Source organism: Triticum aestivum, chromosome 5A (assembly GCF_018294505.1).
Source record: "Triticum aestivum cultivar Chinese Spring chromosome 5A, IWGSC CS RefSeq v2.1, whole genome shotgun sequence".
Lineage (NCBI taxonomy): Eukaryota > Viridiplantae > Streptophyta > Magnoliopsida > Poales > Poaceae > Triticum > Triticum aestivum.
In genome coordinates this window covers 3,525,436-3,597,524 of record NC_057806.1, presented here as the reverse complement: position 1 = coordinate 3,597,524, position 72,089 = coordinate 3,525,436, and the positions used below count along the sequence as shown (strand labels likewise).

Below are 72,089 nucleotides of genomic sequence, written 5' to 3'. Positions count from 1 at the left end.
GTGATGCATGGCAACGAGAGGGGAGAGTGTTGTCTACGTACCCTCGTAGACCGAAAGCGGAAGCGTTAGCACAACGTGGTTGATGTAGTCGTACGTCTTCACGGCCCGACCGATCAAGCACCGAAACTACGACACCTCTGAGTTCTAGCGCATGTTCAACTCGATGACGATCCCCGGACTCCGATCCAGCAGAATGTCAGGGAAGAGTTCCATCAGCACGACGGTGTGGTGATGATCTTGATGTTCTACTGTCGCAGGGCTTCGCCTAAGCACCACTACAATATTATCAAGGACTATGGTGGAGGGGGCACCGCACACGGCTAAGAGATCAATGATCAACTGTTGTGTATATAAAGGAGCAAGGGAGGGAGGCGGCCGGCCTAGGAGGAGGGCGTGCCAAGGGGGGAGTCCTACTCCCACCGGGAGTAGGACTCCTCCTTCCCTTGTTGGAGTAGGAGAGAAGGAAAGAGGGGGAGAGGAACAAGAAAAAGTGGGCTGCACCCCTTGTCCAATTCAGACTAGAGGGGGGGCGCGCGCCTCCTTCCTTTTGTCCTCTCTCCTCTATTCCCGTATGGCCCAATAAGGCCCATATACTCCCCGGCGAATTCCCGTAACTCTCCGGTACTCCGAAAAATACCCGAATCACTTGGAACCTTTCCGATGTCCGAATATAGTCATCCAATATATCGATCTTTACGTCTCGACCATTTTGAGACTCCTCGTCATGTCCCCGATCTCATCCGGGACTCCGAACTCCTTCGGTACATCAAAACTCATAAACTCATAATATAACTGTCATCGAAACCTTAAGCGTGCGGACCCTACGGGTTCGAGAACTATGTAGACATGACCGAGACACGTCTCCGGTCAATAACCAATAGTGGAACCTGGATGCTCATATTGGCTCCCACATATTCTACGAAGATCTTTATCGGTCAGACGGCATAACAACATACGTTGTTCCCTTTGTCATCGGTATGTTACTTGCCCGAGATTCGATCGTCGGTATCTCAGTACCTAGTTCAATCTCGTTACCGGCAAGTCTCTTTTACTCGTTTAGTAATACATCATCCCGCAACTAACTTATTAGTTGCAATGCTTGCAAGGCTTAAGTGATGTGCATTACCGAGAGGGCCCAGAGATACCTCTCCGACAATCGGAGTGACGAATCCTAATCTTGAAATATGCCAACCCAACAAGTACCTTCGGAGACACCTGTAGAGCACCTTTATAATCACCCAGTTATGTTGTGACGTTTGGTAGCACACAAAGTGTTCCTCCGGTAAATGGGAGTTGCATAATCTCATAGTCATAGGAACATGTATAAGTTATGAAGAAAGCAATAGCAACAAACTAAACGATCAAGTGCTAAGCTAATGGAATGGGTCAAGTCAATCACATCATTCTCCTAATGATGTGATCCCGTTAATCAAATGACAACTCATGTCTATGGCTAGGAAACATAACCATCTTCGATCAACGAGCTAGTCAAGTAGAGGCATACTAGTGACACTCTGTTTGTCTATGTATTCACACATGTATTATGTTTCCGGTTAATACAATTCTAGCATGAATAATAAACATTTATCATGAAATAAGGAAATAAATAATAACTTTATTATTGCCTCTAGGGCATATTTCCTTCAAAATTTGCTTAGAACGACACTGAAATACCGCATATAGGTAGGTATGGTGGACTCATATGGCAAAACTGGGTTTAAGGATTTTGGATGCACAAGTAGTATTTCTACTTATTACAAGTGAAGTCTAGCAAAAAGGTTGAGAAGCATCCAACCAAGAAACGAAAAATCTCATAAGCGAGCATTAAGCATAACTAACACTGAATAATGCACCACAAGTAGGATGTAATTTCATTGCATAACTATTGACTTTCGTGCTTGCATAGGGAATCACAAACCTTAACATCAATATTATTACTAAAGCATAATTACTCACCAACATGACTCACATATCACTATCATCATATCTCAAAACTATTACAAAGAATCAAGTTTATCTTGTCCAATGATCTTCATGAAAGTTTTTATTATATCCCTCTTGAGTCTCTATCACTTTGGGACTAATTTCATATGTTGCTTTTAACAAGCTCAAACAAATTGAAGTGAAGAACATGAGCATTAAAAATTTCATCTCTCAAGATAATATAAGTGAAGCGTCAGAGATTTTGACAAACTACTCCAAAAAGATATAAGTGAAGATCATGCGAGTAGTTAAGTAAATGGGTAGCTAATTGAGGACTATCTATTATTTAAAACTTGTAGATCTCAGTATTTTATTAAAATAGCAAGAAAAAAATGACATTCCAACAATAGCACACATCATGTGGCGAAGCAAAAACTTAGGATCAACCGATACTAACCGATAATTGTTGAAAAGGTGGGATGCCTACTGGGCATCCCCAAGCTTTGATGCTTGAGACTTCTTGAAATATTATCTTGGGATGCATTGGGCATCCCCAAGCTTGAGATTGTGTGTCTCTTTAATTCCTTTTATATCATGGTTTCCCTAGATCTTAAAAACTTCATCATCCACACAAAACTCAATATGAACTTGTGAGACAAGTTTGTATAAACCAATGCAAAAAGCCTCATCATTCTCTACTGTAGCAAATCACTAAAATTATTATTCAACATTGCATACTAAATGTGTTGGGGCTCAGGAACGACACATATGGGATCACAGGGAATCCCTACTATGGTTGCTGGGGCGCGGGGATGTAAAAAGAGTGGGTTTATAAGATCAACACGGGGGGGGGGGGAGTTTATCCAGGTTCGGGCTGCAAATCGTGTGTAATACCCTACTCCTACCGGTTTGTCTTTATCTAGTGTTCTTGGACTAGCTACAAAGCATGCAGGGTCCGAAAAGTTGAATCCCCTCACAGTATGCCGCGGGCCTGCTTTTATAGTCAATGGGGCTGCCACAGTGGCACATAGGAGGTGGAAAGTTGTACAGTAGTCGGGTTTATCGCTTGACATTACGAGACAAAATGCATTAAATGCGCTACTTAGGTGTCCTCTTGCTTTATTGGGGACGGCAACGAAGCTCGTCCCGTCCGTCGCTGCTTCGCCTTGCTCCGACACGCGTCCAGGCCAATGAGGCATGCAGCGCCATTGAAAGAACATGCGGTGCCCCCATGTTTGGTTTTGGTAATTGATGACAATCTCTATGGACTAATGGTTTCCTTGAGTTATATTTGAAGGTTTTGTCCATAGGCTTTTCTTGGAGTACATGTGTTGGTTTCAAGGAGAGTTTGTGTCGACCAAGGTGCTATTCAAGGAATTATCCAAAGATTGGTCATTTGAGAGTTGAGCTTATTGCAAGCATGTCTTGAAGAAGAAGATTGTGTGATCATTCATGTTTACCTTCAAGACATCATCCAAACGAAGAGAGTTGGAAAGATTCAAGGTTGATAAAGACTAAGTCAAGAGTGAATCAAGTTGATCAACTCACAAAGAGTAGAAGATGTACTGAGAGGGATCAAGTGATCCCATGGTATGGTAAGCATTGTTCATTGCACTTTGTGTACTAACCCATGATCTATGTGAGAGTCTATGTGGGGTTAGGTACGTGTCCATGGGCTTGCGTCAAGAGGATGATATCATACAACCCATGGGAAGGATGACATCAAGTGGTGATCGTCATCAAGATTGTCGTGTGCAATTTCAAGTGGAGAATCATGAAGAGATCAAGTGCTTGAAGCTTGCCATCCATTGTGGTGTCAATGGACTTGTGAAGATATGCCGAAGAGTGGCTCATCCATAGTGGAGTATGGGGGAGCAATCATCTAGTCTTCATCGACCCAACGCAATCAAGAAAGGTGGTCCATCTTGAGGAGGACAAGATCGTCATCATCTAACTCAAGTGGATCATGTGCAAGGCAAAGGTTTTCCCTTGATAGATTTTCTATTTTACCGGTCTCATGGTGGTAGTTGGGAGACCGGGTTATAGGATCGATAGCCGTACTATCAAGGGGGCCTCTCAAGTGAGTAGCTTGATCGTATCGTTCGTCGAGAGCTCAAACCATTGCATCCTTGCATCATGTTTCTTGGTTCTTGTTTGGTTCTCTTTGTGAGTCTTAGAGCTTATGGTCATCTTGATGACAAGCTTGAGTTCATCGAAAACGGAGTTCGCATGCGTCTTCTATGATGTTTTCGGTGTTGTAGGTTTTACCGGTCTTATCCGAGGAAGGGTCCTCACCATTTTATTATGGGCCTTTTATAATTTGCTTCTTATTGTTATTTCTTTCAAGATTGTGTTAGCCCTTGTCGCTAGCTTTCCAACAAACTTGGTTTCATCGAAAACGGAGTTCGCATGCATCTTCTATGATGTTTTTGGTGTTGGAGGTTTTACCGGTCTTTTCCTAGGAAGGGTTCTCACCATTTTCTTATGGGCCTTTTCTCATTTGCTTCTTATTGATATTTCTTTGAAGATTGTGTTAGCCCTTGTCGCTATCTTTCCAACAAACTTGGTTTCATCGAATTCGGAGTCCGTTTGCAAAAGTTGTGGCAGTTTTGGTGTTCTAAAAAGGCTGCAGCGGTACTACCGCGAATTGGAGCGGATGTAATTTTTTACTACCGCTCCAGAGCAGTACTACCGCGGCTCCTACAGTGGTAGTACCGCTCCGGACCAAAAACTCGTCCCAAGTCTTGCGGTGGTAGGCCCGAATGTATTTTTTAGTATCGCTCGCAAGCAGTAGTACCGCTACCATTTGCAGTAGTACCGTGAGGTCGAGCAGTAGTACCGTGAGGACGAGCGGTAGTACCGCTCCGGCGGTTCTTCTGGCCTTTTGCCTCCTCGCTGTTGTTTTTCAAAGGGGTACTTCCGCCCTAGCGGTAGTACCGCTCCTTAGAGCGGTAGTACCGCTCTGTGCGGGCTGTGAGCATAACGGTTGGATTTTTTCCCACCTATAAAAGGGGGTCTTCTTCCCCAATGAACCTTATCCTTTTAGCTCGTGTTCTTCCCCCATTGTTGACCTTCTTCAAGCTTGCTAACTCTCAATCCCTCCAATGATTCTTGCTAGTTCTTGAGGGAAAAGAGAGAGGAGATCTAGATCCACGTTTCCACCAATCACTTTCTCCTCTAAGTGAGGGGAACCCCTTGGATCTAGATCTTGGAGTTCTTTGTGTTCTTCTTTTGTTCTTCCTCTCATTTTATTCCCTAGCATTAGTTGCTTTGGTGGGATTGGGAGAGAAGGACTTGGTCACTCCGTGTGCCCTTGCCATTGCATTTGGTGCATCGGTTAGAGTTCTCCACGGTGATACGTGGAAGTGAAGTTTGAGAAGCTTATTACTCTTCGGTGTTTGGGCACCCTAGAGCTTGTTCCTCTTGGGTGCCTTGGCGCCCTAGACGGTTGGTGGTGTTCGGAGCTCAATCATTGTGGTGTAAAACTCCGGGCAAGCGTCGGGGTCTCCAATTAGGTTGTGGAGATCGCCCCGAGCAATTTGACGGGTACCGGTGACCGCCCCAAGGGTTGCCAAAGTGTACGGGTTCGGTGACCGCTCCCAAGGGTTGCCATTTGTACGGGTTCGGTGACCGCCCTCAAGGGTCCCTTAGTGGAATCACGGCATCTTGCATTGTGCGAGGGCGTGAGGAGATTACGGTGGCCCTAGTGGCTTCTTGGGGAGCATTGTGCCTCCACACCGCTCCAAACGGAGATTAGCATCCGCAAGGGTGTGAACTTCGGGATACATCATCATCTCCGCGTGCCTCAGTTATCTCTTACCCGAGCCCTTTACTTATGCACTTTACTTTGTGATAGCCATATTGTTTCTTGTCATATATCTTGCTATCACATAGTTGCTTATCTTGCTTAGCATAAGTTGTTGGTGCACATAGGTGAGCCTAGTTATTTTAGGTTTTTCTCTTGACAAATTAACCGCTAGGTTTATTCCGCATTTGTTCAAGCCTAAACCATAATTATTTTAAAACGCCTATTCACCCCCCCCCCTCTAGGCGACATCCACGATCTTTCAATTGGTATCAGAGCCTCGTCTCTCTTTGTTAGGCTTAACCGCCTAGAGAGTAAATATGTCGACTAGGGGATTAGGATTCTCTCACACTCTTAGTTTCGATGGCACAAATTTTGATCTTTGGGTAATTCGCATGCTTAATCTCTTTTGGGTCATGGACCCAAATTTAGAGTGAATTGTAGATATGGGTTTTTCTCCTCCAAAGGATCCTCAAAGATTATCTTTAGAGGATGAGAAAAACTCTTATCTCAATGCTCAAGCTTCTAATGTTCTTTTCAATGCTTTGAGCAATGTAGTTATATTTCAACTCATGTCGTTCCGGGATGCTCATGAGTTGTGGACAAAGCTTCAAGATAAATATGGTGTGTCCAAGATTAGTGGGTATGATTATTCTCCCTCCACCTCCGGCCGTGTTGTGTTTTCAACTTCTTCTACTTCACCTACGTGTGGTTTGCCACAAGGTAATGACATGGTGAGTAGTGGTGTTCATTGCAATGCTGATAGTGAGCTCATTGTTGATAATCCTTCATCACTTTCTTATTTCAATGCTTCATCTTTGGACTTTAGCACTTCGATCACTCCAAATGTTTCACATGCTTGTGTTGATAGTCCTTGCATATCATGTAGAAATTGCTTGACTAAATCTCATGATGATATGCTTGCTATATCTTGTTGCCATGATGAAAATGCATGTATTTCCTCGAGTTGTTGTGCCAACAATGTAGAGGAAACCCAACACTCCATGGAACAAGATGTGGTCTTGGATGGTGCTTCAAGGGATCCTAAATCATCATCTATTGCATTTTGCCTTATGTCCAAGGCTTCAAAGGTATCTCCCACTTTGAATCCCAATATATCTTGTGATGATATTGATGATGGCAAGAGTGATGATGATGTTGATTATGATGAAGAGAATGATGATGTTGCCTCCTTCAAAATTAAAGGGGAAATGATTTTTAAAGCTCTTCTTAAGAATAAAATTGCTCGTTCCAACTTCATGGAAACATGTCTATTGCTATTGAGGGCAAGAAATATATTGATGAGTTGGAATCTCATCTCGAGGAGCATGAGGTCACCATTGAGAAAATGGAAGGTCATGAGCGTGATTACGCTAATGAGGTTGCGGACCTCTCTCAAGCTCTTGAACTTGAACAAACCACCCAGGAATCTCTTGAGGAGACTTTTGCTCTAGAATTATCTATAGTGAGGGAATCTCGTGATAGAGCTCTTGAGGTGGCCAATGATTTTGAAACTAAAAATGAGGAGCTTGAAGTTGCGCGTGCTAAACTCCTTAAGGACTTTGAGCACCTTGAAAATGGCTCAAGGGTCATTAAGAGTGAGCTCATCAAACTCACCGAGTCTCATGCTCAACTTAAAGCTTCATATTCAAAAGATCTTGCAAAGTTGTCTTCTCCTCTTGTTGCTAATGATGATGCTTGTGCTACTAACTCTATCTCTTGTGAAGCATCCATATTGAAGGAGAATGTTGAGCTAAGGGCTCAACTTGAGTTGCTATCTAGCAATTATGGGATGTTGGAAGAAAATCATGTAAAGCTCATAAGCTCTCATGATGATCTTCTAGTATCCCATAATGTGCTAAAATTAGCTCATGAGGACATGCTTGCTAAGGTAACATCTAGTGAGCCTCATGTGGATACTAGCACTACTTTTATTCAAAATGCTATATTGCCTTGTGCTAGGCCTCGCGATTCATCCCTGCATAACATTGGTACATCTTGTGATGAATTGCGTTCCTTGCCTTGTTGCTCTAAAGATGAAGCTTATACTTCCTCTGGTGCTTGTGTTGAGACTAACCATGTAGAGGAAATCAAAGAGCTCAAGGCACAAGTCACTTCTTTGAAGAAAGATTTGGAAAAGTGTCATGAAGGGAATGCCACGCTCGACAATATCTTGAGTGTACAAAAATCCCCCAATGATAAAGGTGGACTTGGATTCAACTCCAATAAGAAGAAGAAGTCCAAGAGAAACAACAAGAATGGACAAAAACAAGTCAAGAGTTCGGCCAAGATTATTTGCTTCAAGTACAAAATTGAAGGGCATCATGTTAGATCTTGCCCATTGAAGAAGAAGGCCATTAGTGACAAGCAATAAGGGAAGCGGCCACAAGTTCAATGTCATGCTCAACCACAAGTTGAAGAAAGTCCTCTTCCCAAGAATCCTCAAGCTAATGCTTCTCAAGTTGAGAAATCAAGTGAGAAGAAAGTGAAGAGTAGACGTTGCTACTTATGTCGTGAGAAAGGTCACCTCGCCTCTTCATGCACTAGTGGTAACTTATCCAACCCAATTATTATTGATGATATCTATTCTCTTGGGAAGGATAAGGTTGGCAATGTGTTTGCCAAAGTTGTTGGTACTCAAAGTGGTGTCAAGAAGAGAACCATTTGGGTAGCCAAGCCTATTGTGACTAACCTCTTAGGACCCAACTTGGTTGGGGACCAACAAGCTCAAACTTGATCAATAGGTGTTGTTGGAGGTCATTGGAGACTTGGCTACATTATGAAGAATTAAGGGGACTTCATCATTCTTATTGTCTCAAGCCAAGTCATTCGGGTTATCAAGTTTCTATCTTATATCCAGTGTTCCTCCTTGCGGTAACTCGTGCTTAAAGTGTCTACATTGATAGTTACTTGCCCCTTTGCATGTTTGGTTTCGTTCCTTGCATGTGTTTGTATATGTTGTGCTTCCAACTTGATTATCTTGAGCAATCAAGTATGTGTGTGTTGGTTTGCACATCATGTACATGTGTGTCGTTCGTTGAGCCTTTGTGCATCTTGGCCATATCTTAGTTGGCTCTTGAGAGATTAATGGAAGTATAAGCTTCAAGTGGTGATCGTCATCAAGATTGTTGTGTGCAATTTCAAGTGGAGAATCACGAAGAGATCAAGTGCTTGAAGCTTGCCATCCATTGTGGTGTCGATGGACTTGTGAAGATGTGTCGAAGAGTGGCTCACCCATAGTGGAGTATGGGGGAGCAATCATCTAGTCTTCATCAACCCAACGCAATCAAGAAAGGTGGTCCATCTTGAGGAGGACAAGATCGTCATCATCTAACTCAAGTGGATCATGTTCAAGGCAAAGGTTTTCCCTTGATAGATTTTCTATTTTACCGGTCTCATGGTGGTAGTTGGGAGACCGGGTTATAGGATCGATAGCCGTACTATCAAGGGGGGCTCTCAAGTGAGTAGCTTGATCGTATCGTTCGTCGAGAGCTTAAACCATTGCATCCTTGCATCATGTTTCTTGGTTCTTGTTTGGTTCTCTTTGTGAGTCTTAGAGCTTATGGTCATCTTGATGACAAGCTTGAGTTCATCGAAAACGGAGTTCGCATGCGTCTTCTATGATGTTTTCGGTGTTGTAGGTTTTACCGGTCTTATCCGAGGAAGGGTCCCCACCATTTTCTTATGGGCCTTTTATAATTTTCTTCTTATTGTTATTTCTTTCATGATTGTGTTAGCCCTTATCGTTAGCTTTCCAACAAACTTGGTTTCATCGAAAATGGAGTTCGCATGCGTCTTCTATGATGTTTTCGGTGTTGGAGGTTTTACCGGTCTTTTCCGAGGAAGGGTTCTCACCATTTTCTTATGGGCCTTTTCTCATTTGCTTCTTATTGATATTTCTTTGAAGATTGTGTTATCCCTTGTCGCTAGCTTTCCAACAAATTTGGTTTCATCGAATTCGGAGTCCGTTTGCAAAAGTTGTGGCAGTTTTGGTGTTCTGAAAAGGCTACAGCGGTACTACCGCGAATTGGAGCGGATGTAATTTTTTACTACCACTCCAGAGCAGTACTACCGCGGCTCCTACAGCGGTAGTACCGCTCCGGACCAAAAACTCGTCCCAAGTCTTGCGGTGGTAGGCTCGGATGTATTTTTTAGTACCGCTCGCAAGCAGTAGTACCGCTACCATTTGCGGTAGTACCATGAGGTCGAGCAGTAGTACCGTGAGGATGAGCGGTAGTACCACTCCGGCGGTTCTTCTGGCCTTTTGCCTCCTCGCTGTTGTTTTTCAAAGGGGTACTTCCGCCCTAGCGGTAGTACCGCTCCTTGGAGCGGTAGTACCGCTCTGTGCGGGCTGTGAGCATAACGGTTGGATTTTTCCCCACCTATAAAAGGGGGTCTTCTTCCCCAATGAACATTATCCTTTTAGCTCGTGTTCTTCCCCCATTGTTGACCTTCTTCGAGCTTGCTAACTCTCAATCCCTCCAATGATTCTTGCTAGTTCTTGAGAGAAAAGAGAGAGGAGATCTAGATCCACGTTTCCACCAATCACTTTCTCCTCTAAGTGAGGGGAACCCCTTGGATCTAGATCTTGGAGTTCTTTGTGTTCTTTTTTCGTTCTTCCTTTTCTTCCCTAGCATTAGTTGCTTTGGTGGGATTGGGAGAGAAGGACTTGGGCACTCCGTGTGCCCTTGCCATTTCATTTGGTGCATCGGTTAGAGTTCTCCACGGTGATACGTGGAAGTGAAGTTTGAGAAGCTTATTACTCTTCGGTGTTTGGGCACCCTAGAGCTTGTTCCTCTTGGGTGCCTTGGCGCCCTAGACGGTTGGTGGTGTTCGGAGCTCAATCATTGTGGTGTAAAGCTCCGGGCAAGCGTCAGGGTCTCCAATTAGGTTGTGGAGATCGCCCCGAGCAATTTGACGGGTACCGGTGACCGCCCCCAAGGGTTGCCAAAGTGTACGGGTTCGGTGACCGCCCCCAAGGGTTGCCATTTGTACGGGTTCGGTGACCGCCCTCAAGGGTCCCTTAGTGGAATCACGGCATCTTGCATTGTGCGAGGGCGTGAGGAGATTACGGTGGCCCTAGTGGCTTCTTGGGGAGCATTGTGCCTCCACACTGCTCCAAACGGAGATTAGCATCCGCAAGGGTGTGAACTTCGGGATACATCATCATCTCCGCATGCCTCAGTTATCTCTTATCCGAGCCCTTTACTTATGCACTTTACTTTGTGATAGCCATATTGTTTCTTGTCATATATCTTGCTATCACATAGTTGCTTATCTTGCTTAGCATAAGTTGTTGGTGCACATAGGTGAGCCTAGTTGTTTTAGGTTTTGTTCTTGACAAATTAACCGCTAGGCTTATTCCGCATTTGTTCAAGCCTAAATCGTAATTATTTTAAAATGCCTATTCACCCCCCCCCCCTTCTAGGCGGCATCCACGATCTTTCAGCCATGTAGGCTGGCAGGCTACTGAGCTGGCGTGGTGGCAGGGTCTTCACGAAGATCTGCATGCCACCGCGTAGGTGCTTGACCAGTTGGCTTAGGAGCCACGTACTGCCACATGGGTACCTGCTTGGTTGGTGGGTCGGCCGCTGAGCTGGGGTGGCGACGGGGCGGCAAGGCCTTGCCACGGTCTTGCTGATCTTCTCGGCAAGGGTCTTGCCGGGGCCTTGTGGGCGCCCTCGGCAAGAGTCTTGCCGGGGCCTCGTGAGTATCTTTGGCAGGAGCCTTGCCGGGGCCTCGTGGGCATCCTCGGCAAGGGGCCTTGCTGTTGTCTTGTTTATTGGTTCCTATCTAGGCCTCGCAGGCCCTTTGTCTTCACAAAGATCTGCATGCCACCATGAAGGCGCCTCCCGAGCCTTGGTTCCGATGTGGTTGATGGCGTCGGGACTCTTAGACTCAAGGCCGGTGGCCTTGTTGGTGTTGGGCAAGTCGCCCCGGCAAGGTTCTTGCCAGGGCCTTGAAGGCCACCCCGACAAGTGCCTTGCCGGGGGAGTTTCACCTCACCCCTCTGCTCTTCATGCCTCTGGCCTCGAGCACGGCTCTGGTAGTCTTGGGTCTTTGCTTCCTCTTCTGTCTCGCTCAACGCGGCCGCAGGCGTGTGGCTGTGACTGCCCGCACACAAGTAAAGGGGTACAAAAAGGACCCCTACTTTTGTACACCGACAAAATGTCGTTGCATATTTAATACTCCTATCCTCAAATAGTATAATTAAACAAGCAAACATAAGCAAACAATGCAAACATAACAGCAATCTGCCAAAACAGTACAGTCTGTAAAGAATGCAAGAGTATTAATACTTATTTAACTCCAAAACATATGAAATTTTTCCACACTATAGAATATTTATCAAAGCTTATTGTGCAATAAGTTTCAGCATTTTATCACATTCTGAATTTTCTAGGGAATTTTTGCAACAGCGATAAACTTTCTGTTTTGAAACAGCAACATGTATACTTGCAAAATAAGCATGGTGAAGGTTATCCTTGACATTTTTATTGAAAATAAATATACAAAAAATTATTCTAAATAACAGCAAGAAAATCTTAACAAAATAAAATGACGCTCCAAGTAAAACACATATCATGTGACGAATGAAAACATAGCTCCAAGTGAGGTTAACGGTAATTTTGGAGACGAAAGGGGCCGGAATGCCTTCCGGGCATCCCCAAGCTTAGTTGAGTGGATCTTCCTTGAATATTACCTTGGGGTGCCTTGGGAATCCCCAAGCTTAGGGTCTTTTTACTCCTTATTCTCCTCATATTGACATCTCACCCAAAACTTGAAAACTTCAAACACACAAAACTTAAAGGAACTTCGTGAGATAGGTTAGTATGATAAAGACAAATCATTCACTTTGGTACTGTCAAGATAAGATTCATAATTTTTTCCACACGACTCCTACTATATCATATCATTTCTACAATTTATATTGATCAATATAAGCCATAGAAACTAGAAAACATGCAAACTATGCATTGAAAACAGAATCTGTCAAAAACAAAACTGTCTGTAATGATCTGGAAAACAACCTTACTTATGATACTCCAAACATTCTGAAAAATTGGGAAACCCTGGGAAATTTTTATATCAATCTTGTGCAAAAAGAATCAGGATTTTATCCGCTTCCGTCAAAAAGGGCAACCTGGTGCATGTAGCTCCCGCTTGCGCAGGGTCCAGGGAAGGGTCCGACCACTTTGGGTCTATAGTACGCAGCCTTTCCCTACATTTCTGTAAGAGGCTGTTTCCAGGACTTGAACCCATGACCTCATGGTCACAAGGCAGCAGCTTTACCACTGCGCCAAGGCTCCGCTTCCGTCAAAAATGAAAATTATTTTACTGGGCACAAAAGTTTCTGTTTTTCAGCAAGATCAAATCAACTATCACCATAGACCATCCCAAAGGTCTTACTTGGCACTTTATTGAAACGGAAGCTATAAAACATGATTGCTACAGTAGCCTAATCATGTGACCACATAAAAATAGTAGGGGTAAATGTTGGGTTGTCTCCCAACAAGCGCTTTTCTTTAATGCCTTTTAAGCTAGGCATGATGATTTCAATGATGCTCGCATAAAAGATAAGAATTGAAACATAACAATAGCATCATGAAACACATGGCAAGCACATTTAAGCCTAACCCACTTCCTATGCATAGGGATTTTGTGATCAAACAATTTATGGAAACATGAATCAACTAGCATAGGAAGGCAAAACAAGTATAAGTTCAAAACTTTCAACTCATAGAGAGGAAACTTGATATTATTGCAATTCCTACAAGCATAAGTTCCTTCCTCATAATAATTTTTAGTAGCATCATGAAGAAATTCAACAATATAACCATCACATAAAGCATTATTTTCATGACACAAAAGCATATAAAACTTATTACTCCCCACATAAACAAATTTATTCTCATCAATAGTAGTGGGAGCAAACTCAACAAAATAACTATGACGAAGGTAAAAATTAAAATCATGATAACTAGTTTCATGGTTACCATTATTCTTATAGCATACATGTCATCACCATAATCATCATAGATAGTGATGTCTACTACACAACCTTCTTCTTGTAGACGTTGTTGGGCCTCCAAGTGCAGAGGTTTATAGGACAGTAGCAAATTTCCCTCAAGTGGATGACTTAAGGTTTATCAATCCGTAGGAGGCGTAGGATGAACATGGTCTCTCTCAAGCAACCCTGCAACCAAATAACAAAGAGTTTCTTGTGTCCCCAACACACCAATACAATGGTAAATTGTATAGGTGCACTAGTTCGACGAATAGATGATGATACAAGTGCAATATGGATGGTAGATAAAGGTATTTGTTGTGACGCCCCCGATTCAATCGTACACTAATCATACACGTAAACGTGTACGATCAAGATCAGGGACTCACGGGAAGATATCACAACACAACTCTACAAATAAAATAAGTCATACAATCATCATATTACAAGCCAGGGGCCTCGAAGGCTCGAATACAAGAGGTCGATTATAGACGAGTCAGCGGAAGCAAACAATATCTGAGTACAGACATAAGTTAAACAAGTTTGCCTTAAGAAGGCTAGCACAAACTGGGATACAGATCGAAAGAGGCGCAGGCCTCCTGTCTGGGATCCTCCTAAACTACTTCCGGTCGTCGTCAGCGGGCTGCACGTAGTAGTAGGCACCTCCCGAGTAGTAGTCGTCGTCGTCGATGGTGGCGTCTGGCTCCTGGGCTCCAACATCTGGTCGCAGCAATCGAGTATAGAAAGGGGGAAAAGAGGGAGCAAAGCAACCGTGAGTACTCATCCAAAGTACTCGCAAGCAAGGAGCTACACTACATATGCATGGGTATATGTGTAAAGGGGCCATATCGGTGGACTGAACTGCAGAATGCCAGAATAAGAGGGGGATAGCTAATCCTGCCGAAGACTACGCTTCTGGCAGCCTCCGTTTTGCAGCATGTAGAAGAGAATAGACTGAAGTCCTCCAAGTAGCATCGCATAGCATAATCCTAACCGATGATCCTCCCCTCGTCGCCCTGTGAGAGAGCGATCACCGGTTGTATCTGGCACTTGGAAGGGTGCGTTTTATTAAGTATCCGGTTCTAGTTGTCATAAGGTCAAGGTACAACTCCAAGTCGTCCTGTTACCGAAGATCGCGGCTATTCGAATAGATTAACTTCCCTGCAGGGGTGCACCACATATCCCAACACGCTCGATCCCATTTGGCCGGACACACTTTCCTGGGTCATGTCCGGCCTCGGAAGATCAACACGTCGCAGTCCTACCTAGGCACAACAGAGAGGTCAGCACGCCGGTCTAAATCCTATGGCGCAGGAGTCTGGGCCCATCGCCCATTGCACACCTGCACGTTGCGTACGCGGCCGGAAGCAGAACTAACCCCCTTAATACAAGAGCAGGCTTACAGTCCAATCCGGCGCGCGCCACTCAGTCGCTGACGTCATGAAGGCTTCGGCTGATACCACGACGTCGAGTGCCCATAACTGTCCCCGCGTAGATGGTTAGTGCGTATAGGCCAGTAGCCAGACTCAGATCAAATACCAAAATCTCGTTAAACGTGTTAAGTATCCGCGAACACCGACCAGGGCCAGGCCCACCTCTCTCCTAGGTGGTCTCAACCTGCCCTGTCGCTCCGCCATAAAGTAACAGTCGAGGGCCGTCGGGAACCCAGGCCCACCTCTACCGGGATGGAGCCATCTGCCCCTTCAGCCCCCAACTCCGAACAGTACCACAGGTACTGTAACTGTGTAAACCATATAGTATATGCCCGTGATCACCTCCCGAAGTGATCACGGCCCAGTAGTATAGCATGGTAGACGGATAAGAGTGTAGGGCCACTGATGGAACACTAGCATCCTATACTAAGCAGTAGGATAGCAGATAATGGTAACAACAGTAGTAGCAAGGACAGGCTATGTATCAGGATAGGAATAACGGAAAGCAGTAACATGATACACTACTCTAATGCAAGCAGTATAGAGAAGAGTGGGCGATACCTGGTGATCAAAGGGGGGGCTTGCCTGGTTGCTCTGGCAAAAGAGAGGGGTCATCAACACCGTAGTCGTACTGGGTAGCAGCGCCGTCGGTCTCGGTGTCTAGCGAGAGAAGAGGGGGAAGAAACAACAAATATAATGCAAACAAATGCATGATGATGCATGACATGACAAAGCGTGATGCTAGGTGCACCCTAACGCGGTACGAGGTGGTACCGGTGACGGGAGGAAACATCCGGAAAAGTATCCCCGGTGTTTCGCGTTTTCGGACAGATGAACCGAAGGGAAAAAGTTGCGTGTTTGCTATGCCAGGGATGCGTGGCGGATGAACGGACTGTGTATCCGGATTCATCTTGTTGTTCTGAGCAACTTTCATGTACAAAGTATTTTCATCCGAATTACAGATTATTTTATATTAATTTTTAAAGTTTTAAATGGTTTTCTAATTTACTGAATCTAATTTAAATAAAAAATAATAATAATACATACTAACTGTTGTGGGTACACATAGAAGTGTACCCAAGGGGTGTAATGTGTGGCTGACAATGGGCCAGGATCAAAGTCAACAGTATCCGATCAACAGTTGACTCAATCAGCGTTGATTGGTCAACATGGTCAAACGGTCCCGCATGTCATGGAGTAATTATCTGGACAGATTTATTAATCCAGTCATTATAGTAGCGGGGCCTAGTGCAATTGATACAGTAGGCTAACTACACTAAAATTATGTCCTGACTAATTAAATCCTAAGGCAATTAAGTAGGCCAGCCGCACATGCCAAGGCATAGTCCTGCCTCACACACATGTGTACGCACAGGGTGGCCATGGCCATGGCACAAGAGGCGTACGGGAGTGGCTAAGAGATGCATGAGTGGCCAGGGGCTCACACGGAGCAGCAAGCAAAAAGCAGTAGCAGTCAATTGAGCAGCAGCGACGGCGGCAACATAGCAAGAAGAAAGCAGCCGGCGGCAAGCAGTAGCATTAGAGAGCAGCAGCAGCATGTAGCAGCGGCGGCAGCAGTGGGAGGCTTCAGCAGAGAGCAGCAGCACTACCAGCGGCTGCACACAGGGGAGAGCGGACGGGCGCGGCCAGCATGCTGGCCGGGCGTAGCGGGCGCGCACGCGCACGCGCGTGGCACGACCAGTGTGTGGGGTTGGGCGCCCACGCGAGCAGAGCTCCGGCCGCAGCCACGGCGGAGCGTCGGACGCGGTGGAACCAGCGGCTAAAGGACGGGAACGAGAAGGGGGGCAAGGGGAAAATGACGGCAAGCTCACAGCGTTGACGAGCAGCTCGGTGAAGCCGAAGAAGGTCGAGGGCGAGTGAATCGAGCGGATCTTCGTGGCCGCCATGGCAGATGAAGAAGACACGACGTCGATGGGGCAGCTTCCCGGGCTCGATCCGGTGGCTCCGGCGACGAAGGCGAAGGCGGAGGTGCTCCTGGACATGCTAACCCAGCGCGGCGATGACGGGGAGCACGGGAACGGCGGGGGTCATGGCGACGACGGCTGCGGTTGCGGGCAGGATAGACGAGGGAGAGAGCGAGGGGGGATGCGTATCTAGGGTTTGTCCGTGGGGTGAGGGGTGGCCTTATCCACCGCCGGGGCACGCGGGATGGCCGCACGTGGCTGGGGGAACGGCCATGGCCGCGGGATGGCCGCCACGCCCTCCCCATCTCCTGTAGCGCTAGGTGGGAGATGAGGGGAGGTGGGCTGGATGTCCCAGCCCCTCTTGGGCCTCCCATATTTCTCTTTCTTTTCTTCCTTTCACTTCTTTAAACCTTTTTGTTTTTTTTCTTTTCTTTTAAAGCTACTGCTATGTGTTAAGTTGGGTCACCAAATGGATTTTGTAAAATAAGAAACTTGGCTCATAATTTGTATTGCAATTTGGACACTTCCACAAAAAATTTGGGGTTATTACGAAAGGTTTAAAATCATGTTTGAATCTAAATGGTCCATTATTAAGCTGTTGGTCCACTTCACAAATTACTAGAGATTAACCGGTGAGTCAAATAATGCTGGCTTCAACGTGACAATGACTCAGCGATTATTTGCAATATTATTAACATTTTTGCTTTACTGATTGAAGAAACAATTTATTTGACTTTATTTTAAATTTTGAATTTGAACTCGATTTGGCTCAAAGTGAGGTTTAGCAAACTAATTGCAATGACATGGCATCATTACTGAGTGATTACTGTAGCTCAACTACCGGGGTGTTACAAATCTCCTCCACTAAAAGAAATCTCGTCCCGAGATTTAAGTGGTAGAGTTAGGGGAAAAGAATTGGTTACGAAATTCTAACGAGTCTTCACGGTCTTGGTTGTCCTTCTCGAAGAAGGTGATCCTTTTCGTTGATGCCTTCATTGCGCTGCATCAGGGCATCATGATGCAGTCATCGTCCTCCCTTCAAGGTCTTCACCATACTTACGAAAGGATGAGAGAGGGAAAATTCTGTAAGGACGGGTTTTAACAAGATTGAGCATCGGACGATTAACTCAGGGGAAGAAGCATAAAGTGTCTCTCGAGTTGATTATAAGAAACACCTCGAGAGCATTATAGGGGGGTACGAAAGTTTCAAATGGGTAAGCAATCGTTCGATACCTGAAGTAGAGTGTGAAGGGGGTTCAGAGCAACGGAATAAGTATCGCGTCTGATACCAGAATAGATCATCTCTAGGACTGTGGCTCGTGAATTGCATACAAAACCAAGCGCCAGGAATAACTTTGACAACAGGTTGTACAGGAGAGTCAGGTTTCGATCCTATGGAACTGTGGGTTATGGGTCCACCATTTGGGTTAACAGCAGGAAGGCGCTAATCAATTTGCATGGTCAAGATAGCAAGGCAAGTCAGAGTATCGCCTATCAGTTATGTCAGCAACAACATCAGTACCAAGGGCGAGGGACGAATAGAACCATTTTTCCTGCTTGTTGAACAAGGCGGACCAATAGGCAAAGTTCTCGTCCATCGGTGGCTACCAGAATGTTATCAACAAAAGTAACAGGGTCTTACTGACAGAATTGTACACCGATGTGTTTACATAAGCACGGAATTATTACTGCTTAGATCGTATTGATCACAAGAAAGGTTAAACAAAACAATGGAAAGGAAAAGGTGTCTATCAGATTAACAAAACAATGGAAAGGAATTATCCCCAAGCTTAATTCCTGCTCGTCCTCGAGTAGGTAAATGATAAATACAGAATTTTTTATGCGGAGTGCTACTTGGCATAATTTCAATGTAATTCTTCTTAATTGTGGCATGAATATACAGATCCGAAAGATTCAAGACAAAAGTTCATATTAACATAAAAATAATAATACTTCAAGCATACTGACTAAGCAATTATGTCTTCTCAAAATAACATGGCCAAAGAAAGTTATCCCTACAAAATCATATAGTCTGGCTATGCTCCATCTTCACCACACAACATATTTAAATCATGCACAACCCCGATGACAAGCCAAGCAATTGTTTCATACTTTTGATGTTCTCAAACTTTTTCAATCTTCGCGCAATACATGAGCGTGAGCCATGGATATAGCACTATAGGTGGAATAGAGTGGTGGTTGTGGAGAAGACAAAAAGGAGAAGATAGTCTCACATCAACTAGGCGTATCAACGGGCTATGGAGATGCCCATTAATAGATATCAATGTGAGTGAGTAGGGATTTTCATGCAACGGATGCACTAGAGCTATAAATGTATGAAAGCTCAACAAAAGAAACTAGTGGGTGTGCATCCAACTTGCTTTCTCATGAAGACCTAGGAAATTTTGAGGAAGCCCATCATTGGAATATACAAGCCAAGTTCTATAATGAAATATTTCCACTAGTATATGAAAGTGACAACATAGGAGACTCTCTATCATGAAGATCATGGTGCTACTTTGAAGCACAAGTGTGGTAAAAGGATAGTATCATTGCCCCTTCTCTCTTTTTCTCTCATTTTTTATTTTTTTATTTGGGCCTTCTCTTTTTTATGGCCCCTTTTCTCTTCTTGTTTTATTTGGGCTTCTTTGGCCTATTTTATTTTCTTATTTTCGTCCGGAGTCTCATCCCGACTTGTGGGGGAATCATAGTCTCCATCATCCTTTCCTTACTGGGATAATGCTCTAGTAATGATGATCATCACACTTTTATTTACTTACAACTCAAGAATTACAACTCGATACTTAGAACAAGATGTGACTCTATATGAATGCCTCCGGCGGTATACCGGGATGTGCAATGACTCATGAGTGACATGTATGAAAGAATTATGAACGGTGGCTTTGCCACAAATATGATGTCAACTACATGATCATGCAAAGCAATATGACAATGATGGAGCGTGTCATAATAAACGGAACGGTGAAAAGTTGCATGGCAATATATCTCATAATGGCTATGGAAATGCCATAATAGGTAGGTATGGTGGCTGTTTTGAGGAAGGTAAATGGTGGGTTTATGGTACCGGCGAAAGTTGCGCGGTACTAGAGAGGCTAGCAATGGTGGAAGGGCAAGAGTGCGTATAATCCATGGACTCAACATTAGTCATGAAGAACTCACATACTTATTGCAAAAATCTATTAGTTATCGAAACAAAGTATTACATGCATGCTCCTAGGGGGGTAGATTGGTAGGAAAAGACCATTGCTCGTCCCCGACCGCCACTCATAAGGAAGACAATCAATAAAAAATCATGCTCCGACTTCATCACATAACGGTTCACCATACGTGCATACTACGGGAATCACAAACTTCAACACAAGTATTTCTCAAATTCACAACTACTCAACTAGCATGGCTCTAATATTACCATTCTCATATCTCAAAACAATCATCAAGTATCAAACTTCTCTTAGTATTCAACACACGCATAAGAGAATTTTATTATTAATCTTGTATACCAAGCATATTAGGATTTTAAGCAAATTACCATGCTATTTAAGACTCTCAAAATAATCTAAGTGAAGCATGAGAGTTCATCTATTTCTTCAAAATAAAACTACGACCATGCTCTAAAAGTTATAAGTGAAGCACTAGAGCAAATGACAAACTACTCCGAAAGATATAAGTGAAGATCAATGAGTACTTGAATAATTATGCAACTATGTGAAGACTCTCTAACATTTAATAATTTCAGATCTTGGTATTTTATTCAAACAGAAAGCAAAGCAAAATAAAATGACATTCTAAGAATAGCAAACATCATGTGAAGAAGCAAAAACTTAGGATTAACCGATACTAACCGATAATCGTTGAAGAAGAAAGGTGGGATGCCAACCGGGGCATCCCCAAGCTTAGACGCTTGAGACTTCTTGAAATATTATCTTGGGGTGCCTTGGGCATCTCCAAGCTTGAGCTTTTGTGTCTCCTTAATTCCTCTCATATCACGGGCTCCCTAAATCTCAAAAGCTTCATCCACACAAAACTCAACAATGACTCGTGAGATAAGTTAGTATAAACCATTGCAAAAACCTTATCATACTCTACTGTAGCAAATCACTAAAATTATTATTCAACATTGCATACTAAATGCCTCTGCATATTTAATAGTCCTATCCTCAAATAGAATCATTAAAGAAGCAAACATATGCAAACAATGCAAACATAACAGCAATCTGCCTAGACAGGATAGTCTGTAAAGAATGCAGCAACATCCATACTTCCCTAGCTCCAACAATTATGAAATAAAATTCACACTGTAGTAAATTTATCAGAGCTTACTATGCAAAAGTTTTCAACATTTTATCACATTCCGACTTTTCTTGGGAATTATTGCAACAGCGGTAAACTTTCTGTTTTCAAACAGCAACATGTGGACTTCTAAAATAGGCATAGTAAAGGCTATCAATGCCACTTTTATTGGAATAAAAGATGCAAAATTTTTTTCTAAATAACAGCAAGCAAATCCTAACAAAATAAATTGACGCTCCAAGCAAAACACATATCATGTGGCGAATAAAAATATATCTCCAAGTATAGTTACCGATGAACAAAGACGAAAGAGGGGATGCCTTCCGGGGCATTCCCAAGCTTAGGCTCTTGGCTATCCTTGAATATTACCTTGGGGTGCCTTGGGCATCCTAAAGCTTAGGCTCTTGCCACTCCTTATTCCATAGTCCATCGAATCCTTACCCAAAACTTGAAAACTTCACAACACAAAACTTAACAGAAAACTCGTAAGCTCCGTTAGCGAAAGAAAACAAAAGACCACTTCAAGGTACTGTAATGAACTCATTCTTTATTTATATTGGTGTTAAATTTACTGTATTCCAACTTCTCTATGGTTTATAAACTCTTTTACTAGCCATAGATTCATCAAAATAAGTAAACAACACATGAAAAACAGAATCTGTCAAAAACAGAACAGTCTGTAGTAATCTGGATCAAACGTATACTTCTGGAACTCACAAAATTCTCAAATAAATTGCTGGACCTGAGGAATGTATCTATTAAAAAAAAGGGCAGCCCGGTGCATGTAGCTCCCGCTTGCGCAGGGTCGGGGAAGGGTCCGACCACTTTGGGTCTATAGTACGCAACCTTTCCCTACATTTCTGTAAGAGGCTGTTTCCAGGACTTGAACCCGTGACCTCATGGTCACAAGGCAGCAGCTTTACCACTGCGCCAAGGCTCCCCTTCGAATGTATCTATTAATCATCTGAAAAAAGAATTAACTAAATAGCACTCTCCAAATAAAAATGGCAGCAATTCTCATGAGCGCTAAAGTTTCCGTTTTTTTACAGCATGATCAACAAGACTTCGCCCAAGTCTTCCCAAAGGTTCTACTTGGCACAAACACTAACTAAAAGCATAAAACCACATCTAAGCAGAGGCTAGATGAATTATTTATTACTAAACAGGAACAAAAAGTAAGGAACAAAAATAAAATTGGGTTGCCTCCCAACAAGCGCTATCGTTTAACGCCCCTAGCTAGGCATGATGATTTCAATGATGCTCACATAAAAGATAAGAATTGAAACATAAAGAGAGCACCGTGAAGAATATTACTAGCACATTTAAGTCTAACATGCTTCCTATGCATAGGGATTTTGTGAGCAAACAATTTGTGGGAACAATAATCAACTAGCATAGGAGGGCAAAACAAGCATAACTTTAAAACTTTAAGCACATAGAGAGGAAACTTGATATTATTGCAATTCCTACAAGCATATATTCCTCCCTCATAATAATTTTCAGCAGCATCATGAACGAATTCAACAATATAACCAGCACCTAAAGCATTCCTTTCATGATCTATAAGCATAGAAATATTATTACCTTCTCATGAATAATAGTGGGAGCAAACTCAACAAAATAACTATCATGTGATTGAAATTAAGATCAAGATGACAAGTTTCATGGTTATCATTATTCTTTAAAGCATACGTGTCATCACAATAATCATCATAGATAGGAGGCATGCTTTCATCATAGTAAATTTGCTCATCAAAGCTTGGGGGACAAAAAATATCATCTTCATCAAACATAGCTTCCCCAAGCTTGTGGCTTTGCATATCATTAGCATCATGTATATTCAAAGAATTCATACTAACAACATTGCAATCATGCTCATCATTCAAATATTTAGTGCCAAACATTTTATAGATTTCTTCTTCTAGCACTTGAGCACAATTATCCTTTCCATCATACTCACGAAAGATATTAAAAAGATGAAGCGTATGAGACAAACTCAATTCCATTTTTTATAGTTTTCTTTTATAAACTAAACTAGTGATAAAACGAGAAACTAAAAGACTCGATTGCAAGATCTAAAGATATACCTTCAAGCACTCACCTCCCCGGCAACGGCGCCAGAAAAGAGCTTAGTTGACGGGGTGTGTTAGTGCCGTTTTCCTTGCCTCCCCGGCAACAGCGCCAGAAAAGAGCTTGATGTCTACTACACAACCTTCTTCTTGTAGACGTTGTTGGGCCTCCAAGTGCAGAGGTTTGTAGGACAGTAGCAAATTTCCCTCAAGTGGATGACCTAAGGTTTATCAATCCGTAGGAGGCGTAGGATGAAGATGGTCTCTCTCAAGCAACCCTGCAACCAAATAACAAAGAGTCTCTTGTGTCCCCAACACACCCAATACAATGGTAAATTGTATAGGTGCACTAGTTCGGCGAAGAGATGGTGATACAAGTGCAATATGGATGGTAGATAAAGGTATTTGTAATCTGAAATTATAAAAACAGCAAGGTAACTAATGGTAAAAGTGAGCGTAAACGGTATTGCAATGATAGGAAATAAGGCCTAGGGTTCATACTTTCACTAGTGTAAGTTCCCTCAACAATACTAACATAATTGGATCACATAACTATCCCTCAACATGCAACAAAGAGTCACTCCAAAGTCACTAATAGCGGAGAATGAACGAAGAGATTATGGTAGGGTACGAAACCACCTCAAAGTTATTCTTTCCAATCAATCTGTTGGGCTATTCCTATAGGTGTCACAAACAGCCCTAGAGTTCGTACTAGAATAACACCTTAAGACACAAATCAATCAAAACCCTAATGTCACCTAGATACTCCAATGTCACCTCAAGTATGCGTGGGTATGATTATACGATATGTGTCACACAATCTCAGATTCATCTATTCATCCAACACAAAGTACCTCAAAGAGTGCCCCAAAGTTCTACCGGAGAATCACGATGAAAACGTGTGCCAACCCCTATGCATAGGTTCCCAATGTCACAAAACCCGCAAGTTGGTCACCAAAACATACATCAAGTGGCACGTGGTATCCCATTGTCACCACAGATATCCACGGCAAGACATACATCAAGTGTTCTCAAGTCTTTAAAGACTCAATCCGATAAGATTACATCAAGGGGAAAACTCAATTCATTACAAGAGAGAAGAGGGGGAGGAGAAACATAAGATCCAACTATAATAGCAAAGCTCGCGATATATCAAGATCGTATCATCTCAAGAACACGAGAGAGAGAGAGAGAGATCGAACACATAGCTACTGGTACATACCCTCAGCCCCGAGGGAGAACTACTCCCTCCTCGTCATGGAGAGCACCGGGATGATGAAGATGACCACCGGAGAGGGATTGCCCCCTCCGGTAGGGCGCCGGAACGGGTCTAGATTGGTTTTCGGTGGCTATGGAGGCTTCTGGCGGCGGAACTCCCGATCTATTGTGCTCACGGATGTTTTTAGGGTATATGGAGATATATAGGCGGAAGAAGCACGTCGGTGGAGCTTCGAGGGGCCCACGAGGCAGGGGGGCGCCCAGGGGGGGCACGCCCTCCACCCTCGTGACCTCCCCGGAAACTTCTTGGAGTAGGGTCCAAGTCTCCTGGATCACGTTCGGTGAGAACATCACGTTCCCGAAGGTTTCATTCCGTTTGGACTCCGTTTGATATTCTGTTTCCTCGAAATACTAAAATAGGCAAAAAAACAGCAATTCTGGGCTGGGCTCTGGGTTAATAGGTTAGTCCCAAAAATGATATAAAAGTGTATAATAAAGCCCATAAACATCCAAAACAGTAGATAATATAGCATGGAGCAATCAAAAATTATAGATATGTTGGAGACGTATCAGATAGCAAGTTTGTTATCACAGTCAATTGAAGCCTCGTCCAAAATGGTGGATTCATCACTAAATGAAGTCATGACCTCTCCAAATCCACTTTCATCATTATAATCATCATAAATAGGAGGCATGCAATCATTATAACAAATTTTCACATTGCTACCTCTTGAGCACTGCGTTGGTTTTCCCTCGAAGAGGAAAGGGTGGTGCAGTAAGACAATGATCCAAATATGATGTCAACTACATGATCATGCGAAGCAATATGACAATGATGAAGCATGTCATAACAAACGGAACGGTGGAAAGTTGCATGGCAATATATCTCGGAATGGCTATGGAAATGCCATAATAGGTAGGTATAGTGGCTATTTTGAGGAAGTTATATGGTGGGTTTATGATACCGCTGAAAGTTGTGCTGTACTAGAGAGGCTAGCAATGGTGGAAGGGTGAGAGTGCGTATAATCCATGGACTCAACATTAGTCATAAGGAACTCACATACTTATTGCAAAAATCTATTAGTTATTGAAACAAAGTACTACGTGCATGCTCCTAGGGGGATAGATTGGTAGGAAAGGACCATCGCGCGTCCTCGACCGCCACTCATAAGGAAGACAATCAATAAATAAATCATGCTTCGACTTCATCACATAACGATTCACCATACGTGCATGCTACAGGAATCACAAACTTTAACACAAGTATCTCTCAAATTCACAACTACTCACTAGCATGACTCTAATATTACCATCCTCATATCTCAAAACAATCATCAAGTATCAAACTTCTCATAGTATTCAATGCACTTTATGTGAAAGTTTTTATTATATCCCTCTTGGATGCCCATCATATTAGGACTAAATTCATAATCAAAGCAAATTACCATGCTGTTTAGGACTCTCAAAATAATATAAGTGAAGCATGAGAGTTCATCTATTTCTATAAAATAAAACCACCACCGTGCTCTAAAAAGATATAAGTTAAGCACTAGAGCAACAATAAACTACTCCGAAAGATATAAGTGAAGATCAATGAGTAGTCGAATAATTATCCAACTATGTGAAGACTCTCTAACATTTAAGAATTTCGGATCTTGGTATTTTATTCAAACAGCAAGCACAACTAAATAAAATAAAATGACGCTCCAAGCAAAACACATATCATGTGGTAAATAAAAATATAGCTCCAAGTAAAGTTACCGATGAACGAAGACAAAAGAGGGGATGCCTTCCGGGGCACCCCCAAGCTTAGGATTTTGGTTGTCCTTGAATATTACCTTGGTGTGCCTTGGGCATACCCAAGCTTAGGCTCTTTCCACTCCTTATTCCATAGTCCATCGAATCTTTACCCAAAACTTGAAAACTTCACAACACAAAACTTAACAGAAAACTCGTAAGCTCCGTTAGTATAAGAAAGTAAATCACCACTTAGGTACTGTTGTAAACTCATTCTAAATTCATATTGGTGTAATATCTACTGTATTCCAACTTACCTGTGGTTCATACCCTCCGATACTACTCATAGATTCATCAAAATAAGCAAACAACACATAGAAAACAGAATCTGTCAAAAATAGAACAGTCTGTAGTAATCTGTAGGTTTCGAATACTTCTGTAACTCCAAAAATCCTGAGAAATTATGAAGTCCTAGGCAATTTGTTTGTTAACCTACGTCAAGTGGAATTGGTATTTTATCGCTCTCTGGTAGAAAATGAAAATTATTCTCGTGAGCGCATACTTTCTATTTTTTACAGCAAGATCAAATAACAATCACCCAAGAAGATCCTAAAGGCTTTACTTGGAACAAACACTAATTAAAAAATAAAAAACACAATCATAACAGAGGATATATTATTTATTTATTACTAAACAGGAACAAAAATAAAATTGGGTTGCCTCCCAACAAGCGCTAACGTTTAACGCCCCTAGCTAGGCATGATGATTTCAATGATGCTCACAAAGGTAAGAATTGAGACATAACGGGAGCATCATGAAGAATATAACTAGCACATTTAAGTCTAACCCTCTTCCTATGCATAGGGATTTTGTGAGCAAACAACTTATGGAAACAATAATCAACTAGCATAGGAGGGCCAACACAAGCATAACTTCGAAACTTTAAGCACATAGAGAGGAAACTTGATATTATTGCAATTCCTACAAGCATATGTTCTTCCCTCATAATAATTTTCAGTGGCATCATGAATGAATTCAACAATATAACCATCACATAAAGCATTGCTTTCATGATCTATAAGCATAGAAAATTTACTACTCTCCACATAATCAAAATTCTTCTCATTCGGAATAGTGGGAGTATCATAAGAAACTCAAATACTACAAATTGTTTCCACATTAAAAGAGTAGTATTCAGAAAAAGGGTAATCATAATCATGACAAGTTTTATAAATATAATCATCACTAATCTTTATAGCATAAGTGTTATCGCAATAATCATCATAAATAGGAGGCATGCTATCATCATAATAAATTTGCTCATCAAAACTTGGGAGGCTAAAAATATCATCTTCATTAAACATAGCCTCCCCAAGCTTGGGACAGATATTAATTGCAGCAAATATATTCTCAAACATGTCATTCTCATCAAACATAGAATCCCCAAGCTTGGGCCTTTTCATATTATAAGCATAATCACTCTCATTATTAATAGTATGGGAGCAATTATCATAATCACAATGAGTAATAGGAGCAACATCATTTGGGAGGGATACCTTTTTACCTTTGCTTCTCCGTCTTTTCTTCTTCTTCTTCACATCATGTGTGGATTTAACCCTCTTTTTGGAGCTCCTTACTGATGAGATTGGTTGGATAGAAGGCTCCTCCTCGTTATCTGATTCATCATAAGAAATAATAGGAGGATATTGGGAAGTCTCTTCCCTTTCATTAGTATTATCTTCATCTTATATTTGTTTTCTTTTCTTTATATACTTGGCAATATAAGGATTTTCAATGCAATTCACCGCACAATACATATAAATTTCCTCTAGATCAAAATTAAGAACTCTATCAAGGGCAAATTATGGAATAACCTTAGATATACGTTTCATTTCTTCATGACCCAAGAGCAAACTAAGTTCATTATGATGTGCAAGGGAAATCAAGTCATCACAATTTTTGGATGTGATATGATCATGAAACAATTTGCATTGGGTACTGAAATGATCACGTTCATTGCAAAGTTCACAAGTACGACTAAGAAAGTTTAAATTTTTAGCACAAACATCTAGCCTTTCTTGCAACCATTTAGTTTCCAAATACTTATGCCTCTTGCAAAATCTACCTTCCCTGTTTGGTATGTACATGCAAACTCTATGCACTCCACAAAAATCGACATGCTTATAAGAGATATTTTCATCATGACTAGTGCAATCATCATTAGTACTATGGATATTCAAAGAGTTCATACTAACAACATTGCAGTCATGCTCATCATTCAAAGATTTAGTGCCAAACATTTTATAGACTTCTTCTTCTAGCATTTGAGCACAATTTTCCTTTCCATCGTTCTCACGAAAGATATTAAAAAGATGAAGCGTATGAGGCAAACTCAATTCCATTTTTTGTAGTTTTCTTTTATAAACTAAACTAGTGCTAAAACAAGAAACTAAAAGATTCGATTGCAAGATCTAAAGATATACCTTCAAGCACTAACCTCCCCGGCAACGGCGCTAGAAAAAAGCTTGATGTCTACTACACAACCTTTTTCTTGTAGACGTTGTTGGGCCTCCAAGTGCAGAGGTTTGTAGGACAGTAGCAAATTTCCCTCAAGTGGATGACCTAAGGTTTATCAATCCGTGGGAGGCGTAGGATGAAGATGGTCTCTGTCAAACAACCCTGAAACCAAATAACAAAGAGTCTCTTGTGTCCCCAACACACCCAATACAATGGTAAATTGTATAGGTGCACTAGTTCGGTGAAGAGATGGTGATACAAGTGCAATATGGATAGTAGATATGGGTATTTGTTATCTGAAAATATAAAAACAGCAAGGTAACTAATGATAAAAGTGAGCGTAAACGGTATTGGAATGCTTTGAAACAAGGCCTAGGGTTCATACTTTCACTAGTGCAAGTTCTCTCAACAATAATAACATAGTTGGATCATATAACTATCCCTCAACATGCAACAAAGAGTCACTCCAAAGTCACTAATAGCGGAGAACAAACGAAGAGATTATGGTAGGGTACGAAACCACCTCAAAGTTATTCTTTCCGTTCGATCTATCCTAGAGTCCGTAGTAAAATAACATGAAGCTATTCTTTCCGTTCGATCTATCCTAGAGTTCGTACTAGAATAACACCTTAAGACGCAAATCAACCAAAACCCTAATGTCACCTAGATACTCCAGTGTTACCTCAAGTATCTCTGGGTATGATTATACGATATGCATCACACAATCTCAGATTCATCTATTCAACCAACACAAAGAACTTCAAAGAGTGCCCCAAAGTTTCTACCAGAAAGTCAAGACGAAAACGTGTGCCAACCCCTATGCATAAGTTCACGAGGTCACGGAACTTGCAAGTTGATCACCAAAACATACATCAAGTGGATCACGTGATATCCCATTGTCACCACAGATATGCACATGCAAGACATACATCAAGTGTTCTCAAATCCTTAAAGACTCAATCCGGTAAGATAACTTCAAAGGGAAAACTCAATCCATTACAAGAGAGTAGAGGGGGAGAAACATCATAAGATCCAACTATAATAGCAAAGCTCGTGATACATCAAGTCTACCACCTCAAGAACACAAGAGAGAGAGAGAGATCAAACACATAGTTACTGGTACATACCCTCAGCCCCGAGGGTGAACTACTCCCTCCTCGTCATGGAGAGCAACGGGATGATGAAGATGGCCACCGGAGAGGGATTCCCCCGTCCGGCATGGTGCCAGAACGGGTCTAGATTGGTTTTCAGTGGCTACGGAGGCTTCTGGAGGCGGAACTCCCGATCTATTCCGCTCTTCGATGTTTTTAGGGTATATGGACATATATAGGCGAAAGAAGTTGGTCAGGGGAGCCACGAGGGGCCCATGAGGGTGGGGGCGCGCCTAGGGGGCAGGCATGCCTCCCTACCTCGTGGCCACCTTGAAGCTTTGATTTCAACTCCAACTCTCCTGGATCACGTTCGTTCCAAAAATCACGCTCCCAAAAGTTTCATTCCGTTCAGACTCCATTTGATATTCCTTTTCTGCGAAATACTGAAACAAGGAAAAAAATAGAAACTAGCACTGGGCTCTGGGTTAATAGGTTAGTCCCAAAATTAATATAAAAGTGTTTAATAAAGCCCATAAACATCCAAAACATATAATATAATAGCATGGAACAATCAAAAATTATAGATACGTTGGAGACGTATCAACCACCATGCTCTAAAAGATATAGGTGAAGCACTAGAGCAAAAACTATAAAGCTCAAAAGATATAAGTGAAGCACATAGAGTATTCTAATAAATTCCCATTCATGTGTGTCTCTCTCAAAAGGTTACAAAAAGGATGATTGTGGAAAATTAAAAAGCAAAGTCTCAAATCATACAAGATGCTCCAAGCAAAACACATATAATGTGGCGAATAAAAATATAGCTCCAAGTAAAGTTACTGATAGACGAAGACGAAAGAGGGGATGCCTTCCGGGGCATCCCCAAGCTTAGGCTTTTTGGTGTCCTTGGATTTTACCTTGGGGTGCCTTGGGCATCCCCAAGCTTAGGATCTTGCCACTCCTTGTTCCATAATCCATCGAATCTCTACCCAAAACTTGAAAACTTCACAACACAAAACACAAAATAGAAAATCTCGTGAGCTCCGTTAGTGAAAGAAAACAAACCACCACTTCAAGGTACTGTAATGAACTCATTCTTGATTTATATTGGTGTTAAACCTACTGTATTCCAACTTCTCTATGGTTCATAAACTCTATTACTAGCCATAGATTCATCAAAATAAGCAAACAACACACGAAAAACAGAATCTGTTAAAAACAGAACAGTCTATAGTAATATGTAGATTTCGACCACTTCTAGAACCCCAAAAATTCTAAAATAAATTTCTGGACGTGAGGAATTTTTCTATTAATCATCTGCAAAAATAATTAACTAAATATCACTCTCGAATAAAAAATGGCAGCAATTCTCGTGAGCGCTAAAGTTTCTTTTTTTTACAGCAAGATCAAAAAGACTTTCCCCAAGTCTTCCCAACGGTTCTACTTGGCACAAACACTAATTAAACACAAAAAACACAACCAAAACAGAGGCTATATAAATTATTTATTACTAAATAGGTTCAAAAAGCAAGGAATAAAAATAAAATTGGGTTGCCTCTCAACAAGCGCTATCGTTTAACGCCCCTAGCTAGGCATAAAAGCAAAGATAGATCTAGGTATTGCCATCTTTGGTAGGCAATTCTTCAATAAGACACCTATAACTCTTAGGGGTTTCTTACTTTTTATTAATTATCAAACTTCTAGGCACGAAATCGAGAAAACCATTAGCAGCAAAAGGTTCCTTAATGATAGTGAGAAAGTTGGGGTGAACACTTATGGATTTGAGATCCGTATTTTCCTTACTAGAAGTTTCACCCTTATTCTTAGGAACGTACATTAGTTTGGCAACTTTGGTAGGAGGGTTTGAAGTATTCCTTACGGCAGAAAAAGCGGACCCCAAGTTGGTAATAATATCCTCAAGTTTATCAATTCTAGTGGAATCTTGGTCTATTCTTTCATTAACAACGGGTTCTTTTTCTTTAAAAAATTTCAGCGTAACTCCTACCTTAGATCCATATTGGGTAATTTGGTTGTGGATCTTTTTATCCAAATTCTCAATCAATTCAAAGTGGCAACTTTATTTTCAATAATATCGAGCCTTTGCATCACATGTTCCAAAGTTATAATAGTGCCATTAACCAAAAGAGGTGGTGGGCCAAACAAATCTATCATAGCATTATAAGAATCAAAAGTATGGCTACCCAAGAAATTTCCTCCGGTAATGGTATCAAGAATATATCTATTCCAAGGCGTGATGCCTACATAAAAATTGCGAAGAAGAACAGAAGTAGATTGCTTCCTAGTAGATCTATTTTGCGCATTGCAAATTCTGTACCAAGCATCTTTTAGATTTTCTCCCTCCCTTTCTTTAAAATTAAGAACTTCATTCTCGAGAGACAAAGGAGTAGATAAAGGACTAGCCATAACAACGAAGCAAGCAAAAGAAAGGGCGAATGAAAAAGAGGGCGAATAAAACGGCAAGGGTGAAGTGGGGGAGAGGAAAACGAGAGTCAAATGGCAAATAATGTAATGCGAAGGATAAGAGTTGTGATGGGTACTTGGTATGTCTTGACTTGGCGTAGATCTCTCCGGCAACGGCGCGAGAAATCCTTCTTGCTACCTCTTGAGCACTATGTTGGTTTTTCCTTGAAGAGGAAAGAGTGGTGCAGTAAAGTAGCGTAAGTATTTCCCTCAGTTTTTGAGAACCAAGGTATCAATCCAGTAGGAGACCACGCGCGAGTCACCTCGTACCTACACAAACAAATAAGAACCTCGCAACCAACGCGATAAAGGGGTTGTCAATCCCTTCACGGCCACTTGCAAGAGTGAGATCTGATAGAGATGATAATAATAAGATAAATATTTTTGGTATTTTTATGATATAGATTGAAAGTAAAGATTGCAAAATAAAATAGATTGGAAACTTGTATGATGGAAAATAGACCCGGGGGCCATAGGTTTCACTAGTGACTTCTCTCAAGATAGCATAAGTATTACGGTGGGTGAACAAATTACTGTCGAGCAATTGATAGAAAAGCAAATAATTATGAGAATATCTAGGCATGATCATGTATATAGGCATCACGTCCGTGACAAGTAGACCGGCTCCTGCCTGCATCTACTACTATTACTCCACACATCGACCGCTATCTAGCATGCATCTAGAGTATTAAGTTCATAAGAACAGAGTAACACCTTAAGCAAGATGACATGATGTATTGGGATAAACTCATGCAATATGATGTAAACCCCATCTTTTTATCCTCGATGCCAACAATACAATATGTGTCGTTTCCCTTTCTGTCACTGGGATCGAGCACCGCAAAAGTGTGTTATAGGAGGAAGAAGTAGGTCGGTGGAGCAACGAGGGGCCCACGAGGGTGGAGGGCGCGCCCCCTGCCTCATGGCCTCCTCGATTGTTTCTTGACGCCCACTCCAAGTCTCCTGAATCACGTTTGTTGAGAAAATCACGTTCCCGAAGGTTTCATTCCGTTTGGACTTCGTTTGATATTCCTTTTCTATGAAACACTGAAATAGGCAAAAAAACAACAATTTGGGCTGGGCCTCCGGTTAATAGGTTAGTCCCAAAAATAATATATAAGTGTAAAAATAAGCCCATTAACATCCAAAATAGATAATATAATAGCATGGAGAAATAAAAAAATTATAGATACGTTGGAGACGTATCACACATCATATCTTTGGGGACTAAAAATATTATCTTCATCAAACATAGCATCCCCAAGCTTATGGCTTTGCATATTGAAAGTGTGTTATATCGACTAGAAGGAGGGTGAATAGGTGATTTTTACAAATTCGTCATTGAGAAATTTCAGGGTGAGGAAATTCCTAAGCACGAACTACTTAGCAGCGGAATAAGTACTCAGATGCAAGCATAAAAGAGTAGTAGCACCGTCGTCATGATGAAATGAAAACAAGCACAGAGTACAAAAAGCGTAAACACAGGATAAGCAGGCTAAAGACAAAGTGACTGAAGAATTAGGATTGAGGAAATTGAGAAAGTCGTCAGTCAAAGTCTTCAAACAGTAACAATCAAAGTACTTCAACACATGAATGGGGAAATAAAGGGTTGATGAAATAGAACTAGTAGCTTGGTGAAGACAATGATTTGGTAGACTAGTTCCAACTGCTGTGACCGTTGTACGTCTAGTTGGAGCAATTACGTATTTAAACCTGAGGACACCCAGTCCCAGACACACAGTCCTCACCGTATTCTCCTTGAGCTAAGGTCACACAGACCTCACTCAATCACTCGTGGTAAGTCTTCAGGTGACTTTCAAACCTTCACAGACTCGGTCACTCGGCAATCCACAATTTTCTCTTGGATGCTCTAGACCATGACACCTATGCATTACACTTCTACGGATTGGATTAACACCGTATATATTTACACGCTTGTGCCAAGTTCTAGAACCAGTTCGGCATATGTTTCAACTTCATGCATTAAAGTGAACATTGATGGCAAGTTTAAGCGCCACTTGTGATATTACCACTTTTAAAAAACACTATGAACTTTTTATACACCATGAATAAAGAAATAAGAACGAAAATAAAACAAAACAAAGTAACAAAAAATCATTTTCACCCATTTTTAAAAATCATGGAATTTCTAAAAAGGAAATATGTGAATATTTAAAAAAAACATAAAAATCAGAAAATATGGTAAGCATAAACGTATGAAAATCAGACAAGAACTTGTTTCACATTTTAAACCCCGGAAACTAATAAGAAATCAGTGCACAAAATGTTTTTTTCAAGGAAAAATGATAGTCCCTTCGCCACTGCACGACGACCCATGTTGAGAGGCGGCAGAGGTGAGCGTGACCAAGGACTCGCAATAGGCGAGTTGTCTCGAAGGATCTTGCCAGACCCTGGAGTACTGTAAACCCTAGCATTTGACCCCTAAATAAGGTAAGGCTAGGGCTAGCTAGTACTCCCTCCGTCCCATAATATAAGAACGTTTTTGACACTACACTAGCGTGATCCTCACACCCGTGTGATCCTAGTGGCATCTGCATTTGTACACCCTATACTAGTTCTCATACGATGCTGATCATTAATACAATCAAAGTAGGAGTAGGGTGTTACCTTATCATGAGGGGCCCAACCTAGATAAATTGCCTTATGTGAATTCCGTCGGGTCTTCCTGCTACGCGTGACAACCATTGAGATTACTGTCGAAATAATGAACCAACAAGGTCAAGCTCTGGTGCAAGCATCTGAAGTGATGTTGCTTATGTTTGGTGTGGCGCTCATGTGTTGTAGTTTCATCGCCTATGTTCTGAGGATATGTTGGATGCATGTTGTTCCCGGCTATTGTCTTTTGCCATCTCAGAACTTTGCATGTACCGAGTAATTCAATATTGGTTGCTCGTAGTGGGTTTCCTACCAGCTGCTCCAACTCGCTCTCTTTTTCCTATCTCCTCTAGGTGTTGTTTGTATTTCAGACAACGTATTTTCATATGAGCAATTAATGAAAATAGGGTATCCCCAGTAGAAAACAAAAGTGTTGGCATTCAGTCTAGGCCAAGAAATCAGGCTTGGTAACTCGTTGAGACCGACCTATACACACTAAAACTTTTAGTATGTGATTTTGAAATCACTAAGAAGTACTTTTTGCAAAGGTCACTCCCAACTTCACGGGTTGTGAAGAGCGGCGCATTGCATATGCGTCACTTGTCGCAGCCTTTCATAGATTCATTTATTCAAAACGTTTATCTCTTTAACCGTGCATCCAAATCCTAAACCGTTTTCATCATTGGATTCCTCATGTTGAGTTCTTTGAGATTAGATCCAATGTTGATAGGTTTCGACAAACTTTTTTTACACGAAAAAACCCGTACGAAAAAACTGAATCGGGACCATGGTTTTTTCTTCACCTCCTTTTCCTTTTCCGAAGAGGCACTGCTCTCGAAAGCAAATCTATGCCTCTATTTAAGCAAATATGTGCCTCTCACGGAAAAAATGTGTTTTTTCCTTTTTTGAGTGCCTCTTCCGGAAGTAAATTTGTGTCTTCATGAGAAGTAAATTTGTTCCTCTCACAAAAGGGGAAAACCGTGTTTTTTTTCCTTTTCCAAGATGCACAGTTGTGCCTCTTGCGAAAGCAAATCTGTGCCTCCATAAGAAGTAAATCCATGCCTCTCGTAGAAGGAAAAAAATACATGTTTTTTCTTTTTCGAGAGGCACAGTTGTTGTGCCTGACGCGGAAGAAAATTTGCCTCCAAGAGAAGTAAATGTGTGCCTCTCACAGTGGCAAAAGAATGCGTTTTTTTTTCTTTTTCAAAAGGCACGAGGAAGCAAATCTGTGCCTCCACGAGAAGTAAATTTGTGTCTCTTGCGGAAGAAAACCAAAAAGAAAACACATTTTTTTGCTCCATTTGTTTTTTGAAATGTTTTTTGTGCAAAACCTAGAGAAAACCGGGCAAACCCCCCAAAAGTGACAAAAACGAAAAAAAAGTCATCTAAAATTCGAAAACGCGTATAGAAAAATAAAAATGAAAATCGGGAGAGAGCGCGCCAGGTGGCATACTCACAACCCACAAAAAGTGACCCTTGTCGAGGCCCTGCGCAAGGAGTACTCCTTGATTTGTTGCTCCCAGGTAATTTTGAACCCTTCTTTGCATAAATTTGTGCATTTGGACCCGAATTTGGCCGAGGCCTAAGATGTTATGTGTACCGAATGGGCCATGAGTTGGGCCCTAAGTAAATGCAAATATGCACTTCATTTATCGCAAGAAGCAATAGTGGGGCACAAGCTGGCTCCCTAAGGGCATCTCCAACCCTAACCTGCAAATTTGCTCCGGCATCTGTCCATGGACAGGAGGATCAGTTCGCGAACACGGATGCGAGAGCCGGCCATCTAACGCTAGCAGCACACATTTCAATCATTGTTTGAACTAATCGGGCGAAATTCATGCAAACACGGCGGATTTTCGTATAAATAGGACACAAATTATTACATTTCGAACATTTTCATCATAGAACTTGTCTGTTTTAATGCATGGAGGAACTTGGAGGCCTGCCCTACTGAATTTCATGACTCTCTTTCGCGAGAAGAGTTCACTAGGATGGTTGTCACCCTGTGGTTGATGTGGAGCACTCGGAGGAAAGCGATCCATGAGGATTCAGAGCCCTATGTCGACCCACCGCTTCATCGCAAGCTTTCTGTCTGAGCTGGAGCTAATACGTACACCGTCGGCAAGTGCAGCGCAACCTTCCACGCAGAGGCTGAATCATGGCTACCTCGGCCAGTGAATACGATAAAATTTAATGTGGATGCGGCGGTCTCTCGCAGGAGCGAATATGGAGCTTAAGGGCCGCTTTGCAGTGATCATGAGGGAATTTTTTTGGGAGCTTCACCAGTTGTATTTGGTGCCACTTGAGCGAATATGGAGTTTAAGGGCCGGTTTGTCTCAGACTTTTTTTTTGCAAAAAAACAACGGTGCAGTGATTATTAGCATGAAACTAAAATTGGATTAGAATCAAGCTATTGGTAGACGACTATCAGGTACGGCAAGCATGAAAGAGACCGATGGAGCACGTTTGGCTTTGCGCTTTTGTCACTTTGTGGTCATGGTAGATGGCCAGATTCAATAGACGTGACCTCTAGTAAAGTATATTTGCAAGTCAAACCAATACTTAGCCATACACACATAGTATATACGACGTTATACGTAGGTGGATGGATCCGAGTATCATCATGCATGACCTGGCGTACATAAGAAAAGAAAGGGATGGATGGATCCACTTGAATGTGAATAGTGAACTTGCCTGGGGTTGGATGGGGATATCCATTGTCCATGCCTCCTTGCCTGCTTGCTATAAATTCATGCAAGCCTGGAGCATTTATATTTCTTCCTCTAAAATCCTCTTTACTACTCCCTCCCATCTAAAAAAAGTATCGTGGCTTTAGTTTAAATTTGAACTAAAGTTGAATGAAAGCCCGACACTTTTTTTTTATCGAAGGGAGTACTAAAAATTAATGCCAAAAATATATTAGTAGTTTTACTAGTCGTCTAACCTATTCTGTAAACGTCTGTAATCACGAATTTTCTTTGGAACATCCGAATAATTAGCCCATTTGTCCTCAAAAGTGGGCAAAAAAAATGCCACACTCCTAAACCATCTCTCCGCTGCTCAATTTCTGCCAAAAGCGCCCCCCACCCCTCCTCCAAACCACTGCGTAATTAAGGTCTCCATCCACCTTCTCTAACGACCACACTGCAGTTGGAATGGACTTCCTAACTAAATGCATACAACTCCGTGAGCACCTACTTGACAAGTTGGCCACCCGCTCCTGGCATCCAGCTTTAGGCGCCTGCACTGCTCGGGATGGCGAGACACGAGACATGTGGGTTACATAGGTTCAGGCCCTCCGATAGAAAGGTAAGACCATACTCCTGCCTCCGATGGTTATATTGCTCCAGTGCTCTCTGATGATGGCGAGGATCACTGGAAAGAGCTCTTAACCGGGCGCCCGACGCGTGATGCCCAGCTTGAGTGGCCAACTCGCAGGGACGGGGCTGCCTTGTAAGGAATCTTTCAGAAGTGCTCATAAGGGTAGGGTGTGCGTGTGTGCGTTCATGATGGGGCTCGGACCTATGAAGACGTGGACCAAGGGGATGGATGGGTGTGCCGAGTTCCCACCAACCCAAAGCGCAAGAATCGTTTTTTTTCTTTCACCTGAAATTACTTGGGGTTGATTTTCCATCAAATCAAAGAAAAAGGGACTGAGGGAGACGGTACAGAAAGTTAAATCATCCGAGAAGGGCCATGACTATGAAGCACATGTTTGACATTGCCACCCCCACCAACCAATCCCCATGGCTCGGCCTTGGCTATGGGAGGGTTTGACATTTTTGACAAAGACACTAGACGGGCAATCAATCTTCAATCAGCCCAGCAATGAATCCAAGCTAGTGAGCCGAGCCAGCCTACTCCACCCACCACCCACCACCCACCACTAGCCAGCCAGCCTACTCCGTGCCCGACCCAATCCGCAATCCGTCCGACCGGCCGAGTGGGTCGGTCAAACGTTGAGGTAGGCGCCCATGCTCCATCTCACTCTCAGGGCATCTCCAGTCGTTGGCCCCTCAGAAGACGCATAAAATCGCCGTCTAGGCATGAGCCGGTGCAAAAATTGGGTCTGGAGCCGAGTTGGTCTCCAGCCGCCGGCCCCAGGGTCGTCCCAGGCACGTTTTAAAATAAAAGAAGTTCGGCGAAGTTCGGCTTAAACACGATAAAATTCGGTCAAACACGATAAATTTCGGCACATTTCGTCGAAGTTTGCGGATTTTCATTACATAGCACATATACATAAACTAATTTAAAGGAAAAACTGGCTGAAGTCGCCACCGTTGCCGCCATCGTCGTCGTCGGTCTTCTCCTCCTTGACGCGGGCGCCCCTACTGGACCCCTGCCCGGCGTCGCCATGGCAGACTGGTGGCGGCGCATCGTCGTCATCGTCGTCGCTGTCACAGATGACGACAACTCCGCCTTCGTCGCGGCCGCGTCGACGTTCCGCGAAGCGAAGCAGGGCGGCGCGCTGGCGCTCCTTCGCCTTCTCCAGGCGCTCCTTCTCCATCGCTATGGAGTCCCTGCGCGCCCATTCCAGGGCCACTTCGTCGTCGTCGAGCTCCGTCGTCACCAGCGCGGGCGGCTCCTTCTTCACCGGCGTGAGCCCCGGCTCCGTCTTCACCGACGCGAGCCCCGGCTTTGTCTTTGGCTTGACGAAGCGCGGAGGAGGAGCCGACGAGGAGGCGCGCCGACCGCCCTCGTTGATGACGATGCCGGCGCTGCGGGTGCGCCGGCCGAGCGGCGGCTCCGCCGCGGGCTCGGCCTTAATGCCGAGAAGGGCCGGAGTGCCGGAGGAGTGCGATGAAGATCGGGAGGAGGAAGAAGAGGAGGAGGACCCGAACCTCCTTGGCGCCCATGGCCCGGCACGTCGGTGCTGCGCCGGGGCGGCCGCCCTCGCTGGGTACGCCAACGGCGGGTCGTTGCTGCCCTCGAGGTACGTCAGCACACCCTCGAGTGTGCGGCCGGGGACGCCCCACCACAGGTGGCGCCCCTCGCTGTTCTGCCGGCCGCCAACCACCGGCGCGCCGTTGATGGACGCCAAGCGCTGCTGCTGGCGGCGCTCGAAATACGCCGCCCAAGCCGCGTGGTTGTCGGCGGCGTACTGGGGGAGGGAGAGTTGGGCGTCGGTGAGGGAGGCGCGCACGACCTCGACTTCCTCGGTGAAGTACGTCGGCTTCGCCACGGCGTCGGGCAACGGGGGAATGGGCACTCCCCCGGCGCTGAGCCTCCACCCCGTCGACCCGACGCGCATGTCCGTCGGCGCCGGGATGTTCGCCTGGAACAGGAGTCAGGACTCCTGTTCGCGGAGTGAACGGCGGCCGAAGCCGTTGGCCGCCGCCTCGTCTCCGGGGTAGCGTTCCGCCATGGCGACGGGCTCGGAAGAGGTAGAGAGATAAAGGGATGGGCTGGGCGGCGGCGCTCGGGAGAGGTAGGGAGAGGGAGGAGCTGGGCGGCGGCGAGGGGCGGGGCTGGTGTGGGCACAGGCGAGTGCAGGCCACCGGCTATATAGCCGCGCCGCACCCGTGTGTACGCGTGCGAGGGAGGGGAGGCGTCGGCGCGCCGTTCCGTGACGCGCCGCCCGTAAGGAATCAATGGCAAGGCTGACCGGCGGTAGCCTTGGCATTGATTCCCCGCGGGAACCGAGGCCGTTGGGGAAAGACGAGGCGCCGTGTCGCTGACGCGGCGGGCCCGCGGCTGTTTCGTGCCAGAACAATTCGCCCCTTTCGGTCTGGGTTCACCGGCGCTGTTTTCGATCCAGAGCGGCGAAAATCGGGCTTCTGAGGACGTGACTGAACCTTTTTTTAGCGCCGGCGCGAAAAAATCGCGTGGAAAGGCCTTCCCGAGGGCGCTGAAGATGCCCTCAGTGGCACTCGCAATAAGATCACTGGAGAGCGAGCGAAGCTACAATTCTAGTACTATAGTAGTCTCATCGCACATGGATTGATCCCACACAGAGCCGCAGAGCAGCTTCCTGCCCCCTTCCGCAGCTCAGATGCCGACGACGCCGACGGGCCGCCGCCCGCCCCCGGCCGCCGTCCTCCTCCATTGCTGCTGCCTCATCTTGCTCTGCTGCTGCTGCCTCTTCCCGGCCTGCCGCGCCTTCCCGCTCTGCACCGACGCCAGTCAGTGTCTAGCACCCAGCACACCGTCGCCTGCTGCTCGGCCTCTGCTTCTCTCTGCTACTTATATACAGTCCATGTCTTCTTGTTTTGCTCCTTTCGATCAGGGGCGCCGCTGCCGCTCAACGGGACGCTCGCCTTCTGCGGCAACGCCCCCGGCGCCACCTGCTGCGACGCCGCCGCCGACAAGGCCCTGCGGGACCAGCTCCGAGCCGCCAACGTCTCCGACGCCGCATGCGCCGCCGTCCTCAAGTCCCTCCTCTGCGCGGTCAGTGGCTGCCTTCTCTTCCTGCTCCTCAACGCCCGCCATGTGCTCGACGGTTTGCTTCGCTGGGCGTTTCATCGGTTATTTTATCATATATAGTGTTCGTTATACTGTCTCCTGGCTCTACTCAAAGCATGCACGCACATCATGACAGCAATTGTTGGTAATCCAGTCGCCTGGTTCAGACGAATCCGCATGCTGATTTTGTCTTGCACCTCGCATGTTGCCATGTATGTGGGTTCCTCTGTCCCATGTGAGAGATAACTAATTGAATGGATCAACAGAGACCGTTCTACTTGGAAAAGATATAAGCTTTAATAAACCAAGAATTGAATTACCGTGAACCTGGCAGCTGATATACTGAACTCAACTTATATGTCATGCTTTTCCAGAAATGCAATCCATAAACTTGGCAGCAGATCTGCTGAATCTGACTTCCATTTCATGATTTTTCCAGAAATGCAATCCCTATTCTGCTGAGCTGTTCGACGCCGGGCCGAAGATCCGTACGATCCCGTTCCTGTGCAACTCAGCCTCCTCGGCGACCTCTGCTCATCAGTCCAAGGAATCAACAGTACAGGACTACTGCAAGCTAGTCTGGGACACCTGCAAGGACGCGACGATACTCAACTCCCCTTTCCAGCCTCCCCTGCAAGGTGGTGGGAAGCTGCCTAGCTCATCGTCGAAGCTCACCGATGCCTGGCAGTCCGAGAGCGACTTCTGCACGTCGTTTGGTGGCGCGCCCAGCAATCGGTCCGTGTGCTTCAGTGGGAGCACAGTGTCATTCAACGCTACCCAGCCTTCGGCGTCTCCGAAAGGGGTATGCCTAGAGAGGATCGACAACGGGTCCTACGCCTACCTCAACATGGTTCCTCACCCTGATGGGTCTAGCAGGGTCTTCCTGGGCACCCAAGCTGGGAAGATACTGCTGGCAACCGTCCCGGATCAGGGGTCCGGCGGCACGCTGCAGTTCAGTGAGGCGGGCCTGTTTGTCGACCTGACTGACCAGGTGCATTTCGACTCGACGTTCGGGCTAATGGGCATGGCGTTTCACCCCGACTTCGCGACCAACGGGCGCTTCTTCGCATCCTACAACTGTGACAGGACAAAGTCACCCAGCTGTTCTGGTAGGTGTTCCTGCAATTCTGATGTGGGCTGTGATCCCTCCAAGCTTGGCACCGATAATGGCGCCCAACCGTGCCAGTATCAAGTCGTTGTGTCAGAATATTCTGCTAAAGGCTCATCGTCAAATGTTTCTGAGGTTTGCTCGTCCAGATACGTACGCTCTTCCATTCTTGCCTTGAACCTCATCCATTCGCACTATTCATGTCATTCTTCTTCAGGTAACTTCTGCAGATCCAACTGAAGTCAAAAGGATTTTTACTATGGGGTTGCCTTATACAAATAACCATGGAGGTCAGATACTTTTTGGGCCTACGGATGGATACCTCTATCTCATGATGGGTGACGGTGGACAGAAAGGAGATCCTTTTAATTTTGCGCAGAACAAAAAGTCGCTTTTGGGGAAAATTATGAGGCTTGACATCGACAGTACGCCGGGTAAATTCTTCGAGAAGGCGTCTTTTTTCATTTCTTTTGTTACTCAAGTTGAAATACTAATTTAAATTCTTCAGTTCTAGTTTTCATGTGTGATCTTAATTTTTCAGTAGTAGAAGGTTCAGTTATCAAACATTTAAGTAAATTTACTTCGGTAACACAGAACAACATGGGACTTGCTCTCGGGTCTTAGTTACCTCCTTCAGTGAGACTTCTTTAATGGCATATCACATCTGGTACAATTGTATTTTTAAAAGAAAACTACTGGACACATTATTTCCCTGTCTAAAGAATGGGCTAGTCAAACCTAGTTCACGACCTCCATAGCGACACCTTATTTTTATCAAAGTAGTATGTTACTTCTTATATGTCATAATTCGTTATTAAGATTGTCTTTTGGTATTTTCAGGAATGAAAATCACTAACCAAAGCTTATATTTCATAATTCGTATACGCTCTCAATTCATAATTCGTTATTTTGGCCCTTAATGCTTTCTAAGATTTTGCACTGGTATCTTCAGGACTCGGTAAAGTCACTAACCAAAGCTTATGGGGTAAATATTCCATTCCAAAAGACAACCCGTTCTCCGACGATAGTGGCTTGGCACCAGAAATTTGGGCATTGGGTGTTAGAAACCCTTGGAGATGCAGCTTTGATCTTGAGAGGCCTTCGTACTTCTACTGTGCAGATACTGGTCAGGTATCGTTTCAGGATCTTAAACAGTTTTAACTTGTGAGGTGCCAAATTTATATTGGCTTTATTGGTCCGATATCCTAGTGGGGCTGTAGTGCACTTCAGTGGGGTCAAGTTTGATAGCTATCTTACTATCTTTCTGAACTTGACATGCACTTACAATTTATAGTATAACACTGTAAGCACAGGATAGGCATGTAGCACACGATAGTTAAAACTTCGTAAGCGTCTTATGTCTTATGTGCATAATATTAATAGAACTCAACTTTTCATTCTCGTCCTCCCATTTTGCCACGCTATTGTTTGTTTCTCTGGGGTAGGTTGGTACAGTGTTTACGTGTACTTACAGTTTTAAAGTTCAGTTCTTGAGTGTACTTTAAAACTGTTAATCATTGGTTGTTATTTAACTCTTTTTGTATATTGTCCCAACAATGTAGGACCAATACGAAGAGGTTGATTTGATCTCCAAGGCCGGAAACTATGGATGGCGTATATATGAGGGTCCATTGGTGTACAATCCACCGTGGACACCTGGAGGAAACACATCACTCAAGTCCGTAAATGTCATTCCTCCTATTATGGGATACAGCCATTCTGATGTCAATAAAAACATAGGATCTGCGTCGATCATGGGTGGTTATGTCTACCGAGGATCCACCGACCCCTGCCTGTATGGAAGGTATTTGCTTCGGTGAAGCACCCTCGGCCTCTGCATTGATCAAAGCTTCGTCGAAAGGCATCTTGCGTCTTGCACTGATTTTGAACTCGAAGATAGTGTGGAGCTACTATGATGCTCAACGCATTTTGTAATTTGTATTTACTGGATGCATCGGCTGATGTGCTTTCAGGTACCTGTATGCTGACCTTTACGCATCAGCCATGTGGACTGGCACGGAGACCCCGGAGGGCAGTGGGAACTACACCTCCAGTCTCATCTCCTTCAGCTGCTCCAAGAACTCTCCCATCCCCTGTGACAGCGCCGCTGGGAGCCCTCTCCCGTCGCTCGGTTACATATATTCCTTCGGCGAGGATAACAACAAGGACATCTACGTCTTGGCAAGCAAAGGCGTCTACCGGGTTGTCCGGCCGAGCCTCTGCAGCTACACTTGCCCGACAGAGAAACCTGAGACGAACAATGGGAAGGCACCCGCAGGTCCTTCGTCGAACGCACCAGCAGCACTGGGAATGGGCATGAAAATGGGGGCTCTGTTGCTGTCTGCTGTCACTGCCTTGTTTTTGATGAGATAGGAGGATCCTACTACATCGATCATGTATTGGTATGCCGTAAGATCAATCCTCACATTTTAGCATGTATTAGCAGTACAATAATAAGTCAGCAATATTTCTTTGTACAGTTAGGAGTATGAATCATGACACATGGACCTATGAGGATTAGATTCTGAAAACTTAATATCAGTTCTGTATGAGCATATACCTCGTTATACATTATATTTCTGAAGCCACTGAACCTTGCCTTGGATTGTCCTATGGATTGCCTTGATTGGCACTTTGCCCCCTACTCTTTCTTGCTTAAGGCTAGAACCAGTTTATAAGATTATTATTATTTTTGTTAAAAAGAGGACAAACACGCGCACAAATCACCACCAAGAACACACATTCACACAGCCTATTGCAGTGGCATATGTTGACATCAGTGTCTTGATGTGCATATGCATACTTGGATGCTTGCAAGAGGAACAGATAGTGAAGGGAAGCTCTATTCATATCATACTTTTCCATGTTCCTCTCAAAGTCTCAAGTCTATGTTCATCATATTTCACATTTTTACTTATCAAGTTTTGGTAGGAGTGTAGTATGTGGCTTATATATGTTTTTGATTGATAGGTAAGTTCATTTTACCCACTAACTTGTACTTGAGCTAAGTTACAACTCTTTAACTCCATTTTGGCCGGTTTTAAATGGTCAAAATAGGCAGACTGGGTCTTTTTAACGGAATGGAAAAAAGTAAGTGCTTTGAATCATTGCGAAAAAGGTCGAGGTATTTCAAACTGCTAGTTGACACGGACAGAGTAGGGGAAGAACTTATGAAGAAATTTCCACGATCGATGATTCTCTTTCGAAATTGGAGGGACTACTTTAGACCGGACTGAAGCTGAGTATCGTAACTTAAACTTGAGAGGTTTAGTCGTTTAAACCACCTTTCATGAGCACTGCTGTTATTTCCACAGGTCAGTGATTGCCGAAGAAGATCCATGGCAATTGATTTCTTGACAGCACTTGTGTCACAGTGCCAAGTTTAATTTCTAGCAGGAAGAAAAATGCCTCATCAACCTTAATTTAGCTAACTACAGGCAAGGACGCATGGATCCCCAACCAACCAATCAAGTCCACTGCACTAAATGTATATGTATGTCAGGTCATGCATGATGCCCAGATCCATCCACCTAGTAGTATGTATCTACCTATGTATGGCCATGTATTGGTTTGACTGCAAGTATACTTATAAGGTCTACTGAATCTGGTCATCTATCATGTATCATCACATCACAGAGTGACAAGAGGCAAATACAAATTTGCTATTTCTGTATCATTCTTGTCATGGTCATTAGTTAGGGCATCGAATGTTTGTTAATTAATTTGATTCTTGTCATGGTACATTTTTTTATCAAATCCCTAGCTTGATTCCAGTGCAAGGGCCTTTCCTTGGTAGAAGGGGAGGCAACCGTCTCCCTGGTTGCTATCTCTCTCCTTGGTGTTGATCACCATTGCAGTTCATGTTCTTGCACCAAATCTAATGTATACTGTGTCAGAAGGGCATCGCCTTTCTTTCCAGCGATCTAGGCACAGTTTTCTCCACCACAGACGATGGACCGCAGCGCTCTGCAATGGAAGAATGGAGGACTGTTTATCTTGCGCTACAGCAGTCCGTGACAGTGGCATCAGTTATCTTTGTTTTCCTGTGTTCTTTTTCTTATTCTTTCTCATTGGTTCATCGCTTTTCTATCTTTTTTATGTTTGTCTATCGGGTTTCTTTGGCTTTTTTGTATTTCCATTCTTTTCTTTTTCTTCCTCTTTTGGGTTTCACCGCTTTTCTTCATTTTTATGTTTCCCAACAGGTTTGCTTCTACTTTCTTTGTTTTTTTCCATTTCCTTTTCCTTTTTTCTCCAGTTTTCACCGGTTTTCTTCACTTTTTATGTTTCTCTACGATTTCCTGTGGGTTTTTCCCTTTTTATTTTTATTTTTCTTTTTTATTCGACAAATGTCTACTTTCTTCCATACATTTGATGTCTCCATTTTTTTAATACACATGGTACAACTTTCGTATACATCAGGAACATTTTTCAATACCTGTTTAACATATTTTAAATACATAATAAACATGTTTTTCAAATATATGTCTGGATGTTTACTTTTTTTGCACACACAATGTACATTTTTCATATACACCATAAACATTTGTTATACATGTGAAAATTTTGTCCAATACATAACTAAATATTTTTTTAGATATATGTTTTGATGTATAATTTTTCTCATGTACGTTGAATATTGTTCTCATACATTATACACATTTTACATTTTTCAACTACATAATCAATATCTTTTCAATATATATTTTTATACACATTGTAAAGTTTTCATATATATCATGAAAATGTTATACACGATTAAACTTTTTAAATACCTGATCAATATTTTCTACTCATGCATATAACATCTACGCATAGACCTGGCTTGGATGCCACTATTGGGGAACATAGTAATTTCAAAAAAAAATCCTACGCACACACAAGATCATGGTGAAGCATAACAACAAGAGGGGACGAGTGTTGTACACGTACCCTCGTAGACCGTAAGCGGAAGCGCTATGACAACGCGGTTGATGTAGTCGTACATCTTTACGATCGACCGATCCTAGTACCGAAAGTACGGCACCTCCGCAATCTGCACACGTTCGGCTTGGTGACATCCCACGAATTCTCAATCCAACTGAGTGTCGAGGGAGAGCTTCGTCAGCACGACGGCGTGATGACGGTGATGATGATGCTACCGTCGCAGGGCTTTACCTAAGCACTACGATGATATGACCGAAGTGGATTATGGTGGAGGGGGGCACCGCACACGGCTAAGGGATCAATGATCAACTTGTGTGTCTATGCGGTGCCCCCTGGCCACGTATATAAAGAATGGAGGGAGGAGGAGGCCGGCCCTCATAGGGCGCGCCCAAATAGTCCTAGTAGGATTCCACTTCCCACATGGAATATGAAAAAGGGAAGGGAGAAGGAGAAGGAAGGAAGGGGGCACCCCCTTTCCCCAGTCCAATTCGGACCAGTCCATGGGGAAGGGGCACGGCCACCCTTGAGGCCTTTCTCTCCTTTCCTGTATGGCCCATTAAGGCCCAATACGAATTCCTGTAAGTCTCCGGTACTTCGAAAAATACCCGAATCACTCGGAACCTTTCCGATGTCCGAATATAGCCTTTCAATATATCGATCTTTACGTCTTGACCATTTCGAAACTCCTCGTCATGTCCCCGATCTCATCCGGAACTCGAACAAACATCGATCATCAAATCACATAACTCATAATACAAATCGTCACAGAATGTTAAGCATGCGGATCCTACGGGTTCGAGAACTATGTAGACATGACCGAGACTCATCTCTTGTCAATAACCAATAGCGGAACCTGGATGCTCATATTGGTTCCTACATATTCTACGAAGATCTTTATCGGTCAAACCGCATAACAACATACGTTGTTCCCTCACTAGTAGAAAACAGGGCTATGGTCCAGGCCGGCTCAGCCCATTAGTCCCGGTTCAGTGTAGAACCGGGACCAATATGGGCATTGGTCCCGGTTCGTGAGCCCAGGGGGCCGGCCGGGCCACGTGGGCCATTGGTCCTGGTTCGTCTGGACCTTTTGGTCCCGGTTGGTGGGACAAAGCGGGACCAATGTGTTGGGGAACGTTGCAGAAAACAAAAATTTTCCTACGGTTTCACCAAGATCCATCTAGGAGTTCATCTAGCAACGAGTGATTAGATGCATCTACGTACCTTGTAGATCGCGAGCGGAAGCGTTCAAAGAACGTGGATGAGGGAGTCGTACTCGACGTGATTCCAATCACCGAAGATCCTAGCACCGAACGGACGGCACCTCCGCGTTCAACACACGTACGGAACAGCCACGTCTCCTTCTTCTTGATCCAGCAAGGGGGAAGGAGAGGTTGAGGGAGATGGCACCAGCAGCAGCACGACGGCGTGGTGATGATGGAGCTGCAGTACTCCGTCAGGGCTTCGCCAAGCGCTATGGAGGAGGAGGAGGTGTTGGAGAGGGAGAAGGAGGCAACCAAAGGCGTGGGATGAAAGCCCTCCTTCCCCCACTATATATAGGGGGGCCAAGGGGGGGGGGCGGCCCTAGGAGATCCAATCTCCTAGGGGGTGCGGCCAAGGGGGAGGAATCCCTCCTCCCCAAGGCACCTAGGAGGTGCCTTCCCCTCCTAGGACTCTTCCTCCTTGAAACCCTAGGCGCATGGGCCTCTTGGGGCTGGTGCCCTTGGCCCATGTAGGCCAAGGCGCACCCCCTACAGCCCATGTGCCCCCCCGGGACAGGTGGCCCCACCCGGTGGGCCCCCGGGACCCTTCCGGTGGTCCCGGTACAATACCGATAACCCCGAAACTTGTCCCGATGGCCGAAATAGTACTTCCTATATATAATTCTTTACCTCCGGACCATTCCGGAACTCCTCGTGACGTCCGGGATCTCATCCGGGACTCCGAACAACATTCGGGTTACTGCATATACATATCCCTACAATCCTAGCGTCACCGAACCTTAAGTGTGTAGACCCTACGGGTTCGGGAGACATGTAGACATGACCGAGATCGCTCTTCGGTCAATAACCAACAGCGGGATCTGGATACCCATGTTGGCTCCCACATGCTCCTCGATGATCTCATCGGATGAACCATGATGTCGAGGATTCAAACAACCCCGTATACAATTCCCTTTGTCAATCGGTATGTTACTTGCTCGAGATCCGATCGTCGGTATCCCAATACCTCGTTCAATCTTGTTACCAGCAAGTCACTTTACTCGTACCGTAATGCATGATCCCGTGACCAGACACTTGGTCACTTTGAGCTCATTATGTTGATGCATTACCGAGTGGGCCCAGTGATACCTCTCCGTCATATGGAGTGACAAATCCCAGTCTTGATCCATGTCAACCCAACAGACACTTTCGGAGATACCCGTAGTATACCTTTATAGTCACCCAGTTACGTTGTGACGTTTGGTATACCCAAAGCACTCCTATGGTATCCGGGAGTTACACGATCTCATGGTCTAAGGAAAAGATACTTGACATTGGAAAACTCTAGCAAACGAACTACACGATCTTTATGCTATGTTTAGGATTGGGTCTTGTCCATCACATCATTCTCCTAATGATGTGATCTTGTTATCAATGACATCCAATGTCCATAGTCAGGAAACCATGACTATCTGTTGATCAACGAGCTAGTCAACTAGAGGCTTACTAGGGACATGTTGGTGTCTATTATTCACACGTGTATTACGATTTCCGGATAATACAGTTATAGCATGAATAAAGACAATTATCATGAACAAAGAAATATAATAATGATACTTTTATTATTGCCTCTAGGGCATATTTACAACAGTCTCCCACTTCCACTAGAGTCAATAATCTAGTTACATTGTGATGAATCGAACACCCATGGAATTCTGGTGTTGATCATGTTTTGCTCTAGGGAGAGGTTTAGTCAACGGATCTGCTACATTCAGGTCCGTATGTACTTTACAAATCTCTATGTCTCCATCTTGAACATTTTCACGAATGGAGTTGAAGCGACGCTTGATGTGCCTTGTCTTCTTGTGAAACCTGGGCTCCTTGGCAAGTGCAATAGCTCCAGTGTTGTCACAGAAGAGTTTGATCGGCCCCGACGCATTGGGTATGACTCCTAGGTCGGTGATGAACTCCTTCACCCATATTGCTTCATGTGCTGCCTCCGAGGCTGCCATGTACTCCGCTTCACATGTAGATCCCGCCACGACGCTCTGCTTGCAACTGCACCAGCTTACTGCCCCACCATTCAAAATATACACGTATCCGGTTTGTGACTTTGAGTCATCCAGATCTGTGTCGAAGCTAGCGTCGACGTAACCCTTTACGACGAGCTCTTCGTCACCTCCATAAACGAGAAACATTTCCTTAGTCCTTTTCAGGTACTTCAGGATATTCTTGACCGCTGTCCAGTGTTCCTTGCCGGGATTACTTTGGTACCTTCCTACCAAACTTACGGCAAGGTTTACATCAGGTCTGGTGCACAGCATGGCATACATAATAGAACCTATGGCTAAGGCATAGGGGATGACACTCATTTCTTCTATATCTTCTGCCGTGGTCGGACATTGAGCCGAGCTCAATTTCACACCTTGTAACACAGGCAAGAACCCCTTCTTAGAATGATCCATATTGAATTTCTTCAATATCTTATCAAGGTATGTGCTTTGTGAAAGACCTATGAGGCGTCTTGATCTATCTCTATAGATCTTGATGCCTAATATATAAGCAGCTTCACCAAGGTCCTTCATTGAAAAACTTTTATTCAAGTAGGCCTTAATGCTGTCCAAGAGTTCTATATCATTTCCCATCAAAAGTATGTCATCTACATATAATATGAGAAATGCTACAGAGCTCCCACTCACTTTCTTGTAAACGCAGGCTTCTCCATAAGTCTGCGTAAACCCAAACGCTTTGATCATCTCATCAAAGCGAATGTTCCAACTCCGAGATGCTTGCACCAGCCCATAAATCGAGCGTTGGAGCTTGCACACCTTGTCAGCATTCTTAGGATCGACAAAACCTTCCGGCTGCATCATATACAATTCTTCCTTAAGGAAACCATTAAGGAATGCCGTTTTGACGTCCATTTGCCATATCTCATAATCATAAAATGCGGCAATTGCTAACATGATTCGGACGGACTTCAGCTTCGCTACCGGTGAGAAAGTCTCATCGTAGTCAACCCCTTGAACTTGTCGATAACCCTTAGCGACAAGCCGAGCTTTATAGATGGTCACATTACCATCCGCGTCTGTCTTCTTCTTAAAGATCCATTTATTTTCTATGGCTCGCCGTTCAACGGGCAAGTCAGTCAAAGTCCATACTTCATTTTCATACATGGATCCTATCTCGGATTTCATGGCTTCTAGCCATTTGTCGGAATCCGGGCCCGCCATCGCTTCTTCATAGTTCGAAGGTTCACCGTTGTCTAACAACATGATTTCCAAGACAGGGTTGCCGTACCACTCTGATGCGGAACGTGTCCTTGTGGACCTTCGAATTTCAGTAGGAGCTTGATCAGAAGTATCTTGATCATCATTAATAACTTCCTCTCTAGTCGGTGCAGGCGCCTCAGGAACATTTTCTTGAGTTGCGCCATTTTCCGGTTCAAGAGGTAATACTTCATCAAGGTCCACTTTCCTCCCACTTACTTCTTTCGAGAGAAACTCTTTCTCTAGAAAGGATCCATTCTTGGCAACAAAGATCTTGCCTTCGGATCTGAGGTAGAAGGTATACCCAATAGTTTCTTTAGGGTATCCTATGAAGACGCATTTTTCCGACTTGGGTTTGAGCTTTTCAGGTTGAAGTTTCCTGACATAAGCATCGCATCCCCAAACTTTTAGAAACGACAGCTTAGGTTTCTTCCCAAACCATAATTCAAACGGTGTCGTCTCAACGGATTTCGACGGTGCCCTATTTAAAGTGAATGCGGCAGTCTCTAAAGCATAGCCCCAAAAAGATAGTGGTAAATCGGCAAGAGACATCATAGATCGCACCATATCTAATAGAGTGCGATTACGACGTTCGGACACACCATTACGCTGAGGTGTTCCAGGCGGCGTGAGTTGTGAAACTATTCCACATTTTCTTAAGTGTGTACCAAACTCGTGACTCAAGTATTCTCCTCCACGATCTGATCGTAGAAACTTGATTTTCCTGTCACGTTGATTCTCAACTTCACTCTGAAATTCCTTGAACTTTTCAAAGGTCTCAGACTTGTGTTTCATTAAGTAGACATACCCATATCTACTCAAGTCATCAGTGAGGGTGAGAACATAACGATAGCCACCGCGAGCCTCAACACTCATTGGACCGCACACATCAGTATGTATGATTTCCAATAAGTTGGTTGCTCGCTCCATTGTTCCTGAGAACGGAGTCTTGGTCATTTTACCCATGAGGCATGGTTCGCACGTGTCAAATGATTCATAATCAAGAGACTCTAAAAGTCCATCAGCATGGAGCTTCTTCATGCGTTTGACACCTATGTGACCAAGGCGGCAGTGCCACAAGTATGTGGGACTATCATTATCAATCTTACATCTTTTGGTACTTACACTATGAATATGTGTAGCATTACGCTCGAGATTCATAAAGAATAAACCATTCACCATCGGAGCATGACCATAAAACATATCTCTCATATAAATAGAACAACCATTATTCTCGGATTTAAATGAGTAGCCATCTCGAATTAAACGAGATCCTGATACAATGTTCATGCTCAAACTTGGCACTAAATAACAATTATTGAGGTTCAAAACTAATCCCGTAGGTAAATGTAGAGGTAGCGTGCCGACGGCGATCACATCGACCTTGGAACCATTCCCGACGCGCATCGTCACCTCGTCCTTCGCCATTCTCCGTTTATTCCGCAGCTCCTGCTGTGAGTTACAAATGTGAGCAACCGCACCGGTATCAAATACCCAGGAGCTACTACGAGTACTGGTAAGGTACACATCAATTACATGTATATCACATATACCTTTCGTTTTGCCGGCCTTCTTGTCCGCTAAGTATTTGGGGCAGTTCCGCTTCCAGTGACCACTTTCCTTGCAATAAAAGCACTCAGTCTCGGGCTTGGGTCCATTCTTTGGCTTCTTCCCGGCAGCTTGCTTGTCGGGCGCGGCAACTCCCTTGCCGTCCTTCTTGAAGTTCTTTTTACCCTTGCCCTTCTTGAACTTAGTGGTTTTATTGACCATCAACACTTGATGTTCCTTCTTGACTTCTACCTCTGCTGATTTCAGCATAGCAAATACTTCAGGAATGGTCTTTTCCATCCCCTGCATATTGAAGTTCATCACAAAGCTCTTGTAGCTCGGTGGAAGCGACTGAAGGATCCTGTCAATGACCGCGTCATCTGGGAGATTAACTCCCAGCTGAGTCAAGCGGTTATGTAACCCAGACATAGTGAGTATGTGCTCACTGACAGAACTATTTTCCTCCATCTTACAGCTGAAGAATTTGTCGGAGACTTCATATCTCTCGACCCGGGCATGAGCTTGAAAAACCATTTTCAGCTCTTCGAACATCTCATATGCTCCATGTCTCTCAAAACGCTTTTGGAGCCCCGGCTCTAAGCTGTAAAGCATGCCGCACTGAACGAGGGAGTAGTCATCGGTACGTGCCTGCCAAGCGTTCATAACGTCTTGTTCTGCAGGGAGAACAGGTGCATCACCTAGCGGTGCTTGTAGGACATAATCTTTCTTGGCAGCTATGAGGATGATCCTCAGGTTCCGGACCCAGTCCGTGTAGTTGCTGCCATCGTCTTTCAGCTTGGTTTTCTCTAGGAACGCGTTGAAGTTGAGGACTACGTTGGCCATTTGATCTACAAGACATATTGTAAATATTTTAGACTAAGTTCATGATAATTAAGTTCATCTAATCAAATTATAATGAACTCCCACTTAGATAGACATCCCTCTTCTAGTCATCTAAGTATAACATGATCCGAGTTGGCTAGGCCGTGTCCGATCATCACGTGAGACGGACTAGTCAACGTCGGTGAACATCTTGTTGATCGTATCTTCTATACGACTCATGCTCGACCTTTCGGTCTTCTGTGTTCCGAGGCCATGTCTATGCACATGCTAGGCTCGTCAAGTCAACCTAAGTGTATTGCGTGTGTAAATCTGTCTTACACCCGTTGTATGTGAATGTAAGGATCTATCACACCCGATCATCACGTGGTGCTTCGAAACGACGAACTTTAGCAACGGTGCACAGTTAGGGGGAACACTTTCTTGAAATTATTATGAGGGATCATCTTATTTACTACCGTCGTTCTAAGCAAACAAGATGCAAAACATGATAAACATCACATGCAATCAAATAATAATAGTGACATGATATGGCCAATATCACATAGCTCCTTTGATCTCCATCTTGGGGCTCCATGATCATCTTGTCACCGTCATACTCATCGACATGTAAGTTGTGATTCCTATTACAATAGCATGAACATCTCATACATCACATATAGATCATTCATCATTCATCACAACTTTGGCCATATCATATCACAAAGCACTTGCTGCAAAAACAAGTTAGACGTCCTCTAATTGTTGTTGCAAGTTTTACGTGGCTGAAGTAGGGTTCTAGCAAGAACGTTTTCTTACCTACGTGAAAGCCACAACGTGATTTGTCAACTTCTATTTACCCTTCATAAGGACCCTTTTCATCGAATCCGCTCCAACTAAAGTAGGAGAGACAGACACCCGCCAGCCACCTTATGCAACTTGTGCATGTTAGTCGGTGGAACCGGTCTCACGTAAGCGTACGTGTAAGGTTGGTCCGGGCCGCTTCATCCCACAATACCGTTGAAGCAAGATAAGACTAGTAGCGGCAAGAAAGTTGACAACATCTACGCCCACAACAAATTGTGTTCTACTCGCGCAAGAAGAACTACGCATAGACCTAGCTCATGATGCCACTGTTGGGGAACGTTGCAGAAAACAAAAGTTTTCCTACGGTTTCACCAAGATCCATCTAGGAGTTCATCTAGCAACGAGTGATTAGATGCATCTACGTACCTTGTAGATCGCGAGCGGAAGCGTTCAAAGAACGTGGATGAGGGAGTCGTACTCGACGTGATTCGAATCACCGAAGATCCTAGCACCGAACGGACGACACCTCCGCGTTCAACACACGTACGGAACAGCCACGTCTCCTTCTTCTTGATCCAGCAAGGGGGAAGGAGAGGTTGAGGGAGATGGCACCAGCAGCAGCACGACGGCGTGGTGATGATGGAGCTGCAGTACTCCGTCAGGGCTTTGCCAAGCGCTATGGAGGAGGAGGAGGTGTTGGAGAGGGAGAAGGAGGCAACCAAAGGCGTGGGATGAAAGCCATCCCTCCCCACTATATATAGGAGGGCCAAGGGGGGCGCCGGCCCTAGGAGATCCAATCTCCTAGGGGGTGCGGCCAAGGGGGAGGAATCCCTCCTCCCCAAGGCACCTAGGAGGTGCCTTCCCCTCCTAGGACTCTTCCTCCTTGAAACCCTAGGCGCATGGGCCTCTTGGGGCTGGTGCCCTTGGCCCATGTAGGCCAAGGCGCACCCCCTTACAGCCCATGTGGCCCCCCGGGACAGGTGGCCCCACCCGGTGGGCCCCCGGGACCCTTCCGGTGGTCCCGGTACAATACCGATAACCCCGAAACTTGTCCCGATGGCCGAAATAGTACTTCCTATATATAATTCTTTACCTCCGGACCATTCCGGAACTCCTCGTGACGTCCGGGATCTCATCCGGGACTCTGAACAACATTCGGGTTACTGCATATACATATCCCTACAACCCTAGCGTCACCGAACCTTAAGTGTGTAGACCCTACGGGTTCGGGAGACATGTAGACATGACCGAGATCGCTCTCCGGTCAATAACCAACAGCGGGATCTGGATACCCATGTTGGCTCCCACATGCTCCTCGATGATCTCATTGGATGAACCACGATGTCGAGGATTCAAACAACCCCGTATACAGTTCCCTTTGTCAATCGGTATGTTACTTGCTCGAGATCCGATCGTCGGTATCCCAATACCTTGTTCAATCTTGTTACCAGCAAGTCACTTTACTCGTACCGTAATGCATGATCCCGTGACCAGACACTTGGTCACTTTGAGCTCATTATGATGATGCATTACCGAGTGGGCCCAGTGATACCTCTCCGTCATATGGAGTGACAAATCCCAGTCTTGATCCGTGTCAACCCAACAGACACTTTCGGAGATACCCGTAGTATACCTTTATAGTCACCCAGTTACGTTGTGACGTTTGGTATACCCAAAGCACTCCTACGGTATCCGGGAGTTACACGATCTCATGGTCTAAGGAAAAGATACTTGACATTGGAAAACTCTAGCAAATGAACTACACGATCTTTATGCTATGTTTAGGATTGGGTCTTGTCCATCACATCATTCTCCTAATGATGTGATCTCGTTATCAATGACATCCAATGTCCATAGTCAGGAAACCATGACTATCTGTTGATCAACGAGCTAGTCAACTAGAGGCTTACTAGGGACATGTCGGTGTCTATTATTCACACGTGTATTACGATTTCCGGATAATACATTTATAGCATGAATAAAGACAATTATCATGATCAAAGAAATATAATAATAATACTTTTATTATTGCCTCTAGGGCATATTTCCAACACAATGGGCCTCGCTCCTGGCCCACCACCATTGGTCCCGGTTGGTGGCTTGAACCGGGACCAAAGGCTTCCCTTTAGTCCCGGTTCATGTCATCAACTGGGACCAATGAGGTGCCTATATATACCCCCTCGCGCAAGAGCAGAGCACAGTGCTCTGTTTTTTCTGGCCGAGGGGGAGAGGGCTTTGTGGTGCTCTAGCTCACCTCCTATGCACATGAGGTGTTCGATGGAATGCCCGAGCCACACTACTTAAGCTTTCTCCTCTCGAAGCTCGACCTCCAAGCTCCATTTTCCTCGAGATTTGTCTAGATTTAGCGGTCCGTCACGCCCCGTCCCCGTCTTCACCGCCGTCGATCACCCGCGCCGATCTCATCACCGACACCACCGTGGTGAGCCTCTTGTTCTTATCTTCTTTCTGAAAGGAAAAATATTCTTACTTGTATGTTTAGATAGATACTTGTATATTTTTTTTACATTTATTATTGCATCTTATATAGTGCGATGGTTTTGGTATCCGCCCCCATCGGCCCTCGTCCTGTCTATGATTCGGATTTGGTATGTATATTATCTTTATAACTATTGGTTCATTTATTGTTTATGAAAATTATGCCGACCAACGTGACATAGATTTGATTTATCTAGGATGTATGTGAATCGGAAATGCCAACCGATCCTATTGTCGAGAGGTTAAATTTAGTTGAAGAAGAAAACAATTTGTTGAAGGAAAAAATAAAAAAAATTGAGGAGGAGAAGATGATATTGGAGTTGCATGTTGCGGATGTCGTCGATGATCACAAGATCAAGATGGATGCAATGCGCTTGAAGATTAGAAAGATTAGAAAATATGCCATTCATACCGAGGCTTGGTATCATTATGCCGTTGGATCAATTGTTACCTTGGTTGCGATTATGATCGCATTTGTTTTCACATTGAAATGTTTTACATAGTTTCAATGTATGGTTTAATTAATTAGATGCTCTGGAGAGCTATATGTTGTTAGATGAGAACTATCTATGCACTTTGGTTTTAATGTGATGATGACCTTCTATTAATTTGGACACTTAATTATATATAATGCACGCAGATGAACCAGCAATGGATGTACGGTGACAGACACACCCGCGAGTACATTAAGGGCGTGCATGAGTTTCTCGATGCGGCTGAGGCAAGCAGAATGGTTTTATGTGTTGTCCATGCACTGAATGTGGGAATACGAGGTCTTACTCTAACCGGAAAATCCTTCACTCCCACCTGCTTTACAAGGGTTTCATGCCACACTATAATGTTTGGACGAGGCACGGAGAAATAGGGGTTATGATGGAAGACGGCGAAGAAGAAGAGTACGATGACAACTATGTGCCCCCTGAATACGGTGATGCTGCAACGGGGGGAGCTGGTGAAGATCAAGAGGAACCAGATGATGTGCCCAATGATGCTGCCACGGGTGAAGCTGCTGAAGATCAAGAGGAACCAGACGATGTGCCCGATGATGATGATCTCCGCCGGGTCATTGTCGATGCAAGGACGCAATGCATTAGTCAAAAGGAGAAGCTGAAGTTCGATCGCATGTTAGAGGATCACAAAAAAGGGTTATACCCCAATTGCGAAGATGGCAACACAAATCTCGGTACCGTACTGGAATTGCTGCAGTGGAAGGTAGAGAATGCTGTGTCTGACAAAGGATTTGAGAAGCTACTGAAAATATTGAAGAAGAAGCTTCCAAAGGATAACGAATTGCTCGACAATACATACGCAGCAAAGAAGGTCGTATGCCCTCTAGGATTGGAGGTGGAGAAGATACATGCATGCCCTAATGACTGCATCCTCTACCACGGTGCATACAAGGATCTGAACGCATGCCCGGTATGCGATGCGTTGCAGTATAAGATCAGACGAGATGACCCTGATGATGTTGACGGCGAGCCCCTCAGGAAGAGGGTTCCTGCAAAGGTGATGTGGTATGCTCCTATAATACCACGGTTGAAACGTCTGTTCAGAAACGAAGAGCATGCCAAGTTGATGCGATGGCACAGTGAGAACCGAAAGAAAGATGGGAAGTTGAGAGCACCCGCTGACGGGTCGCAGTGGAGAAAAATCGAGAGAAAGTACTGGGATGAGTTTGCAAAGGACCCAAGGAATGTATGGTTTGCTTTAAGCGTGGATGGCATTAATCCATTCGGGGAGCAGAGCAGCAATCACAGCACCTGGCCCGTGACTCTATGTATGTATAACCTTCCTCCTTGGATGTGCATGAAGCGGAAGTTCATTATGATGCCAGTTCTCATCCAAGGCCCTAAGCAACCCGGCAACGAAATTGATGTGTACCTAAGGCCATTAGTTGAAGAACTTTTACAGCTGTGGAATGGAAACGGTGTACGTACATGGGATGAGCATAGACAGGAGGAATTTAACCTTAAGGTGTTGCTGTTCGTGACCATCAACGATTGGCCCGCTCTCAGTAACCTTTCAGGACAGACAAACAAAGGATACCACACATGCACACACTGTTTAGATGATACTGAAAGTATATACCTGGACAAATGCAGGAAGAATGTGTACCTGGGCCATCGTCGATTTCTTCCGACAAACCATCAATGTCGAAAGAAAGGCAAGCATTTCAAAGGCGAGGCAGATCACCGGAAGAAGCCTGCCATCCGCACCGGTGATCACGTGGTTGCTATGGTCAACGATTTACACTACATAATCTTTGGAAAGGGTCCCGGTGGACTAGCTGTTCCGAATGACGCTGAGGGACACGCACCCATGTGGAAGAAGAAATCTATATTTTGGGACCTACCCTACTGGAAAGACCTAGAGGTCCGCTCCTCAATCAATGTGATGCACGTGACGAAGAACCTTTGCGTGAACCTGCTAGGTTTCTTGGGCGTGAATGGGAAGACAAAAGATACACCTGAGGCACGAGAGGACCTGCAACATTTGCACGAAAAAGACGGCATGCCTCCGAAGCAGTATAAAGGTCCTGCCAGCTACGCTCTTACGAAAGAAGAGAAAGAAATCTTCTTTGAATGCCTGCTCAGTATGAAGGTCACGACTGGCTTCTCGTCAAATATAAAGGGAATAATAAATATGCCAGAGAAAAAGTTTCAGAACCTAAAGTCTCATGACTGCCACGTGATTATGACGCAACTGCTTCCGGTTGCATTGAGGGGGCTTCTACCGGAAAACGTCTGATTAGCCATTGTGAAGCTATGTGCATTCCTCAATGCAATCTCTCAGAAGGTGATCGATCCAGAAATCGTACCAAGGCTAAGGAGTGATGTGGCGCATTGTCTTGTCAGTTTCGAGCTGGTGTTCCCACCATACTTCTTCAATATCATGACGCACGTCCTAGTTCATCTAGTCGACGAGATTGTCATCCTGGGGCCCGTATTTCTACACAATATGTTCCCCTTTGAGAGGTTCATGGGAGTCTTAAAGAAATATGTCCGTAACCGCGCTAGGCCAGAAGGAAGCATCTCCATGGGCCATCAAACAGAGGATGTTATCGGGTTTTGTGTTGACTTCATTCCTGGCCTTAACAAGATAGGTCTCCCTAAATCGCGGTATGAGGGGAGACTGGCTGGAAAAGGCACTCTTGGAAGAGACTCAATAATATGCAGGGACGGATATTCTTGGTCTCAAGTACACTACACAGTTCTATAGAACTCTACCTTGGTGACCCCGTATGTCGATGAACACAAGAACAGTCTGCGCTCGAAACACCCGGAGCAGTGCGACGACTGGATTACATGTGAACACATCAGAACTTTCAGCAGTTGGTTGGAAACACGTCTCAGAGGTGACAACACTGTTTGTGATGAGTTGTACTTGTTGTCCAGGGGACCATCTTTGACTGTATTGACTTACAAAGGATACGAGATAAATGGGAATACATTTTACACGATCACCCAAGATCAAAAGAGCACCAACCAAAACAGCGGTGTCCGCTTTGATGCAGCAACTGAGAGCGGAAAGGACACATATTATGGTTACATAGTGGACATATGGGAACTTGACTACGGACCTGATTTTAAGGTCCCTTTGTTTAAGTGCAAATGGGTCAATCTGTTAGGCGGCGGGGTACAGGTAGACCCACAGTACGGAATGACAACAGTGGATCTGAAAAATCTTGGGTACAATGACGAACCGTTCATCCTAGCCAATGATGTGGCACAGGTTATCTATGTGAAGGACATGTCTACCAAACCGAGAAAAAGAAAAGATAAGGAAGCGAATACATCATACGATGAGCCAAAGCGCCACATAGTTCTTTCAGGAAAAAGGGACATCCTGGGAGTGGACGGCAAGACAGACATGTCTGAAGATTATGAAAAGTTTCATGAAATTCCTCCCTTCAATGTCAAGGCCGACCCAAGCATCCTGATAAACAATGAAGATTATCCATGGTTACGGCGCAATAAGCAAATGACACAAGCGAAGAAAAAGTGAAGACTTTCTCTCGCAACTATTATGATGATACCATGCCAAATTTGTAACAGACGAACATGCTACCATTGTCCGTTTTGTACATGCACATGCTATGTGGGTGAAATTATGATACCATCCCAACTTTCAACTTTTTCAGAGTTCATTTGAAATGCTTTCATGTCTTATGGTTTGAAACTTTGATACTTCAAAAGTGATTGCCCATTTTGTACGCGAAGTGCATCAAGTTTTTGTCGTAACCCTCTCTACTTTTTGGAACATGCTATATGGGTGAAATAATGATACCATGCCAATTTTCAACCTTTTCAGAGTTCGTTTTGAAATGCTTTCCAATTTCAGAGTCATTTAGCTCAAAGAATGAATTAATAGCAAACAGAATAAACTACAAAACTTTTATGAAAATAAAAACAATCAATTAAAATATTATGTTATGATCAACTAAAATAAAACTATAATATTCTTAAATAGCAAAAAGAATATAATTTTTGTGACCTAAAATCAAACTATAAGTATTTAATTGTAAGTATAAATAAAAAATAAATAGCAAAGAAGAAAAAATTTCTAATTTTATAGTAAAGTTATTCATAAACTAGTGATTCACACAAATTTTTAAAAATTCAAATTTAAACTATTTAAAATTTAAAACTAATGGCACTAACATAAAGTTTATAATTTTTGTGACCTAAAAGCAAAAAGAAATCACAAAAAAACTGTAAGTATTTAGTTGTAAGTAGAAATAAAAAATAAATAGAAAAAAAATTCTATTTTTATAGTAAAGTTATTCATAAACTAGTGATTCACACAAATTTTTATAAATTCAAATTTAAACTATTTAAAATTTAAAACTAATGGCACTAACAGAAAGTTTATAATTTTTGTGACCTAAAAGCAAAAAGAAATCACTAAAAACTGTAAGTATTTAGTTTTAAGTAGAAATAAAAAAATAAAAAACCAAAAAAATATAGAAATAAAAAAAAACCAAAAAAATGCCTCCTACTGGGCCTCCACGGCCTGAATACGACTAGAAACCCTACATGGGCCAGGATTCAGGCCCTTAGAAGGCCCAATAGGCCCACAGGCAGTAGCAAGTTTAGGCCCGAAAGCCTGCATTAGAGAGGAGCTCGAATGGGTAGGCACACCAGCGCTTATAAACCAGTGCCGGCGCCCTTCAGCTAGCGATGTGGGACTAAACTTTTGGGCTCGGGGCAGCAAAGGCCATCGGTCCCGGTTGGTGGCACCAACCGGGACTAAAGGGGGCATTGGTCCCGGTTCGTGGCACCAACCGTGACCAATGCCCCCTTTAGTCCCGGTTGGTTCCACCAACCGGGACCAAAGGCGGCCGCTTCCCGCCCTTTGGGCTGCTGAAAATTGGCCTTTGGTCCCGGTTCGTGGCACCAACCGGGACTAAAGGGGGCATTAGTCCCGGTTTGTGCCACCAACCGGGACCAATGCTCCGTCTATATAAGCCACACTTGTGAAAATTTTGGTTCAGTTTCTTCGATCCCGCCCCGACGTCGCCGCCAGGCTGCCCCTCTGCTCGCCTCGCCGTCGCCGCCGTTGCCCCTGCCCCGCCCCCGAGCGCGCCCTGCCTCGCCGTCGTCGCCGGCCGCCCGTCCACCGCCCCCGAGCACCCCCTGCGCCGCCGAGCCCATCCGCCGCCCCCGAGCACCCCCTGCGCCCCCGAGCCCGTCCGCCGCCGCCAAGCGCGCCCCGCCATCGCCCTCGCCCTCGCCGACCCCGAGCCCGTCCTCGTCGCCGTCGCCCCCGACGCCGGCCGCCCGCGTCTCCTCCCCGATCCCTCCGGGAGAGGTAGCTACCGCTCCATCCTCCCCCCTTCCTTCCTTCCCTGCTCCTTAATTTGCAAAATATTGATATGATGTAGATGTATGTATGTATGTATGTATGAGTTGGGGAGAAAGTTTATAATTTTTGTTCATATATACTATACATGTATGTATGATGAATTTTGATATTTTTTTGTTCATATATAATGTAGATGTATATGTATGTATGGAATGATATCGATGGATGTATGTATATAGAACATTCGTAGAAAATATGACGAATCCGATATGACCAATGTCCCCCTCCGGTTCACTCGGGAACACTAACTATCTCGGAGAAAAAAATGTTATCGGGGAAAAAAATGTTATCGGGGTCGAGGGTCGTCGAACATGAGAGGAAGAAGAGGATAAAAAAGAAGAGGAACAAGAAAAAAAAGAGGAGAAGAAAGAATAGAGGAGCTTCTCTTTTTTTTCTTCTTCTTCATCTTTTTTTTATCGAGAAGGGTCGACGGTCGCCTAGGGGTCGAGGGTGGGGGGGGGGGTCGAGAACGCCGGACATTCATGAGAGAGGCGAGGAAGAAGGGGAAGAAGAGGGAGAAGAAGATGAGAGGAAGAAGAGGAAGTCTTCTCCTCTATTCTTTCTTCTCTTCTTTTTTCTTTTTCTTCTTCCTCTTTATTTTATCGGGAACGAGGGTCGTCGAGAGGTCGAGGAGCGGTAGAGGAGAAACCCTAAATAGAAAGTATCGTCGGTGTGAGATACATGTACCGTCGGTGTCGGACACTACACCCACATCCCACAAGTGGCGCGGGCTTCGACGCCCACGTCACTTGTGGGACGTGGATGTAGTGTCCGACACCGAAGGCCACATGTATCTCACACCCACGATACTTGCTAGCTATTTAGGGTTTCCTCTACCGAAAAGAAGAGGAGAAATAAATAAGAAGAAGAAAAAAGAAGAAAAAGAAGAGGAGAAGAAGAAAGGAATAGAGGAGAAGAAGAGAAAAATAGAATATATATTCTATTTTCTCTTTTCTCCTCTATTCCTTTCTTCTTCTCCTCTTTTTTTTCTTCTTTTTTTTTCTTCGACACGTGGGGGGGGGGTCGAGAACGCCGGACATTCATGAGAGAGGCGAGGAAGAAGGGGAAGAAGAGGGAGAAGAAGAGGAGAGGAAGAAGAGGAAGTCTTCTCCTCTATTCTTTCTTCTCTTCTTTTTTCTTCTTCTTCTTCCTCTTTATTTTATCAGGAACGAGGGTCGTCGAGAGATCGAGGAGCGGTAGAGGAGAAACCCCAAATAGAAAGTATCGTCGGTGTGAGATACATGTACCATCGGTGTCGGACACTACACCCACATCCCACAAGTGGCGCGGGCTTCGACGCCCACGTCACTTGTGGGACGTGGATGTAGTGTCCGACACCGAAGGCCACATGTATCTCACACCCACGATACTTGCTAGCTATTTAGGGTTTCCTCTACCGAAAAGAAGAGGAGAAATAAATAAGAAGAAGAAAAAAGAAGAAAAAGAAGAGGAGAAGAAGAAAGGAATAGAGGAGAAGAAGAGAAAAATAGAATATATATTCTATTTTCTCTTTTCTCCTCTATTCCTTTCTTCTTCTCCTCTTTTTTCTTCTTCTTTTTTTCTTCGACACGTGGGGGGGGGGTCGAGAACGCCGGACATTCATGAGAGAGGCGAGGAAGAAGGGGAAGAAGAGGGAGAAGAAGAGGAGAGGAAGAAGAGGAAGTCTTCTCCTCTATTCTTTCTTCTCTTCTTTTTCTTCTTCTTCTTCCTCTTTATTTTATCGGGAACGAGGGTCGTCGAGAGATCGAGGAGTGGTAGAGGAGAAACCCTAAATAGAAAGTATCGTCGGTGTGAGATACATGTACCGTCGGTGTCGGACACTACACCCACATTCCCACAAGTGGCGCGGGCTTCGACGCCCACGTCACTTGTGGGACGTGGATGTAGTGTCCGACACCGAAGGCCACATGTATCTCACACCCACGATACTTGCTAGCTATTTAGGGTTTCCTCTACCGAAAAGAAGAGGAGAAATAAATAAGAAGAAGAAAAAAGAAGAAAAAGAAGAGGAGAAGAAGAAATGAATAGTGGAGAAGTATATTCTATTTTCTCTTCTTCTCCACTATTCCTTTCTTCTTCTTCTTCTTCTTCTTCTTCTTCTTCTTCTTCTTCTTCTTCTTCTTCTTCTTCTTCTTCTTCTTCTTCTTATTATTATTATTATTATTATTATTATTATTATTATTATTATTATTATTAGCCGGAAGTAGAGAGAGGTTTCCTAGTGTCAAAGTATTGAAGAAATCCATGCCTTCATCATTAGCCGGAAGTAACCAGTGCATGTTGGTACGAAGTTCTGCAAAGTTGTTCTGGAATGGAGTCCCGGATAGAATAATCCGCCTTTTGGTACGAATTCAGCAAAGGCCTTCCAAATAGCGATATTCGGAAGGCTCTTGCTGAACTTTGTACCAAAAAGCGAATTATCCTATCTGGGACTCCGTTCCAGAACAACTTTGAAGAGCTTCGTACCATCATGCACATGTTACTTTCGCCTAATGATGAAGACATGGTTTTGTTGAATCCCTTGACACCAAGCAACCTCCCGACCCCTCGGCGATCCTATCGAACATGAGAGGAAGAAGAGGATAAAAAAAGAAGAGGAAGAAGAAAAAAAAAGAGGAGAAGAAAGAATAGAGGAGATCTTCTACGTTTGGCACTAATATATCCATCTGTCATGTTTGAATAATAATTGCCATGTTGTAAATATTTGTAGAAACTATGGACACCGCCCTAGACGAAGCAACAAAAGAAGCGTTGTTGAGGGACATAATCGCAGAAGGAAGTGATGCCATCTCGTTGTTTCTCAACGAAACCGATGGTCTGGAAGGAGAGGGTGAACAAGCTGGCTATGGTGACCTAATGCCGGTGCAAGAAGAAGAACATGAGGACGGCTCCGGTGACCCAATGCCGGTGCAAGAAGGAGACCGTGATGACGGCTCCGGTGACCGAACCGAGTCCGGCCAGGTATATATATTAGTTAAGCCTATGCTGACTAGCTGATGCATTCATTGTTTTGGTATGTACACATATTAATTAAGTCTTTGTTCTTTTTTCTAGCCCTCCGGATCAAGCACAACTTCGGTAAAGAGACGAGGCCCGAAGAAAAAGTTGAGCTCGGATGAAAAGTTTGAGATCATAGCAATCGCGCCCGACGGCCAACCTATTGAACCCCTCCGGACAAAGAGCGCATTTGTTGCTCAGTGCGGGGTTCTGGTTAGGGACAAGATCCCGATAAGCATCCAGCAATGGTTTAAGCCGGCTACAGAAGACCCTAAGGTGTCTTATGTCAATGATATGCAGAAAAATGATCTTTGGACTGAGCTGAAGTCAAATTTCACCCTACCGCCCGAGGATAATCCAGAGAACCCAGTTAAAGAGAAATTAATCAAGTCTTTTGCTCTGAAGAGGATGGCAGAACTATTCAGGAGGTGGAAGAAAGAGCTGAATAAGTTTGTCGAAAATAATGAGACACCAGAATTCAAGGGCAGATATGAGAAGATCAGAGATCACTGGCCCGCATTTGTGGCCCACAAGACATCAGAAAAGAGTAAGAAGATGTCGGCGACAAACAAGCAAAATGCTGCGAAGAAGAAGCTTCACCATCGCACGGGGTCAGGTGGCTACCTCGTAGCCCGGCCTAAGTGGTCCAAGACTGAGAATGATCTGGTTCATAAAGGGATCGAACCAGACACAATTAACTGGCCAGACCGTTGCCGGACTTGGTTCTTCGGGGCTGGCGGAACACTGGACCCTGTAACAGGGAAGTGCATTTGGACGAACGATCAAATGGACATACCAGTCAGTAAGCTTAAGTAGTATATCGAAGCAGTGCAAGAAGGGACGTTCTTTCCAGACAGAGAGAACGACGAGCTCACAATGGCCCTCGGGAATCCTGAGCACCCTGGACGGACACGAGGCACGCCAGGCTCCATTCCGTGGAAGGTTGGGTTTCCGGACGCAGGCGGTTACAAATCCCATGAGAGGAGGAAAAAAGTGCAGCAGACCCAAATACAGGCGCTGCAAGCAAGGGTAGACGCGATAGAGGAACGAGAAGCAAATCGCAGCAAACATACTGCCGAAGCCTCCCCCGAAGCTACCCCACCATCTCAGCGCAGAAGCAACATGGCTTCCACCGAGCTGCTTCAGCTGGAGCATGCCTTGACGGCTCCTGCCAGCTATCCCGTGGATGCTATAACGGAGTCTCAAAATTGCCACCTTATGACGCAATGGATGAATTTGAAGGTCAAGGCGGCTGTTGGCTCTGTTTATCCTACTGAACCCGGCGCAACTTTTCACTGCCGGCCAATTCCAGAAGGATATGCTAGGGTGATGGTGGATGAGATAACGGAGGGATTTGAGGACCTCCAGCTTGACCACCCTACCGGTGAAGGGGAGACTCGGCTGGGGTCTGCTCTGAAGACTCCATGCCTATGGCGGAAGGAGCTCATCAACCTTCTGAACTGGACGCCACCGCCTCCTCCTCCTCCTTCGGCGAGTCAGGGCACTCCGCCTCCACCGCCTCCTCCTCCGGCGAGTGACGATCAGGGCCCTCGGCCGGCTCCTTCTCCGGCGTGTGGCGGCACTCCGCCTCCTTCTCCGCCTGCGCCGACGCGCCCGAGCAGCCAGCCTCCTCCTTCTCCGCCTTGTCAGCAAGGGCGGAAGAGACCTGCCACCGCTCCAGCTGCTCCGGCGCGTCGTAGTCCTTCTCCTCCGCCTCTTAAGCAAGTAAAGAAGACAACCGCTCCGTCTGCTCGGTCGGCGTCTAGCAGTACAACCAGAGGCGGGAGGACATATAGATTCGGTCCTTCTCTGTAGACTCCAGAGAAGTTACCATATGAGAGGACCCTGGAGGAGAACGCCGAGATCACGCGAGAAGAAGTGAGGAACTTCTTTGAAGGGGTGAAAGCAAAGAAACATCCACCTCCGGAGGAGAAGGTAGATCGGGTGAAAGTGAAGCGCACTCTGGCTGCCCTGACAAAACCACCGAAGTCTGATCCGCCGAAAGGAAACTATGACCGCATTATTGGAAAGGAATTTGCCGAAGCGGAGCGGTCGGGAAGTACTGTCAGTGATCAAAGGCTGAAAGAACGATGAGCTGGGAAACAAATTGCCCAGCTCGGCGAACAAGCGAAGCAATCGTGCCCCCCGCTCAAGGTGCCTAGCCACAACGTCACTAATGATCCGAGGATGGTGCCCGGTTATAGCAATCTTGCAGATTACCTGCCCGACGAAGTACATTATGAACCCATGGACGTGCAGATACAAAGATACGAGTACGGGAAGCCTCTCGTCAAACATGAAAGATCTCTATCAACGATGATGCGAAGATTGCATGATTGGTACTTGAAAATCTGCAGAGACTCTGGGGGGAGGAGTACTTTGTATGTGAAAGTTAAAAAGGAGTATGACCTCGTTGGAATTGATCTGCTGCCTGTTCCATTTGAGGAGTTCTATCAGTTTTTCAATCAATTGGCCCTCGATAAAACAACGGTCGCCTGCTACTGTCTGTAAGTAGTACTACTTCTGTCATTAAGTTTCTCTATATAGCTTAGCTCTTTCATTGCATGTATTTGTAATCATCCTCACTATATTATGCAGATTGAAGATCGCCGAATTGAAGAAAAGACAAGTCGGTGATATTGGGTTCATTAACACATATCTCATAGATGCAACTCAGGTTAAACTTCATGCCGCAGCTACTGAGGCCAACTTGCTATGATCATTCGTAATAAATCAAAACAAAGATATAATACTCTTTCCTTACAACTTCAGGTGAGTGTTACTGTCTTGTGCGTATTCGATTTCCCTTATATATTAGTCAAGGTTATAGTAATGTAATTCATGAGTTATGCATGTGTGTGCAGTTTCCACTATATTCTCCTAGAGATTAAGCTTGAGCAGGGAGTAGTAACCGTCTTGGACTCTAAACAAAAAGATCCCAAGGAGTATGCGGACATGACTGAAATCCTCAAGAAGTAAGTTAAATCGATCATTATCCACCATATCAGCAACTTTGTTCATTTCCTGATATCAAGTAATTGTTTTCTTTGTCCGGCAGGGTTTGGAGAAAATTCACCAAAACAGTTCCGGGACTGCCGAAGGAGCTGGAATTTAGACACCCGAAAGTAAGTACTATAGTAGCATGTTCCGCGCATCTCCTAGTGATTCAAGCGCTAGTTTCATCAATACCATTTAGCATTCTTGCTTATCAGTTTGATTGACCTCTATTTCTTGTAAAGTGGTTGTGGCAGGAACAAGGGAATGATTTCTGTGGATACTACATCTGCGAGTCCATCCGCCACACGACCTGTGAGCGGGGCGGGTACTCTAACGAACAATATGAAGTACGTAAATAACAACATTCACAATTTTATTTTATTACCATCATTTGTGTTGAGTTTCATTCATTTATATATATATATATATGTATGTATTGACCCCCTTCTTCAAATTAGATGTTTCGGAAGCGGGATGAACTCCTAGCACCAGCTCGCATGCGAGCAATTCAAGAGGAATTGGCGGCATTCTTTCTTGACCTCGTGATCCCTGAAGACGGAGAATTCTATGTGGACCCTGAGTCCGAATGATTATATTTGTAAGAGATAATTATTGTATATATGTAGCCGGTAGTGTCAGATAGATATACGAGAACTTGTTGTTCGACCAATCTCTCGGAGAAGGAGAGGTGGTCGATATCACTTCTCTCTGTATGCATATATGTTCATGACGATCTTCTGTTTCCTTCGTTTGCTTACTAGCTAGCTAGCGTGTCTAGTCCTCTCTATATGTATGTATAGTACGTAGCGTCGACCAAGCACGGACATAACAGAGGACACTTCTCTCTATTAATTATAACTAGCTAACACAATATATGAAACACCTAAATTAACCCCCAAAACCCCCAACCCCCCCCCCCTTTAAAAAAAAACAAAACCCCAGCCACAGAAGTGCTGACGCATGGATGCCTATTGGTCCCGGTTGGTGCCACCAACCGGGACCAAAGGGTCTCCTGACTGGGCTCTGCGCACTACCCACGTGAAGGGCCTTTAGTCCCGGTTCTGGATTGAACCGGGACTAAAGGGGGGGAGGTATTAGTACCGACACTTTAGTCCCGGTTTCGGAATCGGGACTAAAGGCCCTTACGAACCGGGACTATAGGCCCTTTTTCTACCAGTGTCTTTGTCATCGGTATGTTACTTGCCCGAGATTCGATCATCGGTATCTCAATACCTAGTTCAATCTCGTTACTGGCAAGTCTCTTTACTCGTTTCGTAATGCATCATCCCGCAACTAACTCATTAGTAACATTGCTTGCAAGGCTTATAGTGATGTGCATTACCGAGAGGGCCCAGAGATACCTCTTCGATAGACAGAGTGACAAATCCTAATCTCGATATATGCCAACTCAACAAACACCATTGGAGACACCTGTAGAGCATCTTTATAATCATCCAGTTGCGTTGTGACGTTTGATAGCACACAAGGTGTTCCTCCGGTATTAGGGAGTTGCATAATCTCATAGTCAGAGGAACATGTATAAGTCATGAAGAAAGCAGCAGCAATAAAACTAAACGATCATTATGCTAAGCTAACTGATGGGTCTTGTCCATCACATTATTCTCTAATGATGTGATCCCGTTCATCAAATGACAACACATGTCTATGACTAGGAAACTTAACCATCTTTGATTAACGACCTAGTCAAGTAGAGGCATACTAGCGACACTCTGTTTGTCTGTGTATTCACACATGTACTGAGTTTCGGTTAATACAATTCTAGCATGAATAATAAACATTTATCATGATATAAGAAAATATAAAGAACAATTTATTATTGCCTCTAGGGCATATTTCCTTCATGGAGCGGCTAAGTCTTGCACGGAGCGTCGGTGGAGATGTCAAGTCATGCTTGACCGACAGGTGCTACGTTGTGTCATGTCTGGTCGACAGGTGCTACGCACGACAGATCTCCAGAATCTTCGCGTCTGGATGAATGCGCGCAGGGCGGTGGCCCCGTTGGACGCTGTGGTGGCATCGACGGATGTTTGGAATGGCAAGGATGATGCGGATCTCTATCCTGAAGATGGGTCGGTGATCCGAGGATGATGGCGGCTTTAGGTCTGCTGCAGGATTGTTGGTCCCGATACGTTATGTGGATGGATCAACGACGACACCGGTTTTAGATATGGGGGGGGTGAGAGCACTCCACATTATCGAGTTTGTAGGTGTGAGTGGTGGCTTCGAACAGCTTGATGTATTTTCTTGTCAGACCTTTGTGAAATAATGGGTGGCTTGATGTATTTTCTTGTCATGCCTTTTTGAAATACAGTAATTAATAAAGATGGATGTATAAATCAATTGGTGCAGAGGCCGGGGGTCTACCCTCCTTTTCCAAAAAAAAATCGCCTATCTATGCCTGGATGCACACCACTGAGCAGCCAGAGGTAGAGGTCAACGGCATATTAAAAAGGAAAAAAAATAGATAGTTGCAGGTCGTCTAGCAAATAAATGCCAAGATAAAT

At 44.3% G+C, this 72,089-nt stretch overlaps 1 protein-coding gene across 1 annotated transcript; it reads left to right on the top strand.

The window, feature by feature from the left end:
• Positions 1-41,001: 41,001 nt before the first annotated feature.
• On the top strand, positions 41,002-45,232 carry LOC123101930 (HIPL1 protein). Its single transcript, XM_044523173.1, has 7 exons — positions 41,002-41,256; positions 41,361-41,521; positions 41,976-42,779; positions 42,862-43,078; positions 43,597-43,775; positions 44,207-44,448; positions 44,618-45,232. The coding sequence occupies exons 1-7, from the start codon at positions 41,127-41,129 to the stop codon at positions 45,015-45,017; spliced, it is 2,133 nt and encodes a 710-aa protein (XP_044379108.1). The 5' UTR covers positions 41,002-41,126; the 3' UTR covers positions 45,018-45,232.
• The last annotated feature ends 26,857 nt before the right edge of the window (positions 45,233-72,089 follow it).

Bases quoted from the DNA above. Each gene is read 5' to 3' on its own strand.
- LOC123101930 (XM_044523173.1), top strand. From the start codon at position 41,127: ATGCCGACGACGCCGACGGGCCGCCGCCCGCCCCCGGCCGCCGTCCTC. The intron at 41,257-41,360 runs GTCAGTGTCTAG...CCTTTCGATCAG, and splicing joins CCCGCTCTGCACCGACGCCA to GGGCGCCGCTGCCGCTCAAC. The intron at 42,780-42,861 runs GTTTGCTCGTCC...ATTCTTCTTCAG, and splicing joins CATCGTCAAATGTTTCTGAG to GTAACTTCTGCAGATCCAAC.